The sequence below is a fragment of the Bos indicus genome, chromosome 5, assembly GCF_029378745.1.
Source record: "Bos indicus isolate NIAB-ARS_2022 breed Sahiwal x Tharparkar chromosome 5, NIAB-ARS_B.indTharparkar_mat_pri_1.0, whole genome shotgun sequence".
Taxonomy (NCBI): Eukaryota; Metazoa; Chordata; class Mammalia; order Artiodactyla; family Bovidae; genus Bos; species Bos indicus.
In genome coordinates this window covers 30,624,453-30,687,681 of record NC_091764.1, presented here as the reverse complement: position 1 = coordinate 30,687,681, position 63,229 = coordinate 30,624,453, and the positions used below count along the sequence as shown (strand labels likewise).

Below are 63,229 nucleotides of genomic sequence, written 5' to 3'. Positions count from 1 at the left end.
TTGTTCAGCACCATGTGTTTAAAGCCTGTGAACTAATTTCATAACACTACGCCTGTCGCCTCCTCCTTTCAGCCTGTGTTTTTCAGTCTTCCAAAGAAAGATACTAGACTAGATGATCTCTTAGATTCTTTCTAGTCCTAAAATTTTATTACCTAATTCTTATATAATACCAGTGTAACATGATATGATAAAGGTTCAGGAATTATCGATGGCATTTTACAGAAATGGAAACTGAAGGCAGGGGGCGAGGGATTTGCTTCAGAACCATGGATGCAGTGCCAGGGCCTGAATCCTTCTAGAGCTCTGTCTTATGAAGCACTGAGTATTTGCTGCTCCTGGGTAGAACTGCAGTGTCTTTCCCTTTAGTAAGCTGGTCTGTTTCCTCCCCCAGGCCTGCAGGAGAAAAAAAAAAGAGTATTAATGTCAAGATATAAATTAAATGTTAGTGTACACTTATTCCACTCACACAACCCATGAGGGTTTGACTCTCACAGTATTGAAAGTAAGAAAAGTCAGTAGTGCTGAGACTGCCAGGGGCCAAGTAAGAAGGAGGCTAGAGGAGAAGGAAAACAGATTTGAGCGGCTAGGGATGCCTTTCTGTGTCTGTGGACTGGGAATGGGGGTGGGGAGCTGATTCCAAGGGCATAAAGACAAGGTTGGCCTCATCTCTTCCTCTCTGTTCTTGGCAATAGCCAGTCTAGCTAGAAAGAGCAATCTGTCAAGTCTAATTAGAGTAGAAGAAAGTGAACAATGAGCGCCCACCTCTAAAATGACAGCCCAGTTTAGTGGTGTGGAGGAGCTTGGGAGGAGGCGTGCTTTGTCTGCTTGGAACTGGTTCCTTTAAATATGAATCCCTTCTGAACTCAAACTGCAAAACAACTTAAACTGGATTCTTACTTACTTCACTAGAAATCTTCAGGTCCCCACGCCTTTGAACATAGGCACATCCAGCAAAAGCAGATGAGAACCTGGCTCTGTTTCAAAGGTGAGGCTGTAATTGAAAATAGTTAGATCATGCGGCGTGCTGCTGTGGTAGGCAACTGATATTTATTAATGTGTTCATGTTTCTCTTTTGTGCTTAATTATATTGGTGATAGTATTTCTCATATTATTTTTGCAATCCTTTTTATTATAAGGTTTATAATTGGCTACTAAAATTTCAGAACAGCCTGAAATTTTAGTAGCACCACAAATAAGCACATTTTAAGATGCAAAAAAAAAAAAGTGTAATGCATTTTTGGCTTATACTTTAAATGGCCTCTCTGTTTGGATACTGTAGTTTTTGTACCAAAAGTAGGTTTTATAAGAAAAGAACATATTTTATAGATGGAATCAAACAGATATATTCCTTAAAATAAATACATGAATACAGGTTATTTAAGCTTAAAAACTACACATGTGCATAACTATAGCTTCAAGTAATGTAGGCCTATTATTAGCAAATGTTATCTGAAGATTAATGGTTTGTTAATTTAACTCTGCCTCATTGTGGGGCATTCAGACATCTAAAAGTACATAAAATAATCATTGTCTGAAGTGGAGGAGAGAGAATGGGAAGAAAAACACAAACACATTTATAAATATCAGTCTGCATGATTTTGTTGTTCTTTCCTGAGCATTATTTCATTTACTCCTCAAAGCACCCTCTGAAGTATGTTACTATTATCTTGATAGATAAGGAGACTAGGGCCCTGAGAAATTAGCCCAAGGTTACAGAGAAATGCAGTCAGGCCTTGGACCCAGTCATCTGGCTCCAAGCCTAGTATACTTCACAGCCCTGTAGTTCTGGTAGAGTCAGGAAACATTACGTTTAAAAAACCATACAATTGATCATGATAATGCCAGCACGAGGAATCTCTTCTAATCTATTGGTCTCTTATGGACACGAATGAGGCAGTGGGTGTTAGTTTGTGTATTTGTATCATTTACTTTTTGTTGCTAACCTTTCATTTTCTAACAGTATCACTTGTTTCTTTTCTGTCCTTTTTTTTTTTCTCTTATATACACATTATTTGAATAAATTATTTAATAAAAAGATAACAAAGAAGTCTGCCAATACTGTGCACCTCAGCCTGGACCCAGTCCTCTCTCCGGATAAACCTATTATCAATTTGAGGTGTAACCAATTGTTTTCTGTGTGTGTTTGCATAGATGTGTGTGTATTCGTATTACACTGTTTCGTATCTAAAACATAAATGGTACCATTGTTGTACTTTTAATTCTGCAGCTTGCTCGCCTTTCTTTCTTTTTTTAATTTACTATGCCTTGTGGAGATCTTTTCTTAGCCACATATTTAAATCTAATTCATTCTTTTTGTTACATCACATAGCATTTCCTTTTACTGTTTCCTCTCTACCTTGCCTCAGCTTTTGAAATGGCTTATTCCATAGTGAGTCAACACTTAATTGTATCTGCATTTATGGGACAAGTAGAGACAAGCATAAGCTTTATGGCTCACTGGAGTGTTAGTAAGAGAGGAAAGAAACACAAGAAGAACTCGTACCAACACTCTCAGCGGAGGTGAGATGCTTAGGGCAAGGACAGTGTTATCAGATTTGTTGCCTCTCAGTTTAGCATTTACTTTTTAAAAAATTAGCCCGTTCTCCAGAGATATATTCCTGAGATATATCCAGAGATATATAAGAGACAGTAGTAGCATACTTGACAGTGCTATGGGGATTAAATGAGATAACATACAGGAAAGAACATCAAAACCACGCAAACCGAAATGTGTACCTTATGAACTGTGTCTGCTTACTTTCTTCCCTCTCTCCCTCCCACTCCAGATATTATGTTGTGAGGCAACCCCTCAAAGACGGTAGTAAATGGAACTAGAAGTGTCATTATTAGATATTCTGGAGCAGGAATGTACTTCAGAGCATGCACCTTGGAGCTGGATCTCTCTCTAGATTCAAGTCCCTGATGTGACTCTCAATTAGTTGTGTGACTTGAATAATGCCTTGCCATATGTAAAATAACGATAGCAATAATAATAAACCGAGCCTGTAGGGTTGTGGTGAGGTTTAAATGAGATAATTTGTGTGACGTATTTATAGTTTCTGGTCTAGCAAAGTCAGCTGCTATGGTCATTATCAGAGAAGCTGCAATATCCCCACTTTCATTTTCTGTCCACTAAGTACCACTATCCATTTTCTTCAGATGTGACAAAAAAGGCAGGCCTAATCTCAGGATTAAAGCACAGCCTACATACATATATATATATATATATATATATATATATAATTCCCTGAGCACCTACTGTCTAAAACCCACTGGACACACTGTGCAAAACATAAAGGCAGTGCAAGCAAGACATGGCTCTTGTCCCAAAGTGCTTGTTAGTTGTTAAATTGAAATGCCTTAATGTATGAGGTTAACACTGGAAAGAACTTTGAACCCGTCAGATGAAAGGCGTTCTGTAATATACTCTCTGGGTAACAGGTAATAACCTAAACACAGGGTAGTATTATGACTATACGTGCCCAGTGCTATTTTATCCAATTTTTCTGTTAATTACAAAGGTATATATAATCCTTTAACACCTGCTCATTCGTTTCTTGTCTAGCTTCAGAATCATTTTAGAAGCTTAGCTGTAGAACTTGGGCCATCAGATCACGTACTTACACTGGGCTGGTTCCCTGGCTGGAGGTTGTTCTCACTTCCTCTTTAACCTGCTGGAAAGAGCGAGGTTCCCCAGGAGCTGGTAGAGAGCTGCTCTCCACAGGGCCCCAGGATTGAATACAAATGTGCAGATATTCTGTTACTCTGGACAAAATACCTGATATTTAGTGAGCACATAAAATCCCCAAAAGTTGGAACTGTCTTAAAGAGCCTGAGGATGCCACTTGAAGGGACCAAAGGTACTTTATTTTGGGAGGAAATGAACCTACAGCATTTCCAAAATATTAGCCTAGTCCTCAGCCCATTAAGCTTCCTCTGACCAACAGAGCCCATTTTCTGTTGTGTGGGCAAACCCATTCAAGCAGGCCCAGACAGAAATTCCAACTGGATAGAAAAGGCCACCTCAGCTGTCAAGCACAGAAGCCATGTGTAGCTTTGGTTTAAGAATCAGTCCAGGGAGCAGATGCTCCGAGTGCCTGGGGTGTGGCAGGCCTATTCCTGGTACAAGAACAAACATCCTTTCTCTTAATTCCACGCATAAGTCAGGGGCAGACAATACTGAATGTTTTTATCTTTAAAGGAGCTATATTAAATCATTCTTATGAGAAAAAAAAAATCACTTGTAGTATAAAAAAGTGTGACTTCTCAGAGAGCCCGTATTTCTTAGCAGACAAAGGAATATGCTCATTAAATCATACCTCTGTAAGGAAGAGATTCTTAAGAATAGAGTGCATGACATCTATTATTAGGTTAAGAAGGATTCAAAGCACTGTCTCTATTACCCCTTTCAGAAGATGACCTTTTTATTATATTTTTATTTGATAAGGAGGGGCACCTATTTGAAATTTTTGCCTAGAAACCCAGAATAAAACTTACAGCATGTTAGAATTGTAATGAGTTTGCCCCTGCATTTCACAGTCAGAGTTCAGGGCTCTGAAAAATATGCTGTCCAAATTTTTATTGGGAATTAACTTCTTTTTGCCTTCCTCTGAGAGATGAAAGCAGCTGGTTATGAGACTTAAGAGAGAGCCTATTTTCCAAGGAAGAACAAAGAGAAAGCAGGCACCCCTCCCCCTCGGAAAAGCCACTTTGCTTTGTCTGAGCCGACTCCCTCTGAGGACTGTGGCAGGAGAGGCTCAGAGCTCTGTCCCTGCCGATTAGTTTACTAACACATGGTTCAGCAGTCCTGGGGATGGGGAGGTGTGTGCTCGCCCGCACAGTATTAATGTTATCAGCTGCCCTGTTCCTGTGTCCTCGCCCCGAAGGACACTTCTGTAACAGTAACACTGAGGGAGACAGCTCCTCCTTTACTCCTGTTTCTCTGCAGATAAACAAATGTCAGGCATGTCTTGGATCCTGTCCCCGACTCAGTCAAGTTACTGTATATCCATTACTCTTCTTTGTACTCCAGACACTGTGCTCTCAGTGTTCATTTGGTTGGATCCAGATTGTGAAGGCTACAGTAGTCATAAACAGGACTTGGGGGCCCAGCTTTCCTTCTGGACCCTCACGAAGCTTCTCTTCCAGTCAGGTTCCTAATTTCTGGTGCTACTGCTCAAAAGAGAGGGCCTGCTTTGAACCAGAGCCTATAATAAATGCCTGCAGCTATGCCTTGATGAGAGATGGAAATTTTCATGCCAAGAGAACATCGACCTGATAAACAGCATGATTAATCTAAATAAAATTGTCCACCTATGGGTCTTCACTCCCTTAAAAGAAGACAAAGGGGGATGTACAACTCTTAGGCTTAATGCACTGAATCTCTGCAAGTAGAAGGGAGGAGAAGGTTATTAGCACACCATTTGGGCAACGTGAAGGACAGGGCTCTGTAGGGGAAAGCATCAGCTTAATGAAGGGCAACCTAAAACTCTATACAGCATAAAAGGAGGGAGGCTGCGCTTTGGCATCATCTTGCAAGTTAACAGTTCCCAACAATCGCGCTGGGTCAGGAGCAGAGACGCAACCGTCATCTTCTTTCCGCGGGCTTCAGCCATAGGGGGAGAAAGGTGGTACCACACTTCTCTCCCAGTGGATGACGATGACGTATTCTAGGCCGATGACTGCGGAGGCTCCTGTCAAATGAGTGAAGAGAAAAAGGAAGTGGGGAGAGGAGGAGGGACTCTAGAAATGAAACTGCAACAACCCTGGAATAAAAATGAGGGGCCATAATGAGAAATGATAAGCACAATCACCTTGAAATTCAACCTTCTGCCCGTTTTTTCCCAATTTGCTTCTGATCACCTTTTTTTTTTAATTTTGTAAATAAAGCAGGGTGGGATAAATGAAAGAGAGCCCTTATAGGATTCTATTTTTCACTCTCCTTTATGGATTGCTTTAACAATTATATCATAATAATAAAATCCACCATTTTTAGCTTTAGGAAGTGTTAACAACAGTGAAGGTATTTGAAACACTGTATTCCCAAACCACAACGGGCCTCTAAGATTTCTCTTCTCTACAGAAAGACTTATCTGGTTGTGCCCATTACTTTCAGTTTTGTTGGGGAAGGGGCATAACGTGCAGCATCTTGACTGTAAATGTCTGTGGGGAGTAACTGTCCAGGGAGCCATGCTGCAGCCTCTGGGAAGATCCGAGCTTTTTCTCTTTCGACCAGCAGGCGGCGCTGTTTTTCACGGCCACCGCCCCGCCCGCCTCTAAGGTCACTTCCGCTGCGGCCCAGCGAGGCTCTCCCCTGCCACTCCTTGTTGGTCTTTTTGAAGCTGCCTTTCTTTACCTAGCACACACTGCTAGCGTTTCTGAACCACTGTGCTCTTGTGACAGTTTATGCTACTTGAGAACTTCCTTCCGGAATCATTTGTGAGAGTGGAGATTCTTAACAAAACAACCCCCCGCCCCAACCCCGTATTTGGGATTGCGTCATCGCTGATTTTTTTTTTTTAACATCTCAAATGCATTTCAATTTAAGTCAAATTAAAAAAGCTTATGACTCAACAAAGAAGGCAATATATATTGAAACAGAATGCTTTAAAAAACAAATTCCCCTTCCTGTTTATTCCAGACGCTTCTCCGGGTTTAGAGAGCGGGTCGCGAAAATTCAGCTGCGGCGCCATCTGCTGGAAGCGCCGCGACGCTGCAAGGAGCTTGCCGGGGAAGGAGGAGACGAGTTGCAGGTGAACGTCCAGCCCTTTGCCCAGAGAAGGCTCTGACACCAAGGTAACATTCAAATGCAGTCCGCTTGTCTAAAAAGAGACCAAGTTGACCCTGCAAGAAAATGGCCTCAGTTTTGAGGAGCCCTGCGGCCTAAATGAACTGGCATATGGTATATGGGTGTTAGGAAAACCTGGGGCTTCCCGAGAAGAGGAGGCTTAATTCATTTCATTACCCAGCCGCCAGCCCTGCCATATTCTCCGGTGCAACGCTGAAAACTAAAACCGTATTTCCCATCAGTGCACATGAGGAGGTATAAGGTGCAGAAGTCACAAGGCATTTGTTCTGTTGAATGGAACTGATTTTGCTGAATGGAAGGAATTTTAAAAGATGAAGAGGGTGACAGAAATTAAATTAATCTGGGAGTGGGGATGTGTTGGAATGTGGCCTTGGCCATGGTTTGATACAAGGTCACTAAGACGCACTACCATTTTCCAAACTCTTGAGTCAGTTCTGATTTACTTGATGATTTTTCTATTTAGGAGACTGCAGCCTTTTTCCACACCAGGATCTAAACCTATTTGCAAACACATTTATATACAGACTCCAAAACAAACCTCAATTTACCGTTGCTGGGAACTTTGCTAAAGGCCACAATCAGAAAACTCCTGGGGAACTGGATGAAAGCAAGATTTAGAGCAGGAATACAGTTGGCTCACCCATCTGGAGAAATATGGTGTCACTGATAGGAAACATTTATAATAGGAAAATGTTATCAAACATAGTCCTCACCCTCCAGAGCTTGATAATAACATTCTAACAAAAATGAGTTTTTGTTTTCTGGGATGAGCTCATAATGGGTTTCCTGAAAAAGATGAAGTAGCTTTACCAACAATATAAACCTGTTGGAACCTAACTGGTGATGTAGTTCTTGGGGTCCATGTCATGTCACTTTCGTATGCAGTCAGTGTTTTATAGAGACATCCTTTGGTGCTTGTATATCTAAGCCCTCATGTAGGAGACCTACCTGATTCTACTGCCATAGTGAATTGTGTCACAGAGAAAACGGTAACCCTCCAAGTGGATGCTGGAAGAAAATAAACTAGGAAATCAGGAAGAGAAATAAACTGACAGTCCACTGTGATGATGTAAGAAAGGACTGTATCAGAGAAGATTCAGTATATATTCTATTTTGAATGAGCAAAGAGTTATTGGGTGTCAAATTGTTACCAGTAGAGGAATTATTTAATGGCTGATGCCGCATCTATTAGACCTCGCTTCTACTACGGCATTTGTTGAGGAGAGTCTTTCATAGAAATAAACAACTTATAACACATCAGGAGAGTGAGTGGTGACATGCCATGGAATTGAGCATCTCTTGGTGAAGGTGCTTTCACGGTCTCTGGCTTGGAACAGTGCAGGAGGGCAGTGGAGGTGGAGCACTGAGGCCCAGGCAGTTTAAGCCCTCATGGTCCCTTCCTTTTGCAGGACACAAAGCAGTCCCTAGAAACTGAATTTCTCTCTTCTATGGTGTTTCTTCTTTCATTAACTTGTTTGTTTAGAGGGTGCCTGCACCCTCAGAACAGAGCCACATATACAGCCTGCCCTGGCCTTCCTCACAGATGTCTCAAGAGTATTCCTTGGGCACTATTTCTGGTGAACCCAATATAAAAAGTCTACCCATTCCCCCAGCAGTTGAGCTTGGGATTCAGATATTTTGTGTTTGGCAAAAAAAAAAAAAAACACACACACACACAAGGGAAATTTTTTCTAGAGATGACCTCTCCCTTGACTTTCAGCCTATTCTAAATTGGGCTTTTGAGAGAAATGTGATCCTTCGTTCAAAGACATGAAACAGATTGAGCTTAGTAGAAGTTTCTGTCTGGACCTTAGGGTTAGGTAAGTGTGTCTCTCGTGATGAAAATCCCGACTTCACAGAGGACTTGCCTTAACAACGTCAGTTCAACTCACTGTTGTTCTCTCAGCACCAGTCAGTCTTCTCCTCCCTCCCTGCAAAATGTCAGGCTAATGCCTGCTCATCAGTGGGTCTTGTCTTTCTGGCTACTTCCTCCAAGATTTCCTTGATTTCCCCGGGTGAAGGGAGGGTGCCCCTGCTGAGCTCCCCTCCCCTTGTGGTTCCCCGTCATCACTCTGTCATAGCATACTGTCATTGCTTATCTGTCTCCCATAACAGACTCTTAAATCCTGTGAAGACAGGGTTAAGGCTATTATTATGTTTATTTTGCATCCTTAATGCCTAATTAGTGCTTCAGATCAAGCAGATAATTAGATAGGCGTTCAGCATACAGAGATGACAAGGAAGGGTATTTCTGATAGAGGGACTAACATGAACACACACAGGTATAGACTTGGAAGAATGGCCAAAGCCTGAGTGTGGTTTGGCCAAAGCCTGAAGCCCCTAGCTCCATTTTTAAATTAAAGGCAAAGGCTAAGAGGAGATTAGGTGGGAAAGAGTCTGAGGTGGTTACGAATATTGTGAATGTTTGTTTAAGGCAGTGGTCATCAGAAGTTGAAATAGTTGCGAATGATGACATTTCTGGTATATTGTCTATCAGATAAGTACTGTACATGTATTTTCATCAGCAAGGAGGAGTCACAGAGCTAGCCCATTTCCCTTATGAAAAATACCACTACGTTGGCAAAACCGATTTACATGATCAAACTAGGCAGTTAAGTAGGCTTATTTTCTATTAGGAAAAGTTAGCCTCCATTTATGGCACCCCACTCCAGTACTCTTGCCTGGAAAATCCCATGGATGGAGGAGCCTGGTAGGCTGCAGACCATGGGGTCCCGAAGAGTCGGACACGATTGAGCAACTTCACTTTCACTTTTCCCTTTCGTGCATTGGAGAGGGAAATGGCAACCCACTCCAGTGTTCTTGCCTGGAGAATCCCAGGGACGGGGGAGCCTGGTGGGCCGCCGTCTATGGGGTTGCACAGAGTCGGACACGACTGAAGCAACTTAGCAGCAGCCTCCATTTAAAAACTTTTTTTGGTAATTTTTGGTGATTTCCTAGCTCTGTTTTTAAATTAAGAACACTATATTACTTTAAGGTCTTCCAGCACCTCACTTGTGACTTCTAATTCTAAGACAGTCACTGTCCAGGGCACAGAGGGTTGCTGGGAATCTGTTCAGGGGATGAAATAAGGCTCTGCCCTTTTTGGCATTTCTTACCGGGATCTCAAGAGACTCTGCCTTGGGCATAGTACATTCTCAAATCATCCCTTCCTTTGGTAACAAATCAGAGTTCAGGGTGGCTGAGGAGTGCCTTTCTCTTGTGAAGGGTTAGAACAGTTGCAAAGAGGAGGCTGGAAAAGAGAAGTCAGCTCCATGTCAGCCGTGATCTGTCCACCTGACAGATCACTTCCAGGAGAGGACACATTTGGTAGCTCAGAATCTGGAAATGGAGCCTCTTATACCATCTATGGGGTGTACCTTAAGGGTACCTAGATCCCAGCTTGAAAGCTGTGTTTCTGTTTTCATTGTTGTTGTTTTAATTATTTATTTGGCTGGGTGCTGGGTCTTAGTTGCAGCACGTGGGATCTTCCTTGAAGCATGCCCGATCTTTAATTGCAGCATGTGGGTGGGCTCTTAATTGCCTTACCAGGAATAGATGGAAGCTGGGCCCCCTGCATTGGGAGTGTAGGCTGTTAACCACTGGACCACTGGGGAAGTCCCTGAAGACTATGGTTTTTAAAAAAACCTGGATTTTATCCTATAGAACAGTGGTCTCCAGAGTGGAGTATATAAAAGGTACAGAAAGGAAATATTACAAATTCTACTTGTTAAATGTCATCCTCTTAAACTCTCTATATTGATAGATGTTTATGATTTATATAAAGTAGAAGTATAATAGTGTATAAATAATTTAAAAATAAATTATGTGTGTGTGTGTATCAGAGGATGTGCAAACATTAGTCTACCGGTAGGCACATGCAATTTAAAAAAGCCTTTGGACTGCTTTTAGGGACAGTGAAGAGTCACTGAAGGTTTCTAAGTGAGGGAGTGAAAATGAGCACCGTCATTGCCTGCATCTGAGAACGAGGAGCAGTGCCCGGCATCCAGGGAGACACATGGAGGTACTGCCTCCTTCAGAGCTGGCAGCCTGGCTGACGGGTACAAAAGCAAGTAACAATAGTGAGTGCTTGGCTAAGCAAAGGGAGGACAAAAAGGCATCACTTTAAAACAATGTGGAGGGGCTTCTCTGGTGGCCCAGTGGTAAAGAGTCCACCTGCTAATGCAAGAGACATGGATTCGATCCCTGACTTGGGAAGATTCCACGTGCCTCGGAGCAGCTAAGCCTGTGTGTCGCAACTACTGAGCCCACGCACCCAGAGCCCATGCACTGCAGCTAAAGAAGCCACCACAGCAGGAGTCCTGAGTACCGCAGCTAGAGTAGCCCCTGCTCTCCCCAACTAGAGAAAAGCCCTCACAGCAACAAAGACACAACTCGGCCAAAAATAATAAATACATAATTTTTAAAAGATAAAAGAATGTGGAAAGAGCAATTGTTTTTTATTGTTTTTAAACATGTATTTCCTACAGAAAGAGCTGAATTTGCAGTAAAGCCCTAAGATGGTGATAGTCTTGCCTTGCTATTTGCATTTCAAATTCCAAGCATTCTGTTTAGTCGTTCCTTTTTCTCTGTCTTTAACCACCAAATTGATGTTTTATTTCTGACTGGGGGGACCATGCTTTTCTGTTCTTAGAAAGTGAAAAAAGTGACAGTTGCACAGTCATGTCCGACTCTTTGCGATCCCATGGACTGTAACCAGCCATGCTCCTCTTTTTATGGAATTCTCCAGGCAAGAATACTGGAGTGGGTTACCATTTCCGTCTCCAGGGGATCTTCCCAAGCCAGGGATAGAACCTGGGTCTTCTGCATTGCAGGCAGATTCTTTGCCAACGAAGCCACTTGGGAAGCCTTGCCATGCTATTTTCATTTCAAATTCCAAGCATTCTATTTAGTCTTTCCTTTTCCTCCATCTTGAACCACCAAATTTATGTTTTATTTCTGATTGGGGCGGGAATCGTGCTCTTCTGTTCTTAGAAGAAATACCTAAAAGCTGAGAGTTTGTGATTAAGAAGGGTTTATCTATTGTGTTGGTCTTTCAGAAGATATCAACATAATGGTTAAAATGTCCAGGGAAAAAGGAAGTTAGGGGAGTAATTTCAGTAGCTTCTCCATATTTAGAAATTCTACTGTGATCAGAAGTTCCCAGAGAGAGAGCCATTTTTAAAAGTTCCCAAAGAACATCATCATAAGGCATAATGATACCTTAATAGTTGTGTATAATAGATGCACTCTCAAAGGATTTTCATGGTATTATCCTTGTTATTCTCACCAGTTATGTCTCTATTGAAGTGTGAGGGTGATAAAAGAGATCCAAAAGAGTCCCAGGCTCCATCTGAATGGAAGCTTAGACTTCCTGAAAAACAAAAACACTGTTGGAAAAGAATCCTGAAACATTCATCCAGATGCTTACTCTTACCCCTCCCTACTCACAGTAACACCATAGGTATTATTTTTTTAATGATATTGATTTTATTGCATCATTTTACAGATTAGAATGCCAGATATAGTGGATATAAATATGAAAAGAATCAAATTCTTACAAATAATACTTTGCTGCTACAGTATTGAATAATTAGTGGAGGTTGTAATTATAGTACAGCTTTAAATAACATTCTCATAATGGATTTAACACAATGAACCAACCAGGGCCTAAGGTTTAAAGTTCTGCAAAGAGAAATCTGGGACAGTGTGAAAACTCAGAAAGTTCATCCTTCAGCTACGTGCTTCATTTAACCGTAAATCCAGCAACAGAAACATTCACAAAACTTGCAGCGACCCCTGATGAGAGATCTTTTAAGAAACAGGCAAAATAATAATATGGAAACCTGGGTTAGTTTCCCAGGTAGATTCATTCCATCCCATCCCTGTCTAGTCCTATCCTTCCTACCCGAGAACTCTGTACCTGAAGTGCATTATTATGTATCCATAGGCGTTGTTTTAGCCATTTAACAGAAGAAAAAAAACAAGACTTGGGCAAGATAAATATACTTCCCGAGTACATAATTGCTAAGTGGCAGACTTAGAATTCACCTGATGTCTGTTTTACTCAAAGCCTGTTTGACTGCCTGGGAGGCAACTGATAATTTTTGATGGGAGAATCTCAGTAGTGTGGTAGAGTAGAAGACAGATAACACAGGGTTTGCTGCTGCTGCTGCTAAGTCACTTCAGTCGTGTCTGACTCTGTGCAACCCCATAGACGGCAGCCCACCAGGCTCCCCTGTCCCTGGGATTCTCCAGGCAAGAACACTGGAGTGGGTTGCCGTTTCCTTCTCCAAGACAGGGTTTAGTCACTCATTATTCAAATATTTATTGAGGATGGTGGGACTTCTAGGTGTGGTAGAGTGAGGCGGTGGGCAAATCAACTCTCCCAAAAAGCAACTACTAAGCTGGAAAAAATGGATGAGGACAACCATTTTAGCACCCTGAAAATCGACCAAAGGCACAGAATAATGTGAGAAGCGTTTGTGTTTGAACAATTGCTGAAATGTAGTAATAACAGTGGGAATCTGTGACACGCTTGCTTGAGGATGCTCCCGTTTTCCAGCCCTGCTGCCAGCCTTGTCACCATGGAGATTTTGCCAGAGGTGGGGATACTGTGAGGACTGGCAGCTTGGCTGCCCGAGTCAGAGGGCTCACTTAATAGGGAGCAGGAAAGGACCAATGGTTCTACTAACGCAAGGTTCTAGTTGTTGGGGGAAGAGTATTCCTGGCTGAAGTGTGTATATTTGCAGCTGAGAACAGAGGGCCTAAGATAGCCGCATACTCCTGGCTGACCGCGAGGATTTGTACATGGAGGAGCTATGAAAGGGCCCAGTGGAAAGTAAAAGTAAAAACTCAAATAGGATTGAAAACAGCCTGAACTTTAAATGTGCTCCCCTGCCCACACACCCATTACCAGAGGACAGAACCAATTTCTGTCTGAACACTAGCTAACCACTAGGCTACTTAGACACAGGAATGACCCCTAGGAAGCCAGACTTAAAAAGTAAAAACAAGAGAAAATAAACTGAGCAGGATATCAGTAGCCATACCCTTCAAAGGGGACAGATTTAATTGATTTAACTAAAGCAACTTGCTAAACACACAAATGCAGAAGATAGCCTGGAGGGAGAAAAATTGGAATCCAGAGTTGCTACAATACAGTATTTAAAAATCTAGCTTTCAAATAAAATATGCGGAGATAGGAAAGTATGACCTGTTCTGAGGAAAAGCAAAAATCAGTAGAAACTGTCTTTCAGTGTCCCAAGAAGTTGGATTTAGCAGGCAAAGATATCAAAGCAGTTATGTTCAAAGAACTAAAAGAAATTGTGTTTAAAGAATCGAAAGAAAGTAGGACAGTAATATTAATAAATGAAGATACTCAATAAGAAAACACATTATTTAAAAAATTTTTAATGATTAAAAATGTAGAAATAATACTTGAAAAATTCACTAGAAGGGCTGAAAAGCAGATTCAAGATAGCAGAGAAAAAGAAGCAGTGAATTTGAAGAGAGAGCAATAGAAATTATGTACTGAAGAACAGAAAGAATGAGAATGGAACAAAAGTGACCAGAGCCTCAGAGACTGGTGGGGCAACAGACCAACATACGTGTAATGGAAGAGGAAACAAAAGGTTAGAAAAAAATACTTGAAAAAATAATGTCTGAAAACTTGGCAAATTTGATTGAAAACATTAATCTACACATGCATGTAGCTCAACCAACCCAACTAGGATAACTACAGAGATCCGCACCTAAACACAGCATGCAAACTGTTAAAAACACACAACAAAAAGTCTTTAAGGCATCAAAAGAAAACCACCATCATGCACAATGGAACATCAGTGTAATTACTAATTTCTCATCTGAAACAATGAAGGCTAGGAGGCAGTGGAATGGAATATTCAAAGTGTGAAAGACAAAACTATCTACCAAGAATTTTTTTTCAACCAAGAATTTTATATCCCACAAACCTTCCTTCAAAAATGAAAGAGAAATTAAGAGATACCCAGATAAACAATTTTGAGGAAACTGCCCTCAAGAAATGCTAAAAGGAGTTCTTCAGGCTGACAGGAAAGGATATCAGATGATATTAATAACCCAAATCCAAAGGAAGAAATGAATAAGTAAAAGTTTTTAAAAAGAAGAAATAAAGAGCACTGGAAATGGGTTAATATAAAGGATTATATAGTGCTATAGCTCTGTACTCAATATTTTATAATATCCTATAAGGGAAAGGAATCTGAAAAGGAGTATATATGTATATTTATGAATCAGTTTGCTGTCCCCCTGACACTAACTCAACATTGTAAATCAATTATACTTGAATAAAAAAAGACAATATAAATATATATTTCTTGTTTCTTCACAAAACGTCTTTTAAAAATATGAAATTGTATGAAGCAATAATTATAACACTATATTGATGAGTCATAATGTGAAATAATAAAATACCTAATAATATATTGAGTAGTATAGATATAACTAGGGAGAAGGCAATGGCAACACACTCCAGTACTCTTGCCTGGAAAATCCCATGGACGGAGGGGCCTGGTAGGCGGCAGTCCATGGGGTCGCTAGGAGTCGGATAGGACTGAGCGACTTCACTTTCACTTTTCACTTTCATGCATTGGAGAAGGAAGTGGCAACCCACTCCAGTGTTCTTGCCTGGAGAATCCCAGGGACGGGGAGCCTGGTGGGCTGCCGTCTATGGGGTCGCACAGAGTCGGACACGACTGAAGCGACTTAGCAGCAGCAGCATAGATATAACTATATGATAAATAATATTAAGTGTTAATATGAATATATATTTGAGATATTAATATATATTATAGCCCAAAGGAAAGTGTGGGTAGAGTTATATTGGACCAAAGTTTCTATATTTTCCTGAAATTAAGTTAGGATTAATCTGCAATAGATAGTAGTGAGTTAAGATGTATTTTATAATCTGTATAGTAACCATTAAGAAAATAATTTTAAAATATATGGTAAACCTACATAAGATTTAAATGGTACACTAAAAATATTTATTTAACACAAAAATGGCGCTGGTTCAGAGTGGCTATAGTGGAGACAATGAAAAGTGGAAATACAGTAGATATATTTCAAGGTAGATCTAATGGGATTTGCTGACATACTGATGGGAGTGATAGTAAAAGACGAGTCAGTGATGACTCCAAAGTTTTGGGCTCAGGTGACAGGAAAAATGACATTGCAATTAATTGAGATGGGAAAGGGAGGAGCATGTTTAGGCAGAAGATTAAGAATTTAGGTTTAAGAATCTATTAGATATCTAAGCAGAGAATTCCAACAGGCAGTTGGATACACGGGTCTGCAATTCTGGAAAGCATTCTAAGTTGGCAACTTACGTATCTATTGGTGTTCAGTTCAGTTCAGTCACTCAGTCGTGTCCAACTCTTTGCAACCCCATGAACTGCAGCACGCCAGGCTTCCCTGTCCATCACCAACTCCCAGAGCTTGCTCAAACTCATATCCATCAAGTCGGTGATGCCATCCAACCATCTCAGCCTCTGTTGTCCCCTTCACCTCCTGCCTTCAATCTTTCCCAGCATCAGGGTCTTTTCCAATGAGTCAGTTCTTCGCATCAGGTGGCCAAAGTATTGGAGTTTCAGCTTCAGCATCAGTCTTTACAGAGAATATTCAGGACTGATTTCCTTCAGGATTGACTGGCTTGATCTCCTTGCAGTCCAGCGACTCTCAAGAGTCTTCTCCAACACCATAGTTCAAAAGCATCAATTCTTCAGCACTCAGCTTTCTTTATAGTCCAACTCTCACATCCATAAATGACTACTGGAAAAACCATAGCTTTGACTAGATGGGCCTTTGTTGGCAAAATAATGTCTCTGCTTTTTAATATGCTGTCTAGGTTGGTCATAACTTTTCTTCCAAGGAGCAAGCGTCTTTAATTTCATGGCTGCAATCACCATCTGCAGTGATTTTATCACAGACAGAAAATAAAGTCTGTCACTGTTTCCATTGTTTCCCCATCTATTTGCCATGAAGCAATGGGACCAGATGCTATGAGCTTAGTTTTTTGAATGTTGAGTTTTAAGCCAGCTTTTTCACTCTCCTCTTTCACTTTCATCAAGAACTCTTCAGTTCCTCTTCACTTTCTGCCATAAGGGTGGTGTCATCTGTGTACATGAGGTTATTGATATTTCTCTCAGCAATCTTGATTCCAGCTTGTACTTCATCCAGCCTGGCATTTTGCATGATGTACTCTACATAGAAGTTAAATAAACAGGGTAACAATATACAGCCTTGACGTACTCCTTTCCCAATTTGGAACCAGTCTGTTTTTCCTTGTCCAGTTATAACTATTGCTTATTGACCTGCATACAGATTTCTCAAGAGGCAGGTAAGGTGGTCTGGTATTCCAATCTCTTGAAGAATCTTCCACAGTTTGTTGATCCACACAGTCAAAGGCTTTGACATAGTCAATAAAGCAGAAGTAGATGTTTTTCTGGAACTCGCTTTTTTGATGATCCAGCAGATGTTGGCAGTTTGATCTCTGGTTCCTCTACCTTTTCTAAATCCAGCTTGAACATCTGGAATTTCTCAGTTCACATACTGTTGAAGCTTGGCTTGGAAATCTTTGAGCATTACTTTGTTAGTGTGTGAGATTAGTGCAATTGTGTGGTAGTTTGAACATTCTTTGGTATTGCCCTTCTTTGGGATTGGAATGAAAACTGACCTTTTCCAGTCTTGTGGCCACTGCTGTGTTTTCCAAATTTGCTGGCATATTGAGTGCAGCACTTTCACAGCATCATCTTCCAGGATTTGAAATAGCTCAACTGGAATTCCATCACCTGCACTAGCTTTGTTTGTAGTGATGCTTCCTAAGGCCCACTTGACTTTGCATTCTAGGATGTCTGGGTCTAGGTGAGTGATCACACCATCGTGGTTATCTGGGTCATGAAGATCTTTTTTGGATAATTCTTCTGTGTACTCTTGCCACCTCTTAATATCTTCTCTTCTGGGATTTAGGTCCCAGAAGAGAAGAATGGTATTTAGGTCCATACCATTTCTGTCCTTTATTGTGCCCATCTTTGCATGAAATGTTCCCGTGGTATCTCTAATTTTCTTGAAGAGATCTCTAGTCTTTCCCATTCTGTTGTTTTCCTCTATTTCTTTGCATTGATCACTGAGGAAGGCTTTCTTATATCTCCTTGCTATTTTTTGCATTCAGATGGGTATATTTTTCCTTTTCTCCTTTGCCTTTTGCTTCTCTTCTTTTCTCAGCTCTTTGTAAGGCCTCCTCAGACAGCCATTTTGCCTTTTTGCATTTCCTTTTCTTGGGGATGGCCTTAATCACTGCCTCCTATATAATGTCACGAACCTCCCTCATAGCAAGACTAGATGAGTACATAGAAATGAAAGGAGACCTTGAACCCTTGACATTAGGAGTTTAGGAGGGACTTTCTTGATGATCCAGTGGTTAAGACGCCACACTTCCACTGCAGGGGGCACAGGTTTGCTACCTTGTCAGGGTACTAAGGTTCCACATGCCATGTGGTGCAGCTAATAATAATAATGAATTGTTGAAAGAGTTTAGGAACCAAGAAGGAAACAACAATAGCAACTGAGAAATTACAGCCAGGAAGAAAACCAGAAAAAAAACTAAATGAAGAAAGTGTTAAGTGAAGTGTTTTACAGTGTCAGATGATGCTGATATTTTAATTAAAATAACTGGGAACTGACCATTAGATTTGGTAAACTTGGGGTCATGGGTGACCTTTTGAGAAGTGATGAGGGTTAAAGGGTGATTCCAGTGGGTTCAAGGAATAAGGGGTGGAAACGAGGTATTGTTGGTACATAATTTTTTGCTATGATGATAAGGAGAAAATGGGATAATAGCCACAGGCAGAAGTGAAATCGAGAGAGGTTTTGGAGATGGAGGAGCAGGTCTTAATGCTAAAAGAAAACATAGACTAGAGGTGGGAAATTGATGCAGAAGACAGAAAAGAGAATCACTAGAGTAAAATCCTTGAGTGGGCAAAAGTGAATGGGATATAATGTTGTTCAGCTGCTAAGTTGTGTCAGACTCTTAGTGACCCTGTGGACTGCAGCATGCCAGGCTCCCCTGTCCTTCACTGTCCCAGAATTTGCTCAAATTCGTATCCATTGAGTTGGTGATGTAATCTAACCATTTCATCCTCTGCCACCCTCTTATCTTTTTGCCTTCCGTCTTTCCTAGCATCAGGCTCTTTTTCCACTGAGTTGGCTCTTCACATCAGGTACCCAAAGTATTGGAGCTTCAGCTTCAGCATCAGTCCTTCCAATGAATATTCAGGTTTAATTTCCTTTAGGATTGACTGGCTTGATGTCCTTGCTGTCCAAGGGATTCAAGAGTCTTCTCCAACACCATAATTCAAAAGCATCAATTCTTCAGTGCGCAGCCTTCTCTATGGTCCAATTCTCACATCTATACATGACTCCTGGAAAAACCATAGCTTTGACGATATGGACTTTTGTCGGCAAATTGATATCTTTGCTTTTTAATATGCTGTCTAGTTTGGTCATAACTTTTCTTCCAAGGAACAAGTGTCTTTTAATTTCATGGCTGCAGTCACTGTCTGCAGTGATTTTGGAGCCCAAGAAAATAAAATCTGTCACTGCTTCCACTTTTCCCCCATCTGTTAGCCATTTAGTGATGGGACTGGATGCCGTGATCTTAGTTTTTGTTTTTGTTTTTTTTTTTAGTTTTTTGAATGTTGAGTTTCAAGCCAACTTTTTCACTCTCCTCTTTCACCTTCATCAAGAGGCTCTTTAGTTTCTCTTCGCTTTCTGCCATTAGAGTGGTGGTGTCTGCGTATCTGAGGTTGTTGATATTTCCCCTGGCAATCTTGGTTCTAGCTGTGATTCAACCAGCCCAGCATTTCACATGATGTACTCTGCATAGAAGTTAAATAAGCAGGGTGACAGTATACAGCCTTGACGTACTCTTTTCCCAATTTGGAACCAGTCAGTTGTTCCGTGTTCAATTCTAACTGTTTCTTCTTGACCTGCGTACAGGTTTCTCAGGAGACAAGTAAGGTGCTCTGTTATTCCCATCTCTTTAAGAATTTTCCATAGTTAGTTGTGATCCACACAGTCAAAAGCTTTAGTGTAGTCAATAAGGCAGAAATAAGTGTTTTTCTGGAATTCCCTTGCTTTCTCTATGATTCAACAAATGTTGGCAATTTGATCTCTGGTTCGTCTACCTTTTCTAAACCCAGCTTGTTCATCTGGAAGTTCTTGGTTCACCTACTGCTGAAGTCCAGCTTGAAGAATTTTGAGCATTACCTTGCTAGCGTGTGAAATGAGCACAATTGTGCAGTGTAGTTTGAACATTGGCATTGCCCTTCTTTGGTATTGGAATGAAAACTGACCTTTTCCAGTCCTGTGGCTACTGCTGAGTTTTCCAAATTTGCTTGCATATTGAGTGCAGCACTTGAACAGCATCATCTTTTAGGAGTTGAAATTGCTCACTTTATTTGTAGCAGTGCTTCCCAAGGCCTACTTGACTTCACACTCCAGGATGTCTGGGTCTAGGCACAGACCCAGATCACATCATCGTGGTTATTCAGGTCATTAAGACCTTTATTGTTTAGTTCTTCTGTGAATTCTTACCACCACTTCTTAGTCTGTTCTGCTTCTTTTAGGTCTTTACCATTTCTTCCTTTATCATGCCCATTCTTGCATGAAATGTTCTCTTGATCTCTCCAATTTTCTTGAAGAGATCTCTAGTCTTTCCCATTCTTGTTTTCCTCTACATTTTTTCATTGTTCAGGTAAGAAGGCCTTCTTATCCCTCCTCGCTATTCTCTGGAACTCTGAATTCAGTTGGGTATATCTTTGCCTTTCATATACAAGTGGAAATATTGACCTTGAATGAGAGCATGGACAGTTTATTGTCAGAAGCTAGAAGACAGGCAGGAGTGCGTGGGACAATCACAAATAGGTAAATGTTTAAGAAGAACTATCCCAAATTTTGAAATCATGCTAACAGGATTGCCGGGTATCTTTTTAGTGAAGAGCTGGGCTCTGTCCAGCAGGCCCTCTGGGGATTGTCTCATTTTCTAAGGGCAGCCACCTTTGCTTGACTTTCTACTTATTACTGATTAGGATTGTTTTTTTAGTGTTTTTTTTTTTTTTAAGGTATATTTATTTATTTTTGTCTGAGCTAGGTCTTTGTTGCAGTGCACAGGCTTTCTCTAGTTGCGGCAAGCAGGGGCTACTCTTTGCTGTGTGCAGACTTCTCATTGGGATGGCTTCACTTGTTTCGGAGCACAGGCTCTAAGCGGGTTGGCTTCAGTAGTTGTGGCGCACAGGCTTGGTTGCCCTGCAGCGTGTGGGATCTTCCTGTATCAGAAATCAAACTCGTGTCCCCTGCATTGGCAGGAGGATTCTTATCCACTGGACTACCAGGGAAGTCCTGATTAGGATATTTAACAACCCTGTTTCTTATAGAAAACTTACAGTGATGCACACTGTTCATCCGAGAGAAATACAAATGGTTTTTGCCCTATGGAAAAGATAGCCTCACAGGTTATGATTTTTTTGTTTTCCCTTGAAGGGCATTATCAGTTTTGTTTCTACCTAGCAGCCTTATTCTAATATTTTTAAGGTACCTTTCCTGATGAAGTATAACAACTCCTGTTCCTTAAATGCTCTTTGCACCAACTTTATCATTTTACTGGTTCCTTAGTCAGTAAATCTTGAGCACATGTTTAATTCTCTATATATATGTTATGATTTTAACTTTTTAAAATATATGTATTTATTTATTTGGCTGTGCCAGGTCTTAGTTGCAGCATGCAAAATCTAGTTTCCCAACCAGGGATTGAACCCAAGCCCCATGCACTGGGAGCTTGGAATCTTAGCCACTGGACTACTAGGAAGTCCCATGATTTTAACTTTTTGAAAATTATGTTTTAGCAAGGAAAGCATAATATTGGGAGCTTGTGGACAGCCTCTTCTGATTGGTTCTATTTTCCCAGTGAATAAAGATGCAAAGTTATGAACTGAGCATGAGAATGGGAAGAACTTTGGAGGGTTTGAGGATCCTGAAGAAGACGTTTAAAAAAATGTTTAGGAGAATGGGAAAGTGAAGGGACTTAGGGAAATACAATATAACTGCTAAGCAATGGAAGGCCCCCTGGAGGGTAGTGATCATGAATTTTAAGTGGATCTGTCAGCTCGCCACAGCCATGCCTGTAGGCATGGGGTAGGTAGAGATTTAATTAGGTTTGAAGTTTTGCTAAGTGAACACGACAAAGAAAACGGAACTAGGGAGTTGCAGGTGTAACCAAGAGTGTAAGATTATAGTGATGGACTGTGCGAGGAGAGGCGTGAGGACAGAGGGTAAAGAACAGTGAAACGGTGGCATGATCGGCGTCTCTCAGCCTCCTTAAGGGGAAGCATTGTTGGGATTGATTTTCTCTTACTGGAAAGGTGGAGATGGTAATTGGATGGTGGGATGCTTAAAATGGAAAAATTGACCCCACTGGGGTCAGTGGGGTGGGGATACTTATTAAAGCTAAGCAGTAAATGGGTAGATGGAAAAACCCACTGCTGCTGCTGCTGCTAAGTCGCTTCAGTCGTGTCTGACTCTGTGTGACCCCATAGATGGCAGCCCATCAGGCTCCCCTGTCCCTGGGATTCTCCAGGTAAGAACACTGGAGTGGGTTGCCATTTCCTTCTCCAATGCATGAAAGTGAAAAGTCAAAGTGAAGTCGCTCAGTTGTGCCTGACTCTTAGCAACCCCATGGACTGCAGCCTACCAGGCTCCTCCATCCATGGGATTTTCCAGGCAAGAGTACTGGAGTGGGGTGCCATCGCCTTCTCCGGGAAAAACCCACAAATTTGAATAAAAGGGAAGAGATATAGGATAGTAACTCAAAGAGGAAATGACAGTATGGTGGTTTAGGAGTAATTTGTGTAAACAAAGAGAATTAAGGGTCAAGCAAAGGGGTTAATTAATAAAGCAAATTCCCAGAGGCTGTCAGCAGGAATATAAACTAGGGCTCAAGTGGGAGGGATTAGTATTAATAAAATTGGAGGGGACATTAGTGAGAAAAGCGAGAGAATAAGGAACAAGAAAGACAAACAGTTTGTGGAGAATGGGATGAAAGCTATTGGAGCTCAGATTGAATCATTTAATCCTATCACTACATTAGGAATCTAGGTTATCTGCGGGGAATGAGCAGGTAAATGAAGACTAGGAGCTTGAAGGATACAGAAGCAATTGGAAGCACCTCTTTCCTTGGGAAAGGAGTAAAAGATGGATAAGAGTTGTACAGCAGTGAGGGGTGAAGAGTAAGAGAAGTTCAAGTCTTTGAGGAAGGTGATAGATTAGCTTAACTTCCTGTGTCTCTCTGTAAAGGTGGAAAGCACAATGAGCTACTTCTATGGGTTGATTTATATAATGTAACAGGTTATAAAGGGAGAAGGCAATGGCAACCCACTCCAGTACTCTTGCCTGGAAAATCCCATGGACGGAGGAGCCTGGTGGGCTGCAGTCCATGGGTTAACTAAGAGTCGGACACGACTGAGTGACTTCACTTTGACTTTTCACTTTCATGCATTGGAGAAGGAAATGGCAACCCACTTCTGTGTTCTTGCCTGGAGAATCCCAGGGACAGGGAGCCTGGTGGGCTGCCATCTATGGGGTCACACAGAGTTGGACACAGCTGAGGCGACTTAGCAGCAGCAGCTACAGGTTATAAAATTGATCACATAGAAACAATGGTACCTTAAATCATTCTTGAGCTCCAGATACAGACCCCCTTACTTACTAAACCTACTTGTTTGTTCTGATGGTGTCCAAAACACTCTACTGGAAGGCCAAAATAAATCTAGCTTCAGCCTCTTATATAATAAATTAATAAATAAATAAACAGAAGTAACCCCAACCCCCACCTCCTCTGGTATTTCCTATTATGATTGCCAACCTAGGCTCCAGAGGTAGGAAATTCAGAGCCTTTTCCTATCCCTCACTCTCCAATCCAATTAGACACTAATTTCTACAAATTCTACATTGTAAACACCTCTAAAAGTTTGATACTCCTATTGGGATTACTTATAAACTGTTGTGAAATAACATTCATATTTTATGTCAAGACAAGAAAAATCTAAACATAAAAAAGTCTTTCTGCCTGTTGTCCTCCCCTCCCACTGTGCGTTTTATATCTACATCATGATTGACTAAACCTCCCCCATCAGCAGGAATACCTGCTCAACCATAAAGAGAAACCTTCTCCTAGCATCAACAAGACAGCTCCTTAAAAGATAACATTCCTTCTTGAGCTTGTGAGTGGTCACATGACTCACCACAAGGACACCTAGATCTAGATCATGTAAACTGTCAATAATACTTCATTTAGTGTACAGCCCTCTGTCTCAAAAAACTTACATAACTGTGCCTTGACTGCTAATGGACAGAAGAGTTCTCAGAGCTTTCTGAGTTGTGCTTTCTGGGTTATGATCCTCAAATTTGGCTCGAATAAAAATTTTCATTCCTTTCTTAGATTGATTGATTAATTTTTCATTGACACTGTCCAGAATCTTAGGTTTGCATATGCCAAATTGGGACATAAGGGAATGAGGCAGATTAGTTATGTTCTAACTCAGGCGTAGAGGAAACTAACTCTCTCAGGTCAAATTCCTTGGATGGCTAAACTGTAATGGGCTTACAGTCTCCAGTTCCAATTTGTACAGGAGCACAATATATGGTCTCACATCAATACATGGGGCCTTGGCACTTCCCTGGTGGTCTAGCAGCTAACACACTAAGTTCCCAATGCAGGGAGCCCAGGTTCAATTCCTGGTCAGGGAACTAGATCCCACACTCCACAGCTAAAAATCCTGCATGCTGCCACTAAGACCTAGTGCAGCCAAAATAAATATTAAAGAAAGAAAAGAAACAAAAACATACACTTTAAAAGAATACTTGAAATGTATTAATACTTGAAATGTCTTAAAATGCATCTCTAGTCTAGACTTCTTTCCTCAAGATGGTTTTGAGTCTCAGTATCCTTTTCTGCTGACGGTTTTGAGTCTCAGTATCCTTTTTTGGATGTGAGAGTTGGACTGTGAAGAAGGAGAATTAATGCTTTTGAACTGTGGTGTTGGAGAAGACTCTTGAGAGTCCCTTGGACAGCAAGGAGATCCAGCCAGTCCATTCTGAAGGAGATCAGCCCTGGGATTTCTTGGGAAGGAATGATGCTAAAGCTGAAACTCCAGTACTTTGGCCACCTCATGCGAAGAGTTGACTCATTGGAAAAGACTCTGATGCTGGGAGGGATTGGGGGCAGTAAGAGAAGGGGACGACAGAGGATGAGATGGCTGGATGGCATCATTGACTCGATGGACGTGAGTCTCAGTGAACTCCGGGAGTTGGTGATGGACAGGGAGGCCTGGCGTGCTGCAATTCATGGGGTCGCAAAGAGTCAGACACGACTGAGTGACTGATCTGATCTGATCTGATCCTTTTCTGCCACTGGGCTGTTGTCAAGCACTCCTAGTTCTACCGAGGCTAGATTCCCTAATGTAGAAACTTGAGAATTCGTGTTGGAAGTCCTGGTTCCTTTCCACCCTAGGATTCTTATGCATATTGATTCATTGCCTCCTTAAGTTCTCCACTTGATGTCTGTTAGGCATCTCATCCTCACCATGTTCAAAGCAAACCATGAACTTCCTGTTCCTTACCACCCTTAGACCTGCTCCTTGCAAACTGTTCCTCATCTTAGTATCAGCTCCACTTTTCCAGTTGTTCAGACCCAAACCCTTGGGGTCACTCTTAAAGTTTTACAATTTTATTTTATATATTTATTTTTGGCTGCACTGGGTCTTTGTTGCTGCATGGGTTTTCTCTAGTTGCAGCGAGCAGGGGCGACTCTCTAGTTGCAGTGTATGGGCTTCTCATTGCAGTGGCTTCTCTTGTTGCAGAGCATGGGCTCTAGGGCCTGTAGGCTCCCCAGTTGTGGCTTGAGAGCACTAGAGCATGGGCTCAGTAGTTGTGGCACATGGACTTAGTTGCCTGTGGCATGTGGGGTCTTCCCAGATCAGGGATCAAATCCATGTCCCATTCACTGCAAGGTGGATTCTTAACCGTTGGACCACTGGGGAAGCCCCAATTAGGCGGGGAGCATTCTTGAATGTTTTCTCACAACCCACATCCAATCCATCAGAAACTCCTAACCCGAATCGGGCCACATCTCATCATCTCCTCAGCTGCTGCCCTGGGTTCCTGCTCAGATTATTACAGTAGCCACTTAATTGGTCACCTGCTTCCATTCTTACCTCCCTAGAGTCTATTCTAAGCATAGAGGCCTGAGTGACCCTGTTAAAACAAAAGTCTAATTTTATCATGACGTTGGGCCAATGACTTCCAACCTCATGCAAAGAGAAAGCCAAATTCCTTATGGTAGCCTCTAAAGACCTGCACAGTCTGGACTCCCCTCTCTCTCTAACCTTTTCTTCTGCTTTTCCCCTCATTCTCACTCTCTAGCCATTTCCTCTGCCTGGAACACTCTTCCCCCAGACAGTCACATGGCTCAGCTCTTCCTTCAAGTCAGAGAGGGCTTCGTGTTTAGCTAAAACAGCACTCATTACTCTCTAGCATCCTCACTAGATTTCATTTTTCTTCCTGCGTCACTTCTCTTCCCCAAATGCAGTATGATCTCCTCAGAGGCTTTGTCTTTTCCTTAATTCCTAGTACAGTGCTTAGTACACACTAGGGGCCAGATAAATATATGTTATGTAAAACAGAATAATGTAATTTTGCATTTCTAGAAAATCTTTATGTTTTCAGGGCACTATGTAAAGTAACTAAATTGTATAAGGAAACTTAGAAGCTATGTTTTATTTTACAAATGATGAAACTAAGATCCATTCAGTAAGTTGTGCTAGAACTAGAATCTAGATCTCCCAACCCTGAATCCAGAGATCTACTTATTCAGAGATTTGTTTTAGATCAGTTATTATCCTCACACTGCCAATGGGGAAACTCAGAGGCAATATAGGAAGGGACCTTACCAAAGGTCATCTTATCTATTCACACTAGAAACCAGAATTCCCAGTTCCTAGTAGTTATAATGGCTTTGAGAGTTTACATTCTTGTCAGTGAGGAGTCAATAAAGTTGTTACTTCAATAGGTTGTTATTCTAATCTTTGCCTCCCCAACCTGCCAGAGTCTTTCATTTTGCATTTCACTCTGTCTTTGTCTCTAGAGGTCAGAATGATTCTGTTGCTGTCTCAGTCAATTCAGTCACTCAGTTGTGTCTGACTCTGCGACCCCATGGACTGCAGCATGCCAGGCCTCCCTGTCCATCACCAACTTTTGGAGCTTACTCAAACTCATGTCCATCCGGTCAGTGATGCCATCCGACCATCTCATCCTCTGTCGTCCCCTTCTCCTGCCTTCAATCTTTCCCAGCATCAGGGTCTTTTCAAGTGAGTCAGTTCTTCACATCAGGTGACCAGAGTATTGGAGTTTCAGCTTCAGCATCAGTCCTTCCAATGAACACTCAGGACTGATCTCCTTTAGGATGGACTGGTTTGATCTCTTTGCAGTCCAGTGGACTCTTGGGAGTCTTCATCACTACAGTTCAAAAGCATCAATTCTTTGGTGCTCAGCTTTCTTTATAGTCCAACTCTCACATCCATACATGACTCCTGAAAAAACCATAGCTTTGACTAGACAGACCTTTGTTAGCAAAGTAATGTCTCTGCTTTTTAATATGCTGTCTAGGTTGGTCATAACTTTTCTTCCAAGGAGCAAGCGTCTTTAATTTCATGGCTGCAGTCACCATCTGCAGTGATTTTATCACAGACAGAAAATAAAGTCTGACACTGTTTCCATTGTTTCCCCATCTGTTTGCCATGAAGTGATGAGACTGGATGCTATGATCTTAGTTTTCTGAATGTTGAGTTTTAAGCCAACTTTTTCATTCTCCTCTTCCACTTTCATCAAAAGGCTCTTTAGTTCTTCTTCGCTTTCTGCCATAGGGTGGTGTTATCTGCATATCTGAGGTTATTGATATTTCTCCCAGCAATCTTGATTCCAGCTTGTGCTTCTTCCAGCCCAGCGTTTCACATGATGTACTCTGCATAGAAATTAAATAAGCAGAATGACAATATGCAGGCTTGATGTACTCCTTTCCGTATTTGGAACCAGTCTCTTGTTCCTTGTCCAGTTAACTGTTGCTTCTTGACCTGCATACAGATTTCTCAGGAGGCAGGTCAGGTGGTCTGGTATTCCCATCTCTTTAAGAATTTTCCACAGTTTGTTGTGATCCACACAGTAAAAGGCTTTGGCATAGTCAATACAGCAGAAGTAGATGTTTTGCTTTTTCAGTGATCCAGTGTATGTTGGCAATTTGATCTCTGGTTCCTCTGCCTTTTCTAAATCCAGCTTGAACATCTGGAAGTTCTCAGTTCATGTACTGTTGAAGCCTGGCTTGGAGAATTTTGAGCATTACTTTGCTAGTGTGTGAGATGCGTGCAATTGTGCGGTAGTTTGAGCATTCCTTGGCATTGCCTTTCTTTGGGATTGGAATGAAAACTGACCTTTTCCAGTCCTGTGGCCACTGCTGAGTTTTCCAAATTTGCTGGCATAATGAGGGCAGCACTTTCACAGCATCATCTTCCAGGATTTGAAATAGCTCAACTGGAATTCCATCACCTGCACTAGCTTTGTTTGTAGTGATGCTTCCTAAGGCCCACTTGACTTTGCATTCCAGGATATCTGGCTCTAAGTGAGTGATCACACCATTGTGGTTATCTGGGTCATGAAGATCTTTTTTGGATAGTTCTTCTGTGTATTCTTGCCACCTCTTCTTAATATCTTCTCTTCTGTTAAGTCCCTACCATTTCTGTCCTTTATTGTGCCCATCTTTGCATGAAATGTTCTCTTGGTATCTCTAATTTTCTTGAAGAGATCTCTAGTCTTTCTCATTCTATTGTTTTCCTGTTACTGTTTCTGTCTAAGCATTAATAAATAACCACTACTTTCAACCTAGACAGCATATTAAAAAGCTTTAGAGACATTACTTTGCCAACAAAGGACTGTCTAGTCAAAGCTATGGTTTTTCCGGTAATCATGTATGGATGTGAGAGTTGGACTATAAAGAAAGCTGAGTGCCGAAGAATTGATGCTTTTGAACTGTGGTGTTGGAGAAGAGTCTTGAGAGTCCCTTGGACAGCAAGGAGATCCAACCAGTTCAATCCTAAAAGAAATCAGTCCTGAATATTCATTGGAAGGACTGATGCTGAAGCTGAAACTCCAATACTTTGGCCACCTGATGCGAAGAACTGACTCATTGGAAACGATCCTGATGCTGGGAAAGATTGAAGGCGGGAGGGGAAGGAGACAACAGAGGATGAGATGGTTGTATGGCATCGCTGACTCAATGGACATGACTTCGAGTAAACTCCGGGAGTTGGTGATGGACAGGGAGGCCTGGCATGCTGCAATCCATGGGGTTGCTAAGAGTTGGACAAGACTGAGCGACTGAACTGAACTTTTTCTTATACTTGGACTTCATCTTCTTTGACTTCGATAACAATGAGCTTGGGCTTCCCAGGTGGCACTAGAGGTAGAGAACCCTCCTGCCAGTGCAGAAGACAGAAGAGACATGGGTTCAATCCTTGGGTCAGGAAGAACCCTTGGAGGAGGATATGGCAACCCCTGTAGTATTCTTGACTGGAGAATCCCATGGACAGAGGAGTCTGTGGCCTACAGTCCTTGGGTCACAAAGAATCGGACATGACTGAAATGACTTAGCACGCACACAACAATGTGCTTGGGGTTAGGCTGTGGCTTTGTTCAGTCTGCTCTAACAAAATCCCATAAACACGGTGGCTTATTAACAACAGAAATTTATTTCTCACAGTTCTGGAGGCTCTAAGTCCAAGTTCAGGGTGCCAGCGTGGTCAAATTCCAGTGCAGACCCTCTTCCCCGTAGTAGACTGCCATTTTATCCTTGTATCCTCTCAAATGGCAAGAGAGCTCTCTGGGTCCCTTTTATAAGGGCACTAATTCCATTTATGAGGGCTCTGCCTCATGACCTAATTATTCCCCCTTAGCCCCACTTCCAAATACCATTACAGTGAAGGTCAGGATTTCAACATATGAATTAGGTCGGGGTCGGTTGGGGGAGAGGGGCAGGGGACAGAATACATTCAGTCCATTGCAGGCTCCCCAGGCCCTGATCAGAGGCCATGAAACCCCTCAATTAAGCAAACCAGCATCAAGGAAACAGGTTTCATGGCTCGTTAGGTGACCTACATTCCAGGTTATTTTTTTTTCCTCTTTGAAACAACTGTGGTTTACTATCAGTTGTTTCAGGCACAATAAAGGGAAAGAGCAGCCTGAATATAAAATTTGTTTCTTTGTTTTGAACACAAAGAATTTCCTCCTCCTCTTTTTCTTTTTCCCACAGTGTGTGAACCTGGCTCTGTCCCTTGGGTTCAGTACAAATAAACGGAGCTGCTGAGGGAACAGGGTAAGCAAGCTGATTTTTGTAGTTACAGGCTGTTCCACATAACCCATTTACGAGGTCAGTAGGGACCACAGCTTACCAAAACAAAGAGGTATGTAATTTTAAATGAGGAACTCTTGATCGATCAGAAACAAGCAAAGAGCTTCCAGGGTTTCTAAATGGTTTATATTCCTGACTGTATTGCAACAGAAAATTGCTGGAGGGTAAGGAAAAAAGAACACAGACTAGAGGATCAAAATATTAAAGTGCTGTAAAAATAGAGTTCTGAGTACAGCCGGTGTCTGTTAGAACTCTGTACCAGCCTCTTTCCTTCATTGTATTCTTATAACTGAATGGGATCATTACAGGTTTGGATGATTTGGAGAAATAAACATGTAATTAAAGTTGTAGATATAAAAGTGGTTTCATATGGATGTTTTTAGAGAGAAGAACAGTGGTTAAGACATGAGAGCTTTAAAACCAACCTCCTGAGGAAAGGGCTGAGGATCCCAGCGAGGAAGGCTGGACTGCAGGCAACATGGGCCGGCATGTGCCTTTAGATAAGTTACTTCAACCCACCAGCCTCAATTTTCTCTTCTGTAAAGTGGAGATAACAGTAGTTTCTACCTCATAACCTCATAGACTTATTGTGACAGGTTAACAAGTAAAGGTGTGTAAACTCTTCATCCTGAGGGTGGAAGCTGAGTGGAGACACTGGTCCTGGAGGTGGGATGCTGGGTGGAGTGTGGCTAAACAGGAGTTGGGGACTTCTATAATCAAAGAAATAAAAGCATTGGAAAAGAAGATGTTGATTGGGATTGGAGGGGCTAAGAGGTAGTAACACTTTCGTAATTCCAAAAGCTGAAATTGGGAGGAGAAGCCAAGCTGGGCTTCTGGGCTTTGGCTGGCTATGAGGAGAGCAATGAATCAAGCTCTGAGACCAAAAAAAAAAAAGTCCTTTTTTTTTTTTTCAATATCAGAGTTCTAAAGAACTAAGAGAAATGTCCCGATTTGGACTAGAGTAGAAGTAGGGACAATGGAAAAATGTTTTAACAACCAGCTGAGAGTGGAGATGAGAGCCTAATTTGTAGTATTCACCAGTTTCCATGATGTAAATACATCCATCATTGCTGATTTCAAGCTGCCAATGCGATGTCTAACTGGCTCACCAAATTCCTAAAAATCTAAATTGTTGGCTTTAGTAGGCTCTCTCACACACCAATGAGTAGGAGGATTAGTATTACAAAAGAATCATATGGGGTTCAGATTAGGAAGCAGCCCACTGACTTGAAGTGGGAGAAACAGACACTGCTGCTGCTGCTAAGTCACTTCAGTGTGTCCGACTCTGTGCAACCCCATAGACGGCAGCCCACCAGGCTCCCCGTCCCTGGGATTCTCCAGGCAAGAACACTGGAGTGGGTTGCCATTTCCTTCTCCAATGCATGAAAGTGAAAAGTGAAAGTGAAGTCGTTTAGTCGTGTCCGACTCTTAGCGACCCCATGGACTGCAGCCTACCAAGCTCCTCTGTCCATGGGATTTTCCAGGCAAGAGTACTGGAGTGGGGTGCCATTGCATTCTCCGGAAACAGACACTGGAAAAGGCCAAGTGCTTTCGGCCAAATTAAACTAATTATGGGCTTCCCTGGTGGCTCGGACGGTAAAGAATCTGCCTGCAGTGAAGGAGACCCGGGTTTGATCCCTGGGTTTCCCTGGAGAAAGGAATGACAACCCAGTCCAATATTCTTGCCTGGAGAATTCCATGGACAGGGGGGCCTGGTGTGCTGTAGTCCATGGGGTCTCACACTTTCATTTCACTTTTTCACCTGAGTAACACGAGACTCTTTTACCTCTAAATTTTCCGACTGTGTACAATTTATGCAGTGACTCCCTGGACTTGAGGTACTACTGGACTAATTAGGTAGGAAAAAACAAGTATTCGTGTACTTGAAAATGGCTGGCTCTGTGTCTTAGGAGGAGGTAAAAAGATAGCAGGAAAGTGAAAGAGGAAAGATTATCCTAAGATTCACAGTCTCTGAGTAAACCGCCCCCACCATCTCAGCTGCTGGCAAGGAGGTACAGTCACAAGGAAAGAAGTTTCTCAGGGGCCTTTCCACTTTGGGCTGCCAGGGGCTTTTTAGGTACATGAATAAATAAAATTATTAAATAAACATTGCTATAAATAGAAAAGAGTTCCAGACTCCAGGATATGGTCAACGTACTGAAATAATAATGTAGATGATTGGAGAATGTGAGTAGTTCTTTTTAATTTTCTGCAAGAGTATATTACCTGTCTATCCTGAAGGGACAGGGGAGGAGAATCATGGAAATGGGTATTAATTACAGGAAAGATCAGAAAAAGCTTAAGAAGGATTGGCTCTGGGATATAAAGTGGGAATACAGGGGAAACACAACCTACTCAGTTGCTTCATTTGGTCAGTGTGAGGAAACGACCCCCAAATACAGTATTTTTAGGGATTATAAGGCAGGTTTGAAAAAGCCATGTGATGTCTCAGTGGAAATAAAATGTGAACTTTCAGAGATGAAAGCCAGTCTTCTGTGGTAGTCTCACAGAATGGAGCTTACATTTCACATAAAGTCCTAATGGAAGAGAAGGCCAAAACCCTGCTCCAGTCATGAGGGAGGAGAAATTCAAAAGAAAATATTTGCAGAGAACAGTAAGTGAAAGTTAAAGGATCTGAGGATTATTTTTCCCATATTACCTAGAAGATAATGTCCTGCTCTTCTCTATTTACAAAGGGTAAAGAGAAGAAGGGAAAAAAATGCTTCAAAATACATTTATTTTATTTTATTATTATTTTATGTAGAGGGCTCCCATGCCCCCTGCATTGGGAGCACAGAGTCTTAACCATTGGAGGGCCAGGGAAATTCCAAGATTTTAAAAATGCTTATCATAAAGAAGGTGGTTGGACATAACTGTGAGGAGTCTTGGCTGTTCTTTGGAGGTCTTGAAAGTAGGACAGATTCTCTTTTTCTTATTATATTAGCCTTGCCTTGAAAAATTCAACAAATGACTTCTAGGACATCCTTTCCTTGTGAACTAGTGCCAGCAGCAGGCTAACATAGGGCCAAGAAGTAAAAGAGGCAACTGCCATTTTAGGCATTTGTTCTGGGTTCCACCTCTTGTGGTTCAGAGTAAATTATTTCAAGTCTCAAGACCTTATTTCCCACAGTTCCAAATAAATATCCTTGTTAAAAACTTAGTTTTGAAAACTTTTCCAAGGCACTATTGAGTTGAGTTCAGTTCAGTCGCTCAGTCATGTCCAACTCTTTGTCACCCCATGGACCGCAGCTTGCCAGGCCTCTCTGTTCATCACCAACTCCCATCTCATCCTCTGTCGTCCCCTTCTGCTCCTGCCTTCAATCTTTCCCAGCATCAGGATGATTTCAAATGAGTCAGTTCTTCGCATCAGGTGGCCAAAGTATTGGAGTTTCAGCTTCAGCATCAGTCCTTCCAATGAGTATTTAGGACTGATTTCCTTTAGGATGAACTGGTTGGATCTCCTTGCAGTCCAAGGGACTCTCAAGAGTCTTCTCCAACACCACAGTTCAAAAGCATCAATTCTTTGGTGCTCTGGACATGGAACTGGATATAGAACAACAGACTGGTTGCAAATAGGAAAAGGAGTACGTCAAGACTGTATATTGTCACCCTGCTTATTTAGCTTATATGCAGAGTACATCATGAGAAACGCTGGGCTGGAAGAAGCACAAGCTGGAATCAAGATTGCTGGGAGAAATATCAATAACCTCAAATATGCAGATGACACCACCCTTACGGCAGAAAGCAAAGAAGACCAAAGAGTCTCTTGAAAGTGAAAGAGGAAAGTGAAAAAGTTGGCTTAAAACTCAACATTCAGAAAAGTAAGATCATGGCATCCCATTACTTCAAGGCAAATAGATGGGGAAACATTGGAAACAATGGCTGACTTTATTTTTCTGGGCTCCAAAATCACTGCAGATGGTGACTGCAGCCATGAAATTAAAAGACGCTTGCTCCTTGGAAGAAAAGTTATGACCAACCTAGACAGCATATTAAAAAGCCAACAAAGGTCCGTCTAGTCAAAGCTATGGTTTTCCCAGTAGTTACGTATGGATATGAGAGTTGGACTATAAAGAAAGCTGAACACTGAAGGCACAATTGGAATAGGAAATGTTTTGTTCTAAATTGCTATATGAGCACAAAATATCCCTATACATTACTGCTGCTGCTGCTGCTAAGTCACTTCAGTCGTGTCCAACTCTGTGCGACTCCTTAGACGGCAGCCCACCAGGCTCCCCTGTCCCTGGGATTCTCCAAGCAAGAACACTGGAGTGGGTTGCCATTTCCTTCTCCAATGCATGAAAGTAAAAAGTGAAAGTGAAGTGTCCAACTCTTAGTGACCGCATGGACTGCAGCCTACCAGGCTCCTCCATTCATGGGATTTTCCAGGCAACAGTACTGGAGTGGGTTGCCATTGCCTTCTCCGTATACATTACTTGTAACATGTAATTTGTAACTGGACAGAAATAAGTTCTTCAGTATTACTGGTAGCCTAGCAGAGAAAACACTAAAAAACCCAAGGTTTGATTTTATCTGAATTCACTTCTTTTTACTATGTGTGGATCCTATATATGATGACATAAAGCCCAAGCTTCCCTGAGCTGGAGTAAGTATTCAGCACTTCTTTCCCTAAAGCATTGTAAGACTCCAACAGAAGTCCAATATATAAGAATGTATCTAATGTACTGGTGATTCCAAGAAGACCCTGACTGAAGCATGTTTTCAACTTTGCTCATTTTTGTACAACTCTCATGTACAGCAGAAGTCTCAAGTCAGAGTATTTCAGAATATTAGGGCTGGAGGAGGCCTTAGAGATGACCCTGTGTATGCCCCTGATACTGCACACACAAAGCCTGGGGTCCAAGAGGAGGAGTGCCCGTCCAAAGTTATAGTGCCAAAAATGGCAGAGCACTAGCTCTCTCTTAATAACTCAATATGTTTGTGATCAGTTCTGGAAACTGTCAGCTAGAAAGTAAGCCTTTCCTCACTCAGTAATTTTTAGACCCATGAAGACCTGTTTACATAAAGGTTAAAATTTTAACTGTCCACGCAGGAAAAAGATTCCCCACCCTTCCAAAAATAAAATCCAGCAGGGGGCAGAAAACTTAAATGTGGATCCCAACTTAAATACGGATGCTTAAAATGATTTTCACATGCAAGATGCAGCTTCATCTCTGAATTTGTCTGCCACCACCACCACCTTAGAACCACGTGGTGCCATACTAGGTGTATGCACTCTGAATTATGTATCTCATTTAGTCCCTACAACAGTGTATCGACCTATGAGTTATATATTGTCCCCATTTTATAAGGGAGGTAATTCAGAGATATTAAGAAATTTGCTGAAGCAAAATTTGCTAGAAAGCAAAAAATGCCAGAATCCAAAACAAGGTAATCAGGACTACAAAGCCCTTAAAGATAGTGTGATTCCTCAGGGGCAATCTGCTTGAATGTGAGGAGGTAGGGAGTTAGAGGAAGAAAAAGTATTTTGTTAATGAATCATATGAAAACAGAATCTAAAAATAAAATGCCTATTAATATATTTTTTTAACTTTTTATTTTGTATGGGGGTATGGCCAGTTAACAATGTTCTGACAGTTTCAGGTGAACAGAGAAGGTATTCAGCCATACATATACATGTATCCATTCTCCCCCAAACTAAATGTCAATTTTTCACTCACCACACTGAACTATTCCCATCCAGGTTACTAGTGACTTCTGTGTGGCTAAATCCTTGGTCATTTTTGAGTTCTCATCTTGTTTGGCCTACTGGTAGCATATGACACTGCTGATCATTCCTTCCTTAGTTTCCAGGACTTCACACTCTCAGGTTTCCTCTGAACTCACTGACTGTTCCTTCTCAGTGTCCTTCATGGGATCTGCCTCCTCTCCCAGAGCTCAATCCTTGGTCCTCTTCTCTCCTGTTTCTATACTCATTTCCTTAGTGATCTCGCCCCATGTCATGCCTTTAGGATGGCACTTAGATATATATCTCTACCCAGATCTCTCTCCCTTGAGATCCAGACTCTCATATCTAGCTATGTCCTGAGCATCTCCACCTCTACATGGACATCTCAACGTCTGGATTTAACATCACCAAAGACAACCCCCTGATAATATCCCCTTCCAAGCCTGCCCCATTCCCAACATTTTACATCTGTTGATGGCAAAATCATCTCTTACTCATTCAGGCTACAAATCCTGGGAAAATGCTTGGCTTTTCTTCCCCCTCATATGTGAGCCTTCAGGAAATCATTTTGGCCCTATCTTCAGAATGTAACCAACTGTAACCACTTTCTGCCACTTCCTCTACTACCACTCTGGTCTGAGTTTCCATTATCTCTCAAAGGGCACTGCAGTAAGTTACCATCCTCCTTCTCCCTGTGCCCTCCTATAATCTGTTCTCAACACACCAGAGGGATCTTAAAAAAAAAGGTAGTCAGATCATGTCACCACTGTTTTGTACCCTACTTTGGCTCCCTGTGTCAGGGGTAAAACCACGGGACCTTTTTTTTCTCGGTTTGTTGCTTTACGTACTGAATAGCAAAATCAATCAGCCATGCGTATGCATATATCCCTCCCTTTTGGACTTCCTTCTCCTTAGGGTCACCACAGTGCATTAAATAGAGTTTCCTGTGCTATACAGTATGTTCTCATTGGTTCCCTATTTTATTCATAGCATCAGTAGTGTAAATGTGTCAATCCCAATCTCCCAGTTCCTCTCATCTCACCCCCTTTTCCCTTTGGTATGCATATATTTGTTCTCTGTGTCTCTGTCTCTATTTCTGCTTTGCAAATAACATCGTCTATACCATTTTTTCTAGATTCCACATTCTGTTCTGTTCAGTCGCTCAGTTGTGTCCGACTCTTTGCGACCCCATGGACTGCAGCGCACTCAGGCTTCCCTGTCAGTCACCAACTCCCAGAGCTTACTCAAACTCATGTCCATTGAGTGGATGATAGAATCCAACCATCTCATCCTCTGTCATCCCCTTTTCCTCCTGCCTTCAGTATTTCCCAGCATCAGGGTCTTTTCCAATGAATCAGTTCTTCACATCAGGTGGCCAAAGTATCGGAACTTCAGCTTCAGCATCAGTCCTTCCAATGAATATTCAGGACTGATTTCCTTCAGGATTGACTGATTTGATCTCCTTTCAGTCCAAGAGTCTCTCAAGAGTCTTCTCCAACACCACAGTTCAGAGGCATCAATTCTTTGGCGCTCAGCTTTCTCTATGGTCCAACTCTCACATCCACACACGACTCCTGGAAAAACCATAGCTTTGGCTAGATGAACCCTTGTTGGCAAAGTAATGTCTCTGCTTTTTAATATGCTATCTAGGTTGGTCATAGCTTTTCTTCCAAGGAGCAAGCGTCTTTTAATTTCATGGCTGCAGTCACCATCTGCAGTGATTTTGGAGCCCAAGAAAATTAAGTCTGACACTGTTTCCATTGTTTCCCCATCGATTTACCATGAAGTGGTAGGACTGGATGCCATGATCCTTGTTTTTTATTTATTTATTTTTATTTTTTTTTATTTTTGTGTAGTAAAGTTTTATTAAAGTATAAAGGAGATAGAGAAAGCTTCTGACATAGGCATCAGAAGGGGGCAGAAAGAGTACCCCCGATCCTTGTTTTTTAAATGTTGAGTTTTCAGCCAGCTTTTTCACTCTCCTCATATATGTGTTACTATACAATCCCTGGTGGCTCAGATGGCAAAGTGTCTGCCTACAATGTGGGAGACCTGGGTTCAATCCCTGGGTCGGGAAGATCCTCTGGGAAAGGAAATGGCAACCCACTCCGGTACTCTTGCCTGGAAAATCCCATGGACGGAGGATCCTGGAAGGCTACAGTCCATGGGGTTGCAAAGAGTCAGACATGACTGAATGACTTCACTTTCACTTTCTACCATGTTTATATTTCTCTTTCACTTACTTCACTCTCTATGGCACTCTCTCTAGAACCCCAGGACTTTGTAGTAGCTTATATGAAGCCACAAGATCTGGCTTCCATTGCCTCTCCAACCCTCACCTCCTACTGTTCATCTCTTCCAGTCAAGCTGGCCTCCTGCTCTCCTTCCAGGAACACTAAACTCTCACCCTTGCCTGGGGGGCCTTGGCTCCAGCTTCTCAGTATTCTGGTACTGCTCTTCTCACAGGGTCCTGACTAGCCCCTCAGGATCATCAACTCTGTTCACATCTCACTTAACATTAAGGCTAACCTTGACCATCTTGCTTACATTGCAGCCTCCTCTCACACTCTCCCCTCCCAGCACCCTCATCCCACTTTACTTTGCTCTTTTCTTCTATAGTTTACTTATGTTCATTGTTTATCTTTCTTCCCTATCCTGCTCTAGAACATTCACTCCATGACACAGAGACCTGTTTTGTTCACATACTTATTTCCAAGCACCTAGAAACTCTGCTAAATATATATTTGTGGAATGAATTTAAAAATGGGAAAGCACTACCTATTAAGACTAAAATATCTAACAACAGACTAAAGTGCTAGTTATTCCAAATTTCAGAATATCTCGCCACGCAATAGGTTCTCAATAAGCATTTGATGAATGAAGGGAATTATGTACTGTAATTTGAAAAGGAATCTCTGCACACATTTCCACAGCATCCATTTTGTGTGTATGAGTTGGAGTGTATCTTGAGTTCTGCCTATTCAGTATCTGAAACTCATTTTGCCGTTTTCTACTTCAGGAAAAAGCTCTTTAACATATTCTTCTACTATTCAGTAGAATATTTCTTTTTTAAATTGAAGTACAGTTGATTTACAATGTTGTGTTAGTTTCAGGTGTAAAGTGCTTGAGTTACATATATATATGTATTTCAGATTGTTTTCCCTTGCAGGCTATTGCAACATATTGAGTATAATTCCCTGTACTGTACAGTAGGTCCTTGTTGATTATCCATTTTGTACATAAAGTGTTAGTCACTCAGTCGTGTCCGACTCTTTGCCACCCCATGGACTGTAGCCCACCAGGCTCCTCTGTCCATGGAATTCTCCAGGCAAGAATACTAGAGTGGGTAGCCATTCCCTTCTCCAGGGGATCTTCCCAACCCAGGGATCAAATCCAGGTCTCCTGTATTGCAGGCAGATTCTGTACCATAGTGTGTACTTATTAATCCCAAACTTCTAATTTGTCCTTCCTCTCCCTTCCCCTTATGTAACCTTAAATTTGTTTTCTATGTCTGTGTCTGAGTATTTCCATAAATTCTATGACTCAAAGGTGGCTGAGGAATTTAAGAATTAGGATAACATGATGAAAGGGTTGCAGGAAGGGGAACCCCTTCCAGCAGTCTAACACTGAGAAATGAATCATCCAAGGAGACACACGTACTTATTATTGAAAGGTAGAGTCTGGCTGCTCGCTGCCCCAAAGTCAATAAACAGGCCCGGTTGGTGGCAAGGAAAGTCTGCTTTATTTCAGATGCTGGCAACTGGGGGGTGAGGGGGGTGGGCAGACATCTGTCCAAAGGCTGATTCCCACCCCCTGACAAGCAGGAGGAGAAGCTTTTATACAGAATAGGGTTTGGCTACATACAGAAACAGCATAGTCAGCTCTGACAGTCATCTTCAGATTGGTCATTGGTAGTCTGACTAGCATCATCTTGATTGTTTTAGGTACAGTTAATCTTCAGTTCCAGAGTCTGTTTGTTCCCATTTGTTTGAGAACAGTTCTTGGAATTGTGGCAGCTCATGTCCTGGGTACAGTCTGGTCATTATGTAGTTAACTTTTCCACCTAGGGTTTCAGTATCTGTAAGACAGCTCACAGGATATGGCTCAGAATATTATCTGTAGTCCTTGAGAAGGAACTAAAGGTCCTTGACTATGCTTAGTGACTACATTATTTCATCTCCTTTGACTGTTTTCCTTTGTTTCTGCATTTCTCACTTCTCTGATGAAATGTATTCTTAATGCTAAAGTTTTCCACAGACAACAGGCAGGCAGAGAACATGGCTGGGGGGAAGGATCATAGTGTCATGCTCAGTTTCATGCTGATAGAGCAAAAAGAGATTTTATTGAGAAGGGGTGCCTGGGCAGAGAGCAGGAGGGTAAGGAAACCCAGGAGGTCTGCTCTGACACATGGCTCACAGCCCAGATTTTATAGTAATGGGATTAGTTTTTGACTCAGGGTCCTTCCTGGTGGTGTGCACATCACTCAGTCAGGATGGATTCCAGCAAGGAGGATCCTGGGAGGTTGGTAGGACACTAGGCATGTCGTTTTGAACTTTTGAACTTTCCTGAATTCTCCAGGTTGGTGGTGGCTTAGTTTCCTGTTCCTTACCAGGACCTCCTGTGGTAAAGTAACTCACATGAATGGTTACTATGGTTCCTGGCAAGGAGGGGGATTCCAGTCAGTATTTCCCTTAACACCTCCCCATTCAGACACTGCATACTCAAGATGCTTCTTGGTAATCAAGGCAGAGGTCTCTTTCTTCTGTAATTACTCCCTGCTGAGATTCTTTGCCAACTGAGCTGGGGCTTTCCTGGTGGCTCAGTTGGTTAAGAATCAGCCTGCAATGTGGGAGACCCAAGGTCTATCTCTGGGGGGGTGCGGGGGGAAATCCCCTGGAGAAGTAAATGGCAACCCATTCCAGTAATTTTGCCTGGAAAATCCCATGGATGAAGGAGCCTAGGGGCTACAGTCCATTGGGTCGCAAATGGACTTTATTTCTACTTTATTAGTAGAAAACAGAAAAAAGTCTCCAGGCCTTTCTTGAGTGCCAAAGAGCAAGCGCAAGCAGTTACTAATAGGGCAACAGAGTTACAGGACACCTAGTTCTTCCTGAAGCCATAAAGATAACAATCTGATGCATTATCTTTGAGTTATTCTACAAAAACTAAAGACAGGCACCCAGGAGGCGGTAAATACAAGTCCACCACAAGCACAGACTCCAGACTGGTTGGAACCAGAAGGTTGAGATTCTGGAAACACCACCCTGTTACCTCACCACTAACAAATGAGGTCCAGGAGCTGGTCAAGCAATCTGTGACCCATTTCGCAGTCTTGCCTGAAAGTGATTGGAGGGTTCAGGTCTTTTGTGCACCCGACATCTATTCTTGCTTTTAGCCTTTGCAATAAATCTTTTTCTGCACCAAACTCCCAGGTTCTGGATTGTTTGGCTTCAGTGTGCCAGGGACACAGGAACTTGGGTTCCGTAACAAAGAGTGGTATACTTAGAGTAAGGCAGTGCAAGGCAGTTGAGGGCCTAACTCGCTCCAGCTGTGTGACCTGCAACTAGTTTAATTACTCTAAACCCTAGTTTCTTTATCTGTAAAAACGGGGGTAAGGCACAGCATTTGTCTAATGTATGACATGTGATTAACATTGTCTGAAAAACAAACAACTCTGCATAGTAAGCATCTGAAAAGTGAAAGCTATTATATGCACGTGTGCTCAGTCATGTCAGACTCTTTGAGACGCCAAGGACCGAAGCCCACCAGGTTCCTCTGTCCATGGGATTCTCCAGGCAAGAATACTGGAGTGGGTTGCCGTTTCCTACTCCAGCAGATCATCCCCACACAGGGATCAAACCTGCTTATCTTGCCTCTCCTGCATTCGCAGGCAGATTCTTTACCACTAGGGCCACCTGGGAAGCTGGGGTCAGTATAATTAATTCCAGGCGGGGGAAAAACTGCTTTTGCACCAATTGGAAAGAGTTTGCTGTTGGGAACGAAAACGTTCATTTAAAAGGAGGTAGGAAAACAAGGGGGAAAAAGCAACAAAAAAGATGAGATTCAAGATTTCAAGTAGGTTTATGGTGATTAGGACCTGGAATGGGGAACCATAGGTCTTCCTCTTGGAAGTCCCTCAGCTGCGAGAGCTGGGGCGCCGGGGTTACCCGCGGTGGAAGCACCGGATCGTGTGGGAGGTCCTGATTGGGGGCTGTGCGGCTGGAACTGGCTGAAGGCCACCTAGGCCGCCCTCCAGTCCGGGTAGGGGGTCTGGAGCCCGGGGACCGGGCGGGCAGCGAGAGGAGCCGCGCCCCCAGGGCCCCGAGGCCGCGCCTCCCTTTACCTGGCGCCCCTCCTCGCTTACGTGTCGCCCACTGCCGTCCCCACCCTTCGCCTCCCTTCGCCTTCCAGTCGCCCAGTGCATCCTCTTCCTCACCCCACCGGCCCATTCTGCGGCCCCTGGATTTCTCCTCCCTTTCCTGGTGGTTCTGGCTGGGTCCGTAGTTTGGTTTGAACTTTTGAACCCACCAATGAGCGCCGTGCGCCCCTCCTCTCTCCGCCCGGAGGGTAAAACCTGGCGTAGGGCTGGGAGGCGGGGCCGCGGAGGCGGGGGCGGGTGCCCGCCCTCCTGACACGTGGCCCGGGTAGGGGTTTATAGGATCCCTCCCGGCCCCGGGCCTCTCACTACTTCTCCCCCGGACTCCTTAGTAGTCTGTCAGTGGGAGATCTTCGCGGCCGTCCCCTCCCCTGTTCCAGCCCCGCAGAACCGTACAAGTCTCCGTTATGGTGAGTGGGGGTCCCCGGGCGGTGGTGTGGGGGCAGAGTGCGGAGTCCCAAGGGGCGTTGGGATCCCAGTGCGAGTGCAGCCACGTCCACGCCTCCGGGCAAACTGGTTTCTGGTGGCCGGGTTGGGAGAGTCGAGTTCACCTGGCTGACTCCTCGTCGGGCTCGAAGACGCGGCCTGGGTACTGCCTTGAGTGGAAGTGGAAAAGCCACCTGATCCTAGAGAGGGGCCATTCATTGATTCGTTCGGGGCCGCTACTGCCCCAGAAAGGTCGGAGAACCTTCGCACTGGCTCCCAAGGACTTATGAAAGCTACAAATCCCTCCCATTTCCTGAAATGATCTCCCCTTCCCACAGCAAAGGACCCCTGGAGCATCCCGTGTGCTCCAGCATAGTAGGTGCAGACGTTTCCTGGCGACCCCTGTCGTGTGCCCTGTGAAATGGTGCTGAGTCCACCTGTGGCCAGTCTCTGGGAAAAGTTTCCAATTGCAGCTTCGTCACCTGTGGCCGGGATGGCGGGGGTTGGGTGGGCGAGGGGAGCTCTTGAAATTGCACCAATCCACTTGAAGGATGAAGGCAGGCTCCTCCTTTGAAGGAAATTACTGTCCCGTGTTTAACCCTGCATTTCTCGTGTTAATGTAGTGGGGTGTTTAATAGCTGAAACTTTCTGATTACAGGTTTTAAAAAGTCCATAAAAGAGATATTTATTTATAAAGTCACAGAGTAATCTAGTAATGACATAATATTCTTGCTTTTAAAGAAACATGAAATTACACACAACTTGAGTATTTTCTATTTAGTTGCCACAGGTTTTGGAAACAAGTATCTTAGGAAACATCCGTTGGAGGTCTATCTAAAGCAGGCCATGAGTATCAAATGTATCAAAATACCTTTTTTTAAAAAGGAATGTAGTGAATAAATAGTTACCTTTTTTACAGACTACCACAATTATCAAAGGATGTCTGACTGTAACACTTGCTTGAGTGCTTTTTACTAAGCCAGACCAAAGGACACTGGTAAATGTGTAATTGAGAAAATAGTGGGAGTGTTTAAAGGGCAAGAAATCAGCAATAGCCCCAAACCTATGAAGACATACACTGGTTAGACTCTTATTTCACAAGGGACAGGTGCTGATTATCCTGTTAAGGCTAGACTAAGTGACACCATCACCGGTATCTCACTTCATTTTCCAAGTGGCCAGGGGAGAGTGGAGGGCAAGCAGTGGCCACAGCCTAAGCCATACTGTTGCACAATATGAAAAGTTTTTTAACTCAAAAACTTCATTAGAAGTGCTTCATTACGATGGCAGGGTCTTCTCAGATACTTATCTCCTTGGACCTGGGACTGTCATGGGCAAATATCTGGTTCTTTAGTGGTTTCTAGGGCTGTGGAATGTCCAGAGTCCAGTTAAAGGTAAACACAATGCAGTGGTTAAAAGTCATGGGTTCATCACAACAAACACCCTTTTCTCCCACAGCCTTAGAGCTGGGCAAGTAGATGCAGGTTAATAGTAAGCATGCTGATGTCAGCAGAGGATAATTGCTTTATGGGGAGTATGGTGAGAAGGAGGGAACCATAAGTCAAAGGTTATGAGTAATTGGAGGTTTTGTCTTGGGGTTATGAGACTAGGCCCTTTGACATCTTAGGTGATGTTGAATTTTCTTTAGATTCCTGTTGTTGTTCAGTTGCTAAGTCACGTCCGAGTCTTTGTGACCCTACTGACTGCAGAATGCCAGGCTTTCTGGTCCTTCACTGTCCCCTGGAGTTTGTTCAAACTCATGTCCATTGAGTTGGTGATGCAATCTAAACATCTCACCCTCTGCCACCCACTTCTTCTTTTGCCTTCAATCCTTCCCAGCATCAGGGTCTTTTCAAATGAGTCAGCTCTTTGCCTCAAGTTGCCAAAGTATTGGAGCTTCAGCATCAGTCCTTCCAATGAATAGTCAGGGTTAATTTCCTTTAGAATGGACTGGTTTGATCTCCTTGCAGTCCAAGGGACTCTCAAGAGTCTTCTCCAGCACCACAATTCAAAAGTGTCAATTCTTTGGTGCTCAGCCTTCTTTACACTCCAACTCTCACATCCATACATGACTATTGGAAAAATCACAGCTTTGACTATGTGGACCTTTGTTGGCAAAATGATGTCTGCTGTTTAATATGCTGTCTAGGTTTGTCATAGCTTTCCTTCTAAGAAGCAAGTGTCTTATTTCATCGTTGCAGTCACTGTCTGCAGTGATTTTGGAACCCAAGAAAATAAAATTGGTCACTGTTTCCACATTTTCCCCGTCTATTTGCCATGAACTGATGGGACCAGATGTCAGCTTTTTCACTCCTCTTTCACCCTCATCAAGAGGTTCTTTTCTTTAGTTCCCATTCTCTTTATGGTATCATCTGAGGTTACTGATAGTTCTCCTGGGGGGCTTGATCCAGCTTATGATTCATCCAGCCTAGCATTTCACATGATGTACTCTGCATAGAAGTTAAATAAGCAGGGAGGTAATATACAGCCTTGATATACTCCTGTCTCAGTTTTGAACCAGTCCATTGTTTCTAACTGTTGCTTCTTGACCTGCATACAGGTTTCTCAAGAGACAGGTAAGGTGGTCTGGTATTCCAGTCTCCTTAAGAATTTCCCACAGTTTGTTGTGATCCACACAGTCAAAGGCTTTAAATTCCTATTAGCAGCTTTCAGAACCCTGAAACTCTCTTTATTTGGAGAAAATGTAATAGGAGATATTTGATGTGGATACTTGAGAGACTCTGTCTCAAGCAGCTAATTTGATTTATGATGGAAATACAGTAGATATCCTCTTTGTTTTCCTCTTAAGTCTGTGGGTTTACATTCTATGTTCACTGCCTTATTTTGCCAAGCAAGAATGAGTTTGGTAACTTACAAATGACCCTGTTCAGCAAGTAAAGGAAAATAAACGCTTGCCTAACATCATTAAATTTATGCAATTATAGACTCTTCTTCCACAGCGCCAGAGACAGATGTACATTTTACTAGAAAACAGCTGATTTCTTAAACTATTAGTGAAGTCTTGGTGACACTTCAAGCTTTTGTTACCCTATCTCCATCTGCCGACCCTCCCCCACTCTCCCCTCAAGGTGTGTGGACAGTGAAGGAAAATATTTTTCCCTAAGATTAAATACTTCCACAGGGATAAAAGGATGCCTATGACCACAGTTTTTAAAGTCCAGGTAACTGCTGCTTATCTGCTGTTTTCTCCATGAGTCATACAGCTGTAGTTTGCTGGTTTAAGCTGGTTTTAAGGGAGAGGCAGAAGCTGTTTAAAGAACAGAATAAAGAGGGATGGGAATGAGCTGTACTTACAGTCACACAGGGAATGAATCAGAGCTGGAAGGAGGAATTTTGCATGCCTCTAAGGAGTCAGCAGGCATATTTCCCAGGAGTTGGGGAAAATCTATTGCTAGAGTAGCTTGTGTCCTTCTGAAGGTAGACACCTGACCATGAATATCTAATGTGGCTGTAAAGGGAAAGTCTGGTCCCTGGCCTTGTCTAGTTGTTCATTAACATGTCTGTGGTTTTCCAAAGACTTTTCTCTGAATTGGCCTGTTGTTTGTGAAATAGTGCCTGGGCAGGCATGGCCTCCAGAAAGGTGCTGATTTGTCTGGAAGGTTAATAGTCATTTCCGTGTGATTCATTCCTGAATGTCCCATCTGACGGGTCACATTCTGACACTTCCCTTCTTCCTTCCCACAGCGTGAGTGCATCTCCATCCACGTTGGCCAGGCTGGTGTCCAGATCGGCAATGCCTGCTGGGAACTCTACTGCCTGGAACACGGCATTCAGCCCGATGGCCAGATGCCAAGTGACAAGACTATTGGGGGAGGAGACGACTCCTTCAACACCTTCTTCAGTGAGACGGGTGCTGGCAAGCATGTGCCCAGGGCAGTGTTTGTAGACCTGGAACCCACAGTCATTGGTGAGTTGACCTCAGTAACCCCAGTGAGATCCCAGGGATCGGGGACAGGACGTGTGTCCTGGGAATTCCACTGATGCCCTGCGATGGAGCAGACTTGTGTGGGTTGTTAATGATGGGTGGCTGCTTCATTTTCCTTTTCCAGATGAGGTGCGCACTGGCACCTACCGCCAGCTCTTCCACCCTGAGCAACTTATCTCAGGCAAAGAAGATGCCGCCAATAACTATGCCCGAGGTCACTACACCATTGGCAAGGAGATCATTGACCTCGTCTTGGACCGAGTTCGGAAACTGGTAAACGAAGAACTTTTTTTAAAATAGGATGAGCGTTTTCTCTTAGAGTTTTGAGAGACCAGACTATGGGAATCATTCTTTGCGCACCAGAATGAGCTTTATACTGCCCAGTGTAACTTGACTTCTAAACCAAACGGTGCTGTGCTATGGGACAACTTTTTGAGGCTGAAGTAGGTGCTGCTTGGCCTCCTCCTATGTCTTCTAAGGCAGATTTGGGCAATTGCTCACTCAGTGAGGCCAGTTTACCTGAAGTCAAGTGAGTACCAGGAAGCCTTAACCGTTTTACTGACACTTAAGCCCATTAAACACCCTTGTTCATCTTAATCAGGCAGCTTCCTGCCTCCAAGCTGAGGCATCCCTTTTTAGGTCATCTTAGTCTCAGGGGTAGGTGGCTGGCTTTGAATGTAACTAATTGATCAAACTCATAAAAATTAGACAACTGCCCTATGTTGCTACAGAAAGTTACAGCAAAAGAAGCTGATGTAATACCGACTAGAACTAGCTGGCGTTGGAAACTTCCAGCAACACTGAAAGTGGAGTCAAGGGAGCTCCCTTGTTACAGAAGCAAGTATAAGTCACTGGAACTTTGAAAGTATTAAGATATAACCACAAAAAGTGGTACCCTTGTTTTTCTACTAGAGCTCAGGGCAGTGTAGACTAGCCTTGCCTTGAGGCAGAAAAATCTAAGGTAACTGTATTCACATCGGTAAGGTTGAAAAGGGTGCTGTTCAGATCATTTTAATTAAGAGTCTGGCAATCAGATGACTCTGTTCCTTAGGCATATGGGCAACTTGTAACTAATTAACTAAAATCAAGAATGAAGGCCTAGGTGGAATAGCTTGTCAGGAAAATCCTATAACACTAAGCCCGGCAACAACAGGTCTATTTTCAAAATAATGGCCTTACATTGTTCTTGGCTTCATACTTTGAGATGTTTATCATAGTCTTCCCAGCAAAATTGGGCTAATGGTTGGCTCCTCTGTTTGCAAGTGAAGCTTCAGCTACAAGCACTGACTTGGAAATCGGGACCTGCCCTAGGGACAAATAAACGAGTGAAGTCATTGAGGGTCCATAGTGAAGTTCATTAACCACCAGAACAATTGCATTTGTCCCTGGTGTTTATTACTGTGTCCACAAGAGTCTTAATGGGTGGAAACTGGTAAACTAGAGTCTGCCCCTTACATTGATCTCATTCAGAGGGTGGATAGAAGTGACTAAGGGCTCAGTAGAGAATGTCCACAAATCTTGGAGCACCTTAAAGTGAAGACTGTCCAGAGAATACTCTGTCAGGTTAAGATTATCCTTTCACAGAGGAGCAGTTTGTTAGCCAGAAGAGCTCAATTAAGTGGTGGAAAGCCCCCGTGACACAAGGACATGGATTTGTGACCGTGAATCCCCTTTCCCGGAATGAAGAGACTTGCTGCTAACCTGTGCTGACTGTGCCAGGCACTATTCCAGTACTCATTTAATTCCCAGCAACCTGAAGCAGGTTACTGTTCTCCTCATTTAATAAATGAGAACACTGAGACTGAGAAATGAATTTGGTCAGAGGCACATGGCAAGGAACTGGTAGAGCCAGAGCCAGCCTTATTCTAACACCAGGGCACTGGCTCTTCACTCTGCTCTTGGATTCAGAAAGCAGCTGCCAGAATTTTTGTAAGACATCATTGTATGGGGCCGGTGTGGCCTCAGGCCTGCTGTTGGTAGCTCTCCAACTGATAAGAGGTTGCCTTTGGTCTGTGGTCATGGCACGGGCAGCAGAGGTGAGCCTCCCGGTCACCAAAACTTGTGCCCGGCATCCATTCCAGACTTCGTGATTCCTCTGCCTGCAGAAATGAAAAGAACTCATTAAAAATAGCCTTTTCACAGATCCCCTCCCTCCAGCCCCCAAGAGTTGATTGTGAAAGTTTCTCTGAATCACTTAGCACTTAAAAGCTCTTTAGGTCTGCTTTCTTAGCAAATATTGTTCAGAAATTTTCTGATTGTGTTTATATTTTGAAGATCTTGATCAGTGCGATTATGGATTCAAAGAAATCACTGCAGCTGTCACCAAGGCTAAAATTAAAACTTTTTTCTTTTTTCAGGCTGACCAGTGCACGGGTCTTCAGGGCTTCTTGGTTTTCCACAGCTTTGGTGGGGGAACTGGTTCTGGGTTCACCTCCCTGCTGATGGAACGCCTCTCTGTCGATTATGGCAAGAAGTCCAAGCTGGAGTTCTCCATTTACCCAGCCCCCCAGGTTTCCACAGCTGTCGTTGAGCCCTACAACTCCATCCTCACCACCCACACCACCCTGGAGCACTCTGATTGTGCCTTCATGGTAGACAATGAGGCCATCTATGACATCTGCCGTAGAAACCTCGACATTGAGCGCCCAACCTACACAAATCTTAACCGCCTCATGAGCCAGATAGTGTCCTCCATCACTGCTTCCCTGAGGTTTGATGGCGCCCTGAATGTGGATCTGACAGAGTTCCAGACCAACCTGGTGCCCTATCCCCGCATCCACTTCCCTCTGGCCACATACGCCCCTGTCATCTCTGCTGAGAAAGCCTACCATGAACAGCTTTCTGTAGCAGAGATCACCAATGCTTGCTTTGAGCCAGCCAACCAGATGGTGAAATGTGACCCTCGCCATGGGAAATACATGGCCTGCTGCCTGTTGTACCGTGGTGATGTGGTTCCCAAAGATGTCAATGCTGCCATTGCCACCATCAAGACCAAGCGTACCATCCAGTTTGTGGACTGGTGCCCCACTGGCTTCAAGGTTGGCATTAACTACCAGCCTCCCACTGTGGTACCTGGTGGCGACCTGGCCAAAGTACAGCGAGCTGTGTGCATGCTGAGCAACACCACAGCTGTTGCTGAGGCCTGGGCTCGCCTGGACCACAAGTTTGACCTGATGTATGCCAAGCGTGCCTTTGTTCACTGGTACGTGGGTGAGGGCATGGAGGAAGGAGAGTTTTCTGAGGCCCGTGAGGACATGGCTGCCCTTGAGAAGGATTATGAGGAGGTTGGAGCCGACAGTGCAGAGGGAGATGATGAGGGTGACGAGTATTAGCATGTCTGCTGCAGTTTCATCTTGGGACTGTATTATTTGTGTTCCGTGGAGCTGCACACTGTGGCCCTGTCTTATCAATAAAGGTGATATTTCCACTTCCAAGGTCACGCTGTATCATAGTAAATATTTACTTACTGAAGGCCAGTTTGGGATGGAGGAGGTTGGCCATTTCGAGGCAACAGGCTCATTGGGCCAGTGCTTTTGAAATTTTAAATGTATGTGAATCTCCTGTAGATTTTAAAAAGCAGACCTTAATCTGTAAGTCTGAAGTGGAGTTTCAACAAACATAGTGCATTTTTTTCTTTTTTTTTTGCCTTTGTTTTTTAAAGCTCTCTGGTGTTTTGATTTTATTTTTAGTTAGAGGATAACTGCTTTCATTATTGTGTTGGTTTCTGCCATACATCACCATGAATCAGCCGTAGGTATACATGTGTCCCCTCCTTCTTGACTCTCCCACCCCATGCTACCCTCTAGGTTGTCACAGAGCACTGGGTCTCAGCTGCCTGCATCACACAGCAAATTCCCACTGGCTGTTTTACATATGGTAATGTCTATGTTTCAGTGCTACTCTCTCAACTCACCCACCCAAAGCTCCTGGGTATTCTTGGTCTGCTGTGATCACATGTGGAGGAGTGAGGGGTTAGGTAACATAGCTAATAAATGGTGGAGCCATAACTCAAGTTGCCAGGATGACTGCCAGAACCACTGCAGTCTTTAGTTCATAAAGTGTTGGAATCACATGGGAAGGGCTTGGAACTGTGCTGATTGTTCATCCTTGGCCAAAATCTACAATGGCAAACTAGGACGGTGCTTTCAGAAGTCACTGCTTGGAGAAAGTAGAGCAGGCTAAGACACGAAAGTACAGTTGTCTCGGGTGTTAGGATATTGGTCCCTGACCCAGTGTATGTCATGGGGAATATGTGAAGTAGGGGAATAATAAGGAAAATTGAAGGAGTATGTACATAACAAAGGTTGAAGACCAGAGCTCCCTAATTTGGATGCTTTTCTGAGCAGCTGCTGGAAGCTGTGTGGTTCTTGAGCAGGGCAGGAGGCAACTATGAGAAGCTGAGGGTGGGGGAAGAATGTGCGGGTGGCCCGAGAGCTTGGTGCTCAGGGACCAGTGCTGTGGCCTCTGAGGCTGAACTGAGCAATGAAAGAGGACAGCGATCATCAGAGGGCCAGGTCATGCGGAAGGGAGGAGCCATTTTTGATGCTTAGGTCCTGGCCTGAATGGGAAGGCCAAGCAAGTGGCAGGAGGTGAGGGTGAGTGCAGGTCTGTTCACCTTTGCTCCAGGACTGAGCTTATTCAATGGCGCTCAGCTACCATCTTTCTTTTCCCACTGGTGTTTTCACCTCTTACTCATTGCTAACCTCTGCCCCCTTACTCTTTAAGGACAGCATTTGAAACATGCACGTTCTGGGAGTTCCCTGGTGGCCTAGTGGAATTGGTGCTTATCAGTGCTGAGGGCCCGGGTCCAATCCCTGATTGGGGAACTAAGATTCCACAAAGCACATGGCACAGCAACCCCCTCCCTCAAATGCACATTCTGTCTTGGGGCACAGCTTCCAGCCTGAGCTCTCTCAGCTTTGTGCTCGGAAGGGTTATCATGAGAGCAACCTTTGTCTCATGCTTCAGGATGATGCCCAACCTGCCCCATCCTTGAGTACAGCCAGCCAGCCACTGCTACTCAAAGTGATGGACTAGATCCCTTCTGCAGCCTCAGCCTGGGCGTCCTGGGCTGAAACAATGAACCTCGGAGAGGCTGGCCACTCCAGCTGCACTCAGACCTTCCCAACCTGGGGTATCTGCCAATTGCTACAGTGCGAGCTCTGGAGGGAACAGGACATCCAGGTGTGAGAAGGAAGAGACAGATCATCAGCTTCAGCTGAGCACAGCACCCCACGACACCTGAAAGGTCCATTCTTGGAGCCTGCGTGTCCCAAGCTGGAGACTCTGAGAATGGGGTTCAGGGCTTGCCTGTTCTCCTCCTCCCTCAGCCTTCAGGAGAGCCTGGCAGCACCTGCAGAGCCTGAAGCCCTGGGGCCAGTGCACATCCCCACCCCCCGCAGCCCCTGGCCAGGAGCAAGCCCCTCCAATTACCTCCATAAGCCTTACAGTGAATAATCTGCCAAGATGTGGAAGTGGCTGGAAACCTTTAAGCAGCCGCAATGGCGTGGAGGTGAAAGAAGAGTTTAGCTGAGAAAAAAGATTCCAGTAGAACAGAGCCTGGGGAATTGGAAAGGGCAAAGTGCAGGAGCTTGCAGAGGGATCTGTCCTTGTAGTGATGATCCCCCCACCCCTGTGCTGGCGAGAGAGTGAATAGAAGTTAGCCTGCAGCAAGAACAAATATACCCCAAGGTCTGTCACTGCTTTGTGGCTGACAACCATCCCATCTGCCCTTGAGCACAAATGGAAAGCCTGCACTCAGAACTGCCCCCAGGGCTGAAGCCACGGGGGTTTGATGGGGATAAATGGAGAAAGTGTAAGGGGGTGCAGCCCCAAAATTGGCTATCCCTGATAGCTCAGTGGGTAAAGAATCTGCCTGCAATTCAGGAGACCGGAGTTCTATCCCTGGGTCGGGAAGATCCCCTGGAGAAGGAAATGACAACCTACTCCAGTATTTTTGCCTGGAAAATCCCATGAACGAAGGAGCCTAGCAGGCTACAGTCCATCAGGTCGCTAAGGGTTGGACACAACTGAAGCAACTTGGCACAAGTGGGCGTAGGCATGCACAGGAGGCCTAACAGGGCCCAAAAAGGCAGGCAAATTTTGAGTTGAATTTTGAATGTGGTAGATGCAGAATGTGTCACTTTCTTCTGATTGGTTAGTGGTGAGGTAATAGGGCAGTGCTCCAGGAATCTTGTGCTCAACCTGAAGTTACCATCCTCCACCTGGTTAGGGGCCCTGGTTCTGCAGAACTCAGAGACATTGTTATGCATATTGCTTGAGTAGGAACCAGGCTCCAAGGCTGTACAACCAGTTGACTTCTATTTCTGCATCCCCTCCCTTTCCTGATAATCAACTGTTTGAATCCGCCCTTTGGAGTTCAGGGAAGGTCAAGGAGGCTGAATGAAGCCTATATCCTACAAACAAGAAAAGCAAATGAAATAAAGGACGCTTCTGAGGAATAAATCGTTGTATGGAAGGTCAGAGTGAAACTGAGCTGGACCTTGCAGGTCCTGCCCAATTTCAAAAGGCCCTCCATATCCCCTGTATCTTATTTGTAGAAAACAGAAAAAAGTCTCCCAGGCCTTTCTTGAGTGAAAAAGAGCAAGCCCAAGCAGTTACTGATTAGGACAACAGAGTTCACAGGACACCTAGTTCTTCCTGAAGCCATAAAGATAACAACCTGATGCATTATCTTTGAGTTGTTCCACAAAAACTAAGACCCCACCGCCAAGGAGGATGTAACTACAAGTCCACCACAAGCACACAGACTCCAGACTGGTTGGAACCAGAAGGTTGAGATTCTGGAAACACCACCCTGTTACCTCACCACCAACCAATGAGAAGGTCCAGGAGCTGGTCAAGCAATCTATGACCCTTTTCCATAACAGTTGTCTAAAAGTGATTGGAGGGTTAGGTCTTTTGCGCACCTGACATCTATTCTTGCTTTTAGCCTTTGCAATAAATCTTTCTCTGCTCCAAACTCCTAGGTTCTGGATTGTTTGGCTTCAGTGTGCCAGGGACACAGGAATTTGGGTTCCGTAACAAAGAGTGGTATACTTAGAGTAAGGCAGTGCAAGGCAGTTGAGGGCCTAACTCGCTCCAGCTGTGTGACCTGCAACTAGTTTAATTACTCTAAACCCTAGTTTATCTGTAAAAACGGAGATAAGACACTGCATATGTCGAATGGATGACATGTGATTAACACTGTCTGAAAAACAACTCTGCATAGCATCTGAAAAGTGAAAGCTATTATATGCACGTGTGCTCAGTCATGTCAGACTTAAGAGACCCCCAAGGACTGAAGCCCACCAGGATCCTCTGTCCATAGGATTCTCCAGGCAAGAATACTGGAGTGGGTTGCCATTTCCTACTCCAGGGGATCATCCCCACACAGGGATCAAACCTGCTTATCTTGCCTCTCCTGCACTGGCAGGCAGATTCTTTATCACTAGGGCCACCTGGGAAGCTGGGGTTAGTATAATTAATTCCAGGCGGGGGAAAAATTGCTTTTGCACCAGTCGGAAGGAGTTTGCTGTTAGAAACTAAAAGGTTCATTTAAAAGCAGGTAGGAAAACAAGGAAAGAAAAGCAATTAAAAAAGGTGAGATTCAAGATTTCAAGTAGGTTTGTGTGATTAGGACCCGGAATGGGGAACCATAGGTCTTCCCTCTTGGAAGTCCCTCAACTCCGAGAGCTGCGGGCGCCGGGGTTACCCGCGGTGGAAGCACCGGATCGTGTGGGAGGTCCTGATTGGGGGCTGTGCGGCTGGAACTGGCTGAAGGCCACCTAGGCCGCCCTCCAGTGCAGGGTAGGGGGTCTGGAGCCCGGGGACCGGGCGGGCAGCGAGAGGGGCCGCGCCTCCCTTTACCTGGCGCCCCTCCTCGCTTACGTGTCGCCCACTGCCGTCCCCACCCTTCGCCTCCCTTCGCCTTCCAGTCGCCCAGTGCATCCTCTTCCTCACCCCACCGGCCCATTCTGCGGCCCCTGGATTCCTCCTCCCTTTCCTGGGTCTTCTGGCTGGGTCCGTAGTTTGGTTTGAACTTTTGAACCCACCAATGAGCGCCATGCGCCCCTCCTCTCTCCGCCCGGAGGGTAAAACCCGGCGTAGGGCTGGGAGGCGGGGCCGCGGAGGCCGGGGCGGGGGCGGGTGCCCGCCCTCCTGACACGTGGCCCGGGTAGGGGTTTATAGGATCCCTCCCGGCCCCGGGCCTCTCACTACTTCTCCCCCGGACTCCTTAGTAGTCTGTCAGTGGGAGATCGTCGCGGCCGTCCCCTCCCCTGTTCCAGCCCCGCAGAACCGTACAAGTCTCCGTTATGGTGAGTGGGGGTCCCCGGGCGGTGGTGTGGGGGCAGAGTGCGGAGTCCCAAGGGGCGTTGGGATCCCAGTGCGAGTGCAGCCACGTCCACGCCTCCGGGCAAACTGGTTTCTGGTGGCCGGGTTGGGAGAGTCGAGTTCACCTGGCTGACTCCTCGTCGGGCTCGAAGACGCGGCCTGGGTACTGCCTTGAGTGGAAGTGGAAAAGCCACCTGATCCTAGAGAGGGGCCATTCATTGATTCGTTCGGGGCCGCTACTGCCCCAGAAAGGTCGGAGAACCTTCGCACTGGCTCCCAAGGACTTGTGAAAGCTACAAATGCCTCCCATTTCCTGAAGTGATCTCACCTTCCCACAGCCTTCGGCAAAGGACCCCTGGAGCATCCCGTGTGCTCCAGCATAGTAGGTGCAGACGTTTCCTGGCGACCCCTGTCGTGTGCCCTGTGATTTGGTGCTGAGTCCACCTGTGGCCAGACTCTGGGAAAAGTTTCCAATTGCAGCTTCGTCACCTGTGGCCGGGATGGCGGGGGTTGGGTGGGCGGGGACAGCTCTTGAAATTGCACCAATCCACTTGAAGGATGAAGGCAGGCTCCTCCTTTGAAGGAAATTACTGTCCCGTGTTTAACCCTGCATTTCTCGTGTTTCTAGTGTTAATGTAGTGGGGTGTTTAATAGCTGAAACTTTCTGATTACAGGTTTTAAAAAGTCCATAAAAGAGATATTTATTTATAAAGTCACAGAGTAAACTAGTTCTGACAAAGTAGTCTTGCTTTTAAAGAAACATGAAATTACACACAACTTGAGTATTTTCTGTTTAGCTGTCAGAGGTTTTGGAAACAAGTATCTTAGGAAACATCCGTTGGAGGTCTACCTAAAGCAGGCCATGAGTATCAAATGTATCAAAATACCCTTTTTAAAAAGGAATATAGTGAATAAATAGTTAACCTTTTTTACGGACTACTTCAGTTATCAAAGGATGTCTGACTTTAACAATTGCTTGAGTGCTTTTTTACTAAACCAGACCAAAGGACACTGGTAAATGTGTAATTGAGAAAATAGTGGGAGTGTTTAAAGGGCAGGAAATCAGCAATAGCCCCAAACCTATGAAGACATACACTGGTTAGACTCTTATTTCACAAGGGACAGGTGCTGATTATCCTGTTAAGGCTAGACTAAGTGACACCATCACCGGTATCTCACTTCATTTTCCAAGTGGCCAGGGGAGAGTGGAGGGCAAGCAGTGGCCACAGCCTAAGCCATACTGTTGCACAATATGAAAAGTTTTTGAACTCAAAAGGCTTCATTAGAAGTGCTTCATTACGATCGTAGGGTCTTCTCAGATACTTTATCTCCTTGGGACCTGGGACTGTCATGGGCAAATATCTGGTTCTTTCGTGGTTTCTAGGGCTGTGGAATGTCCAAAGCCCAGTTTAAGGTAAACACGATGCAGTGGTAAAAAGTCATAGGTCCACCAGAAATAAATCCCCTTTCTCCCACAGCCTTAGAGCTGGGCAAGTAGATGCAGGTAATAGTGAGCTTGCTGATGAGGTCAGCAGAAAATAATTGCTTTATGGGGAATATGGTGAGAAGGAGGGAACCATAAGTCAAAGGTTATGAGCAATTGGAGGTTTTGTCTTGGGGTTATGAGACTAGGCCATTTGACATCTTAGGTGATGTTGAATTTTCTTTAGATTCCTATTGTTGTTCATTTGCTAAGTCACGTCCGAGTCTTTGTGACCCTACGGACTGCAGAATGCCAGGCTTTCTGGTCCTTCACTGTCCCCTGGAGTTTGTTCAAACTCATGTCCATTGAGTTGGTGATGCTATCTAAACATCTCACCCTCTGCCTCCCCCTTCTCCTTTTGCCTTCAATCGTTCCCAACATCAGGGTCTTTTCAAATGAGTCAGCTCTTTGCCTCAAGTGGTCAAAGTATTGGAGCTTCAGCATCAGTCCTTCCAATGAATAGTCAGGGTTGATTTCCTTTAGGATTGACTGGTTTGATCTCCTTGCAGTCCAGGGGACTCTCAAGAGTCTTCTCCAGCACCACAGTTCAGAAGCATCGATTCTTCGGTGCTCAGCCTTCTTTACACTCCAACTCTCACATCCATACATGACTATTGGAAAAATACAGCTTTGACTATATGGACCTTTGTTGGCAAAATGATGTCTGTTTTTAATATGCTGACAAGGTTTGTCATAGCTTTCCTCCTAAGAAGCAAGCATCTTTTAATTTCATGGCTGCAGTCACCGTCTGCAGTGATTTTGGAGCCCAAGAAAATAAAATCTGTCACTGTTCCCACATTTTCCCCATATATTTGCCATGAACTGATGGGACCAGATGCCAGCTTTTTCACTCCTTTTTCACCCTCTTCCAGAGGTTCTTTTCTTTCGTTCTCATTCACTTTCTGCCTTTAGAGTGGTATCATATGAGGTTCCTGATAGTTCTGGGACGCTTGATTCCAGCTTGTGATTCATCCAGCCTAGCATTTCACATGATGTACTCTGCATAGAAGTTAAATAAGCAGGGAGGTAATACACAGCCTTGACGTACTCCTGTCTCAGTTTTGAACCAGTCCATTGTTTCATGTCTGTTTCTAACTGTTGCTTCTTGACCTGCATACAGGTTTCTCAAGAGACAGGTAAGGTGGTCTGGTATTCCAATCTCCTTAAGAATTTCCCACAGTTTGTTGTGATCCACACAGTCAAAGGCTTTAAATTCCTATTAGCAGCTTTCAGAACCCTGAAACTCTCTTATTTGGAGAAAATGTAATAGGAGATATTTGATGTGGATACTTGAGAGACTCTGTCTCAAGCAGCTAATTTTATTTATGATGGAAATACAATAAAAATCCTGTTTTCCTCTTAAGTCTGTGGGTTTAGATTCTATGTTCACTGCCTTATTTTACCAAGCAAGAATGAGTTTGGTAACTTACAAATGACCCTGTTCAGCAAGTAAAGGAAAACAAACGCTTGCCTAACATTAAATTTATGCAATTATAGACTCTTCTTCCACAGCGCCAGAGACAGATGTACATTTTACTAGAAAACAGCTGATTCCTTAAACTATTAGTGAAGTCTTGGTGACACTTCTAGCTTTTGTTACCCTATCTCCATCTGCCGACCCTCCCCCACTCTCCCCTCAAGGTGTGTGGACAGTGAAGGAAAATATTTTTCCCTAAGATTAAATACTTCCACAGGGATAAAAGGATGCCTATGACCACAGTTTTTAAAGTCCAGGTAACTGCTGCTTATCTGCTGTTTTCTCCATGAGTCATACAGCTGTAGTTTGCTGGTTTAAGCTGGTTTTAAGGGAGAGGCAGAAGCTGTTTAAAGAACAGAATAAAGAGGGATGGGAATGAGCTGTACTTACAGTCACACAGGGAATGAATCAGAGCTGGAAGGAGGAATTTTGCATGCCTCTAAGGAGTCAGCAGGCATATTTCCCAGGAGTTGGGGAAAATCTATTGCTAGAGTAGCTTGTGTCCTTCTGAAGGTAGACACCTGACCATGAATATCTAATGTGGCTGTAAAGGGAAAGTCTGGTCCCTGGCCTTGTCTAGTTGTTCATTAACATGTCTGTGGTTTTCCAAAACCTTTTCTCTGAATTGGCCTGTTGTTTGTGAAATAGTGCCTGGGCAGGCATGGCCTCCAGAAAGGTGCTGATTTGTCTGGAAGGTTAATAGTCATTTCCGTGTGACTCATTCCTGAATGTCCCATCTGACGGGTCACATTCTGACACTTCCTTCTTCCTTCCCACAGCGTGAGTGCATCTCCATCCACGTTGGCCAGGCTGGTGTCCAGATCGGCAATGCCTGCTGGGAGCTCTACTGCCTGGAACACGGCATTCAGCCCGATGGCCAGATGCCAAGTGACAAGACTATTGGGGGAGGAGACGACTCCTTCAACACCTTCTTCAGTGAGACAGGGGCTGGCAAGCATGTGCCCAGGGCAGTGTTTGTAGACCTGGAACCCACAGTCATTGGTGAGTTGACCTCAGTAACCCCAGTGAGATCCCAGGGATCGGGGACAGGAGGTGTGTCCTGGGAATTCCACTGATGCCCTGCGATGGAGCAGACTTGTGTGGGTTGTTAATGATGGGTGGCTGCTTCATTTTCCTTTTCCAGATGAGGTGCGCACTGGCACCTACCGCCAGCTCTTCCACCCTGAGCAACTTATCTCAGGCAAAGAAGATGCCGCCAATAACTATGCCCGAGGTCACTACACCATTGGCAAGGAGATCATTGACCTCGTCTTGGACCGAGTTCGGAAACTGGTAAACGAAGAACTTTTTTTAAAATAGGATGAGCGTTTTCTCTTAGAGTTTTGAGAGACCAGACTATGGGAATCATTCTTTGCGCACCAGAATGAACTTTATACTGCCCAGTGTAACTTGACTTCTAAACCAAACGGTGCTGTGCTATGGGACAACTTTTTGAGGCTGAAGTAGGTGCTGCTTGGCCTCCTCCTATGTCTTCTAAGGCAGATTTGGGCAATTGCTCACTCAGTGAGGCCAGTTTACCTGAAGTCAAGTGAGTACCAGGAAGCCTTAACCGTTTTACTGACACTTAAGCCCATTAAACATCCTTGTTCATCTTAATCAGGCAGCTTCCTGCCTCCAAGCTGAGGCATCCCTTTTTAGGTCATCTTAGTCTCAGGGGTAGGTGGCTAGCTCTGAATGTAACTAATTGGTCAAACTCATAAAAAGTGGACAGCTGCCCTATGTTGGAAAGTTACAGCAAAAGAAGCTGATGTAATACCGACTAGAACTAGCTGGCGTTGGTAACTTCCAGCAACACTGAAGGTGGAGTCAAGGGAGCTCCCTTGTTACAGAAGCAAGTATAAGTCACTGGAACTTTGAAAGTATTAAGATATAACCACAAAAAGTGGTACCCTTGTGTTTCTACTAGAGCTCAGGGCAGTGTAGACTAGCCTTGCCTTGAGGCAGAAAAATCTAAGGTAACTGTATTCACATCGGTAAGGTTGAAAAGGGTGCTGTTCAGATCATTTTAATTAAGAGTCTGGCAATCAGATGACTCTGTTCCTTAGGCATATGGGCAACTTGTAACTAATTAACTAAAATCAAGAATGAAGGCCTAGGTGGAATAGCTTGTCAGGAAAATCCTATAACACTAAGCCCGGCAACAACAGGTCTATTTTCAAAATAATGGCCTTACATTGTTCTTGGCTTCATACTTTGAGATGTTTATCATAGTCTTCCCAGCAAAATTGGGCTAATGGTTGGCTCCTCTGTTTGCAAGTGAAGCTTCAGCTACAAGCACTGACTTGGAAATCGGGACCTGCCCTAGGGACAAATAAACGAGTGAAAGTCATTGAGGTTCCATAGTGAAGTTCATTAACCACCAGAACAATTGCATTTGTCCCTGGTGTTTATTACTGTGTCCACAAGAGTCTTAATGGGTGGAAACTGGTAAACTAGAGTCTGCCCCTTAACACTGATCTCATTCAGAGGGTGGATAGAAGTGACTAAGGGCTCAGTAGAGAATGTCCACAAATCTTGGAGCACCTTAAAGTGAAGACTGTCCAGAGAATACTCTGTCAGGTTAAGATCATCCTTTCACAGAGGAGCAGTTTGTTAGCCAGAAGAGCTCAATTAAGTGGTGGAAAGCCCCCGTGACACAAGGACATGGATTTGTGACCGTGAATCCCCTTTCCCGGAATGAAGAGACTTGCTGCTAACCTGTGCTGACTGTGCCAGGCACTATTCCAGTACTCATTTAATTCCCAGCAACCTGAAGCAGGTTACTGTTCTCCTCATTTAATAAATGAGAACACTGAGACTGAGAAATGAATTTGGTCAGAGGCACATGGCAAGGAACTGGTAGAGCCAGAGCCAGCCTTATTCTAACACCAGGGCACTGGCTCTTCACTCTGCTCTTGGATTCAGAAAGCAGCTGCCAGAATTTTTGTAAGACATCATTGTATGGGGCCGGTGTGGCCTCAGGCCTGCTGTTGGTAGCTCTCCAACTGATAAGAGGTTGCCTTTGGTCTGTGGTCATGGCACGGGCAGCAGAGGTGAGCCTCCCGGTCACCAAAACTTGTGCCCAGCATCCATTCCAGACTTCGTGATTCCTCTGCCTGCAGAAATGAAAAGAATTCATTAAAAATAGCCTTTTCACAGATCCCCTCCCTCCAGCCCCCAAGAGTTGATTGTGAAAGTTTCTCTGAATCACTTAGCACTTAAAAGCTCTTTAGGTCTGCTTTCTTAGCAAATATTGTTCAGAAATTTTCTGATTGTGTTTATATTTTGAAGATCTTGATCAGTGCGATTATGGATTCAAAGAAATCACTGCAGCTGTCACCAAGACTAAAATTAAAACTTTTTTCTTTTTTCAGGCTGACCAGTGCACGGGTCTTCAGGGCTTCTTGGTTTTCCACAGCTTTGGTGGGGGAACTGGTTCTGGGTTCACCTCCCTGCTGATGGAACGCCTCTCTGTCGATTATGGCAAGAAGTCCAAGCTGGAGTTCTCCATTTACCCAGCCCCCCAGGTTTCCACAGCTGTCGTTGAGCCCTACAACTCCATCCTCACCACCCACACCACCCTGGAGCACTCTGATTGTGCCTTCATGGTAGACAATGAGGCCATCTATGACATCTGTCGTAGAAACCTCGACATTGAACGCCCAACCTACATGAATCTTAACCGCCTCATGAGCCAGATAGTGTCCTCCATCACTGCTTCCCTGAGGTTTGATGGCGCCCTGAATGTGGATCTGACAGAGTTCCAGACCAACCTGGTGCCCTATCCCCGCATCCACTTCCCTCTGGCCACATACGCCCCTGTCATCTCTGCTGAGAAAGCCTACCATGAACAGCTTTCTGTAGCAGAGATCACCAATGCTTGCTTTGAGCCAGCCAACCAGATGGTGAAATGTGACCCTCGCCATGGGAAATACATGGCCTGCTGCCTGTTGTACCGTGGTGACGTGGTTCCCAAAGATGTCAATGCTGCCATTGCCACCATCAAGACCAAGCGTACCATCCAGTTTGTGGACTGGTGCCCCACTGGCTTCAAGGTTGGCATTAACTACCAGCCTCCCACTGTGGTACCTGGTGGCGACCTGGCCAAAGTAGAGCGAGCTGTGTGCATGCTGAGCAACACCACAGCCATCGCTGAGGCCTGGGCGCGCCTGGACCACAAGTTTGACCTGATGTATGCCAAGCGTGCCTTTGTTCACTGGTACGTGGGTGAGGGCATGGAGGAAGGAGAGTTTTCTGAGGCCCGTGAGGACATGGCTGCCCTTGAGAAGGATTATGAGGAGGTTGGAGCCGACAGTGCAGAGGGAGATGATGAGGGTGACGAGTATTAGCATGTCTGTTGCAGTTTCATCTTAGGACTGTCTTATTTATTTGTGTTCAGTGGAGCTGCCCACTGGGCCCTATATTGTCAATAAAAGTTATATTTGCACATCAGAGCTGAATCTAGGTCTGAAGTGGAGTTTTAGTAAACATACAGCCTTTTGTTTTTAATTTCTGGGGGGTTTTTTTTTGCCTTTTTTTTTAAAAAAAAAACCTCCGATTTTCTTTAGTTTTTATTTTTAATTGGAGGAAAATTGCTTTGCAGTATTGTGTTGGTTTCTGCCATACATCACCATGAATCAGCCGTAGGTATACATGTGTCCCCTCCCTCTTGACCCTCCCACCCCATGCTACCCTCTAGGTTGTCACAGAGCACTGGGTCTCAGCTGCCTGCATCACACAGCAAATTCCCACTGGCTGTTTTACATATGGTAATGTCTATGTTTCAGTGCTACTCTCTCAACTCATCCCACCCAAAGCTCCTGGGTATTCTTGGTCTGCTGTGACCACATGTGGAGGAGCGAGGGGTTAGGTAACATAGCTAATAAATGGTGGAGCCATAACTCAAGTTGCCAGGATGACTGCCAGAACCACTGCAGTCTTTAGTTCATAAAATGTTGGAATCACATGGGAAGGGCTTGGAACTGTGCTGATTGTTCATCCTTGGCCAAAATCTACAATGGCAAACTAGGACGGTGCTTTCAGAAGTCACTGCTTGGAGAAAGTAGAGCAGGCTGAGACACGAAAGTACAGTTGTCTCGGGTGTTAGGATATTGGTCCCTGACCCAGTGTATGTCATGGGGAATATGT

At 43.9% G+C, this 63,229-nt stretch overlaps 2 protein-coding genes and 1 long non-coding RNA gene across 4 annotated transcripts; 2 read left to right on the top strand and 1 right to left on the bottom strand.

The window, feature by feature from the left end:
* The first annotated feature begins 6,647 nt into the window (after positions 1 to 6,647).
* On the top strand, positions 6,648 to 50,226 carry LOC109559140 (tubulin alpha-1C chain). 2 transcript variants are annotated; one of them, XM_070789172.1, is made up of 4 exons: positions 6,648 to 6,795; positions 46,547 to 46,769; positions 46,912 to 47,060; positions 49,145 to 50,226. In XM_070789172.1, exons 2-4 carry the CDS (start codon positions 46,649 to 46,651, stop codon positions 50,117 to 50,119), a joined length of 1,245 nt encoding a protein of 414 aa, XP_070645273.1. In that variant the 5' UTR covers positions 6,648 to 6,795; positions 46,547 to 46,648; the 3' UTR covers positions 50,120 to 50,226. The 2 variants fall into 2 exon arrangements, with proteins under 2 accessions (XP_070645273.1, XP_019816219.2); XM_019960660.2 differs by lacking the exon at positions 6,648 to 6,795 and adding an exon at positions 42,670 to 42,825.
* LOC139183096 (uncharacterized) lies at positions 48,161 to 55,621 on the bottom strand. Its single transcript, XR_011566570.1, has 2 exons — positions 55,450 to 55,621; positions 48,161 to 48,886 (listed from the first exon to the last, which is right to left on the bottom strand). It is a non-coding gene; the product is annotated as an uncharacterized lncRNA (long non-coding RNA).
* Positions 54,961 to 62,541, top strand: LOC109559139 (tubulin alpha-1C chain). The gene is made up of 4 exons (XM_019960659.2): positions 54,961 to 55,105; positions 58,861 to 59,083; positions 59,226 to 59,374; positions 61,456 to 62,541. The coding sequence occupies exons 1-4, from the start codon at positions 55,103 to 55,105 to the stop codon at positions 62,428 to 62,430; spliced, it is 1,350 nt and encodes a 449-aa protein (XP_019816218.1). The 5' UTR covers positions 54,961 to 55,102; the 3' UTR covers positions 62,431 to 62,541.
* Positions 62,542 to 63,229: the final 688 nt, after the last annotated feature.

Bases quoted from the DNA above. Each gene is read 5' to 3' on its own strand.
- LOC109559140 (XM_019960660.2), top strand. The intron at 46,770-46,911 runs GTGAGTTGACCT...TTCCTTTTCCAG, and splicing joins CCTGGAACCCACAGTCATTG to ATGAGGTGCGCACTGGCACC. The intron at 47,061-49,144 runs GTAAACGAAGAA...TTCTTTTTTCAG, and splicing joins TGGACCGAGTTCGGAAACTG to GCTGACCAGTGCACGGGTCT.
- LOC109559139 (XM_019960659.2), top strand. The intron at 59,084-59,225 runs GTGAGTTGACCT...TTCCTTTTCCAG, and splicing joins CCTGGAACCCACAGTCATTG to ATGAGGTGCGCACTGGCACC. The intron at 59,375-61,455 runs GTAAACGAAGAA...TTCTTTTTTCAG, and splicing joins TGGACCGAGTTCGGAAACTG to GCTGACCAGTGCACGGGTCT.